This window comes from Balaenoptera physalus, assembly GCF_965194825.1.
Source record: "Balaenoptera physalus genome assembly, contig: HAP1_SCAFFOLD_1218, whole genome shotgun sequence".
In the NCBI taxonomy this organism is placed as follows: domain Eukaryota; kingdom Metazoa; phylum Chordata; class Mammalia; order Artiodactyla; family Balaenopteridae; genus Balaenoptera; species Balaenoptera physalus.
This window is the reverse complement of record NW_028125576.1, coordinates 1-72,089: the sequence shown is the minus strand read 5'-3', so window position 1 is coordinate 72,089 and position 72,089 is coordinate 1. Positions and strand designations below refer to the sequence as shown.

At 37.4% G+C, this 72,089-nt stretch overlaps 1 long non-coding RNA gene across 1 annotated transcript; it reads right to left on the bottom strand.

Annotated features, from left to right (window-relative positions):
* Positions 1–58,620: 58,620 nt before the first annotated feature.
* Positions 58,621–69,928, bottom strand: LOC309653810. Its single transcript, XR_014259529.1, has 3 exons — positions 69,816–69,928; positions 62,356–62,417; positions 58,621–58,688 (listed from the first exon to the last, which is right to left on the bottom strand). It is a non-coding gene; the product is annotated as an uncharacterized lncRNA (long non-coding RNA).
* Between the last annotated feature and the right edge of the window lie 2,161 nt (positions 69,929–72,089).

Here is a 72,089-nt window from a genome sequence, read left to right as displayed (position 1 = left end):
AATTTATACTTCTTGTCGGAGTAAATTTGATTAGAGTGTTTTGATTGTCTGGCTGTACAGAATCTGCTCAATGATTCATACATATGTCTGTTCATCTTCGGATCCTGTTACCATGTATGTGATCACAAAATATATATTTTCAAGGTATTGGTGATTATATAATTCATATAGTTTATCTGTTATATGTTTATATACATTTAACATACATTAGTATATGTATGTTAACCCCATAGTCCTAATTTACCCATCCTCCCACCTTTCATTTTGGCTAACCATTAGTTTCTTTGGTAAGTCTGTGAGTGTGTTTTTCTGTGGAAATATGTTCATTGGTAGCAATCTTAGGATAACATGTATAAATGATATCATAGGATGTTTGTCATACCCTTTTCACTTACTTAACCTTATATGATTATTTCTAGGCTCAACTGTAGTCCTGAAAACGGCATTGTTCATTTTTTTCGCGAGGCTACTATTACATTTGGTACGTATACCACTTCGTCTTTGTCCATTCATCTGTTTATGGACCTATTTTCTGCTTCCATGTCTTGGCTATTTCAATATTGCTGCAGTGCACATTGGCCTGCCTGTGTTTTTCAGATTCTGGTGGTCTTAGGTTATAGGCCCAAAAGGTGCCATGCCGCATCATATGGTAGCTCAATTTTTACCTTTTCAAGCATCTCCATTCAGTTTGCATTAGTGTTGTTACCACGTTACATCCCAGCAGCAGCTTGAAGGTACACAGTTCTCTAAAACCCCTTCAGCATTTATCGTTTGTAGACTTTTTGCTGATGGTTATGACTGGTGTGAGCTGAAACCTTTTTGAATTTGAATTTGCATGTGGCTAATAATTCCTTATACTGAGCTTTAGGCATGTCCTTTTTTTGTTTTCCTTTTTTTTAAAGAGTGAGTACAACTTCCCTCCTCTTATTGACTTCTTGAAAAATTTCTCATGTGTTGAATTTTCTTGCCTATTCCCTACCCCAGGGCATTTCTTGAGGGCCTGTGTCATTTACAGCCCTGCAGTCCTTGTGACTATGTAGGCAACCATTGGCACTGGGTTTAAAGCTGCTGCTGTGGGAAACAGCCACATGGCGGCAGCATTATTACGTCCTCAACTCTTGTTAATGGGGCAAAAGACTCTTCCTGGAGGTAGTATTCCAAGGTTGGAAATTAGAGTGGAATGTGCTGGGACAAGCCCCCAGAAGTTTATCTCTCCTTACTTATGTTTGTTTTTTAAATTTAATTTCTATTTCTTATCGGAGTAAATCTGATTAGAGTGTTTTGATTTTCTGGCTGTACAGAATCTGCTCATTGATTCATATTTATGTTTCTTCATCTTCGGATCCTGTTACCATGTATGTGATTACAGAATATATATTGTAAAGGTATTCGTGATTATATAATTCATATACTTTATATGTTATATGTTTATATACATTTAACATACATTAGTATATGTATGTTAACCCCATAGTCCTAATTTACCCATCCTCCCACCTTTCATTTTGGCTAACCATTAGTTTATTTGATAAGTCTGTGAGTGTCTTTTTCTGTGGAAATATGTTCATTGGTAGCAATCTTAGGATAACATGTATAAATGATATCATAGGCTGTTTGTCATACCCTTTTCACTTACTTAACCTTATATGATTATTTCAAGGCTCAGCTGTAGTCCAGAAAACGGCATTGTTCATTTTTTTCCCGAGCTTACTATTCCATTCTGTCCATATACCACTTCTTCTTTTTCCATTCATATGTTTATGGACCTTTTTTTTTGCTTTCATGTCTTGGCTATTTCAATATTACTGCAGTGCACATTTGCCTGCCTCTGTCTTTCCGATCCTGGTGGTCTTCGTTTATAGGCTCAAAGGTGCCCTGCCGCATCATATGGTAGCTCAATTTTTACCTTGTAAAGCAGCTCCATTCAGTTCTTGTTAGTGCTTTTACCACTTTACATCCCACCAGCAACTAGTAGGTATGAGTTGTCTAAAACCCATTCAGCATTTATAGTTTGTAGACTTTTTGCTAATGGCCATTTGACTGGTGTGAGCTGAAACCTTTTTGGAGGTTGGAAACGCATGTGGCTAATAATTCCTTATACTGAGCTTTAACCATATCCTTTTTCTTCGTTTCCTTTTTTTGTTAAAGAGTAGGTACAACTTCCCTCCTCTCTTGACTTCTTGAAAAATTTCTCATGTGTTGAATTTTCCTGCCTATTCCCCACCCCAGGGCATTTTTTGAGGGCAGGTGTCATTTAGAGCCCTGCATTCCTTGGGACTATTAAGCAACCATTAGCAGTGGGTTTAAAGCTGCTCTTGTGCGAAACAGCCACAAGGCGGCAGCATTATTACGTTCTCAACTCTTGTTACTTGGGCAAAAGAGTCTTCCTGGAGGTAGGGTTCCGAGGTTGTAAATTAGAGTGGAATGTGCAGGGACAAGCCCCCAGAAGTTTATGTCTCCTTACTTATGTTTGTTTTTTAAATTTAGTTTCTATTTCTTATCGGAGTAAATTTGATTAGAGTGTGTTGATTGTCTGGCTGTACAGAATCTGCTCAATGATTCATACTTATGTCTGTTCACCTTTGGACCCTGTTACCATGTATGTGATTACAGAATGTATATTTTAAAGGTATTGGTGATTATATAATTCATATAATTTATCTGTTATATGTTTATATACATTTAACATACATTAGTATATGTATATTAACCCCATAGTCCTAATTTAACCATCCTCCCACCTTTTCTTTTGGCTAACCATTAGTTTACTTGATAAGTCTGTGAGTGTCTTTTTCTGTGGAAATATGTTCTTTGGTAGCAATCTTTGGATAACATGTATAAATGATATCATAGGATATTTGTCATACCCTTTTGACTTACTTAACCTTATATGATTATTTGTAGGCTCAACTGTAGTCGTGAAAACGGCATTGTTCCTTTTTTTCCCGAGGCTACTATTCCATTTGGTACGTATACCACTTCATCTTTGTCCATTCATTTGTTTATGGACCTTTTTTTTGCTTCCATGTCTTGGCTATTTCAATATTGTTGCAGTGCATATTTGCCTGCATCTGTCTTTCCGATTTTGGTGGTTTTATATTATAGGCCCAAAAGGTGCCCTGCCGCATCATATGTTAACTCAATTTTTACCTTTTCAAGCAGCTCCATTCAGTTTTCGTTAGTGCTCTTACCACTTTACATCGCACCGGCACCAAGAAGGTACACAGTTCTCTAAAACCCCTTCAGCATTTATAGTTTGTAGACTTTTTGCTGCTGGTCATGACTGGTGTGAGCTGAAACCTTATTGAATTTGAATTTGCATATGGCTAATAATTTCCTTTACTGAGCTTTAGGCATGCCCTTTTTTTCTTTTCCTTTTTTTTTAAAGATTGAGTACAACCTCCCTCCTCTTATTGACTTCTTGAAAAATTTCTCATGTGTTGAATTTTCTTGCCTATTCCCTACCCCAGGGCATTTTTTGAGGGCCTGTGTCATTTACAGCCCTGCAGTCCTTGTGAGTCTATAAGCAACCATTGGCACTGGGTTTAAAGCTGCTGTTGTGGGAAATAGCCACAAGGCAGCAGCATTATTACGTTCTCAACACTTGTTACTAGGGCAGCAGAGTCTTCCTGGAGGTAGTGTTCCGAGGTTGTAAACTAGAGTGGAATGTGCTGGGACAAGCCCCCAGAAGTTTATATCTCCTTACTTATGTTTGTTTTTTAAATTTATTTTCTACTTCTTATCGGAGTAAATTTGATTAGAGTGTTTTGATTGTCTGGCTGTACAGAATCTGCTCAATGATTCATACATATGTCTGTTCATCTTCGGAACCTGTTACCATGTATGTGATTACAGAATGTATATTTTGAAGGGATTGGTGATTATATAATTCATATCATTTATATGTTATATGTTTATGTACATTTAACTTACATTAGTATATTCATGTTAACCCCATAGTCCTAATTTACCCATCCCCCCACCTTTCATTTTGGCTAACCATTAGTTTATTTGATAAGTCTGTGAGTGTCTTTTTCTGTGGAAATATGTTCATTGGTAGCAATCTTAGGATAACATGTATAAATGATATCATAGGACATTTGTCATACCCTTTTGACTTACTTATCGTTATATGATTATTTCTAGGCTCAACTGTAGTCCTGAAAACGGCATTGTTCATTTTTTTCCCGAGGCTACTATTCCATTCTGTCCATATACCACTTCTTCTTTTTCCCGTCATCTGTTTATGGACCTTTTTTTGCTTCCATGTCTTGGCTCTTTCAATATTGCTGCAGTGCACATTTGCCTGCCTCTGTCTTTCCGATTCTGGTGGTCTTAGGTTATAGGCCCAAAAGGTGCCCTGCCGCATCATATGGTAGCTCAATTTTTACCTTTTCAAGCAGCTCCATTCAGTTTGCGTTATTGCTGTTGCCACTTTACATCCCACCAGTAGCCAGAAGGTACACAGTTCTCTAAAACCCCCTCAGCATTTATCGTTTGTAGACTTTTTGCTGATGGTTATGACTGGTGTGAACTGAAACCTTTTTGAATCTGAATTTGCTTGTGGCTTATAATTCCTTATACTGAGCTTTAGGCATGTCCTTTTTTTTCTTTTCCTTTTTTTTTACAGAGTGAGTACAACTTCCCTCCTCTTATTGACTTCTTGAAAAATTTCTCATATGTTGAATTTTCTTGCCTATTGCCTACGCCAGGGCATGTTTTGAGGGCCTGTGTCATTTAGAGCCCTGCAGTCCTTGTGACTATATAAGCAACCATTGGCACTGGGTTTAAAGCTGCTGTTGTGGGAAACAGCCACAAGGCGGCAGCATTATTACGTTCTCAACTCTTGTTACTAGGGCAACTGAGTCTTCCTGGAGGCAGTTTTCCGAGGTTGAAAATTAGAGTGGAATGTGCTGGGACAAGCCCCAGAAGTTTATGTCTCCTTACTTATGTTTGTTTTTTAAACTTAATTTATATTTCTTGTCGGAGTAAATTTGATTAGAGTGTTTTGATTGTCTGGCTGTACAGAATCTGCTCAATGATTCATGCATATGTCTTTTCATCTTCGGATCCTGTTACCATGTATGTGATCACAAAATATATATTTTCAAGGTAATGGTGATTATATAATTCATATAGTTTATCTGTTATATGTTTATATACATTTAACATACATTAGTATATGTATGTTAACCCCATAGTCCTAATTTACCCATCCTCCCACCTTTCATTTTGGCTAACCATTAGTTTCTTTGGTAAGTCTGTGAGTGTGTTTTTCTGTGGAAATATGTTCATTGGTAGCAATCTTAGGATAACATGTATAAATGATATCATAGGATGTTTGTCATACCCTTTTCACTTACTTAACCTTATATGATTATTTCTAGGCTCAACTGTAGTCCTGAAAACGGCATTGTTCATTTTTTTCGCGAGGCTACTATTACATTTGGTACGTATACCACTTCGTCTTTGTCCATTCATCTGTTTATGGACCTATTTTCTGCTTCCATGTCTTGGCTATTTCAATATTGCTGCAGTGCACATTTGCCAGCCTGTGTTTTTCAGATTCTGGTGGTCTTAGGTTATAGGCCCAAAAGGTGCCATGCCGCATCATATGGTAGCTCAATTTTTACCTTTTCAAGCATCTCCATTCAGTTTGCATTAGTGTTGTTACCACGTTACATCCCAGCAGCAGCTTGAAGGTACACAGTTCTCTAAAACCCCTTCAGCATTTATCGTTTGTAGACTTTTTGCTGATGGTTATGACTGGTGTGAGCTGAAACCTTTTTGAATTTGAATTTGCATGTGGCTAATAATTCCTTATACTGAGCTTTAGGCATGTCCTTTTTTCTGTTTTCCTTTTTTTTAAAGAGTGAGTACAACTTCCCTCCTCTTATTGACTTCTTGAAAAATTTCTCATGTGTTGAATTTTCTTGCCTATTCCCTACCCCAGGGCATTTCTTGAGGGCCTGTGTCATATACAGCCCTGCAGTCCTTGTAACTATGTAGGCAACCTTTGGCACTGGGTTTAAAGCTGCTGCTGTGGGAAACAGCCACATGGCGGCAGCATTATTACGTCCTCAACTCTTGTTAATGGGGCAAAAGACTCTTCCTGGAGGTAGTGTTCCAAGGTTGGAAATTAGAGTGGAATGTGCTGGGACAAGCCCCCAAAAGTTTATCTCTCCTTACTTATGTTTGTTTTTTAAATTTAATTTCTATTTCTTATCGGAGTAAATCTGATTAGAGTGTTTTGATTTTCTGGCTGTACAGAATCTGCTCATTGATTCATATTTATGTTTCTTCATCTTCGGATCCTGTTACCATGTATGTGATTACAGAATATATATTTTAAAGGTATTCGTGATTATATAATTCATATACTTTATATGTTATATGTTTATATACATTTAACATACATTAGTATATGTATGTTAACCCCATAGTCCTAATTTACCCATCCTCCCACCTTTCATCTTGGCTAACGATTAGTTTATTTGATAAGTCTGTGAGTGTCTTTTTCTGTGGAAATATGTTCATTGGTAGCAATTTTACGATAACATATATAAATGACATCATAGGATATTTGTCATACCCTTTTCACTTACTTAACGTTATATGATTATTTCTAGGCTCAACTGTAGTCCTGAAAACGGCATTGTTCATTTTTTTCACGAGCCTACTATTCCATTCTGTCCATATACCACTTCGTCTTTGTCCATACATCTGTTTATGGACCTTTTTTTTTCCTTCCATGTCTTGGCTATTTCAATGTTGCTGCAGTGCACATTTGCCTGCCTCTGTCTTTCCGATTCTGGTGGTCTTAGGTTATAGGCCCAAAAGGTGCCCTGCCGCATCATATGGTAGCTCAATTTTTACCTTTTCAAGCAGCTCCATTCAGTTTGCGTTAGTGCTGTTGCCACTTTACATCCCACCAGCAGCCAGAAGGTACACAATTCTCTAAAACCCCCTCAGCATTTATCGTTTGTAGACTTTTTGCTGATGGTTATGACTGGTGTGAACTGAAACCTTTTTGAATTTGAATTTGCTTGTGTCTTATAATTCCTTATACTGAGCTTTAGGCATGTCCTTTTTTTTTTTTCCTTTTTTTTAAAGAGTGAGTACAACTTCCCTCCTCTTATTGACTTCTTGAAAAATTTCTCATATGTTGAATTTTCTTGCCTATTGCCTACGCCAGGGCATGTTTTGAGGGCCTGTGTCATTTAGAGCCCTGCAGTCCTTGTGACTATATAAGCAACCATTGGCACTGGGTTTAAAGCTGCTGTTGTGGGAAACAGCCACAAGGCGGCAGCATTATTACGTTCTCAACTCTTGTTACTAGGGCAACTGAGTCTACCTTGAGGCAGTTTTCCAAGGTTGTAAATTAGAGTAGAATGTGCTGGGACAAGCCCCAGAAGTTTATGTCTCCTTACTTATGTTTGTTTTTTAAACTTAATTTATATTTCTTGTCGGAGTAAATTTGATTAGAGTGTTTTGATTGTCTGGCTGTACAGAATCTGCTCAATGATTCATACATACGTCTGTTCATCTTCGGATACTGTTACCATGTATGTGATCACAAAATGTATATTTTGAAGGTATTGGTGATGATATAATTCATGTAATTTATATGTTATATGTTTATATACATTTAACATACATTAGTATATGTATGTTAACCCCATAGTCCTAATTTACCCATCCTCCCACCTTTCATTTTGGCTAACCATTAGTTTATTTGATAAGTCTGTGAGTGTCTTTTTCTGTGGAAATATGTTCATTGGTAGCAATCTTAGGATAACATGTATAAATGATATCATAGGCTGTTTGTCATACCCTTTTCACTTACTTAACCTTATATGATTATTTCAAGGCTCAGCTGTAGTCCAGAAAACGGCATTGTTCATTTTTTTCCCGAGCTTACTATTCCATTCTGTCCATATACCACTTCTTCTTTTTCCATTCATATGTTTATGGACCTTTTTTTTTGCTTTCATGTCTTGGCTATTTCAATATTACTGCAGTGCACATTTGCCTGCCTCTGTCTTTCCGATCCTGGTGGTCTTCGTTTATAGGCTCAAAGGTGCCCTGCCACATCATATGGTAGCTCAATTTTTACCTTGTAAAGCAGCTCCATTCAGTTCTTGTTAGTGCTTTTACCACTTTACATCCCACCAGCAGCTAGTAGGTATGAGTTGTCTAAAACCCATTCAGCATTTATAGTTTGTAGACTTTTTGCTAATGGCCATTTGACTGGTGTGAGCTGAAACCTTTTTGGAGGTTGGAAACGCATGTGGCTAATAATTCCTTATACTGAGCTTTAACCATATCCTTTTTCTTCGTTTCCTTTTTTTGTTAAAGAGTAGGTACAACTTCCCTCCTCTCTTGACTTCTTGAAAAATTTCTCATGTGTTGAATTTTCCTGCCTATTCCCTACCCCAGGGCATTTTTTGAGGGCAGGTGTCATTTAGAGCCCTGCATTCCTTGGGACTATTAAGCAACCATTAGCAGTGGGTTTAAAGCTGCTCTTGTGCGAAACAGCCACAAGGCGGCAGCATTATTACGTTTTCTACTCTTGTTACTTGGGCAAAAGAGTCTTCCTGGAGGTAGGGTTCCGAGGTTGTAAATTAGAGTGGAATGTGCAGGGACAAGCCCCCAGAAGTTTATGTCTCCTTACTTATGTTTGTTTTTTAAATTTAGTTTCTATTTCTTATCGGAGTAAATTTGATTAGAGTGTGTTGATTGTCTGGCTGTACAGAATCTGCTCAATGATTCATACTTATGTCTGTTCACCTTTGGACCCTGTTACCATGTATGTGATTACAGAATGTATATTTTAAAGGTATTGGTGATTATATAATTCATATAATTTATCTGTTATATGTTTATATACATTTAACATACATTAGTATATGTATATTAACCCCATAGTCCTAATTTACCCATCCTCCCACCTTTCCTTTTGGCTAACCATTAGTTTACTTGATAAGTCTGTGAGTGTCTTTTTCTGTGGAAATATGTTCATTGGTAGCAATCTTAGGATAACATGTATAAATGATATCATAGGATATTTGTCATACCCTTTTGACTTACTTAACCTTATATGATTATTTGTAGGCTCAACTGTAGTCGTGAAAACGGCATTGTTCCTTTTTTTCCCGAGGCTACTATTCCATTTGGTACGTATACCACTTCATCTTTGTCCATTCATTTGTTTATGGACCTTTTTTTTGCTTCCATGTCTTGGCTATTTCAATATTGTTGCAGTGCATATTTGCCTGCATCTGTCTTTCCGATTTTGGTGGTTTTATATTATAGGCCCAAAAGGTGCCCTGCCGCATCATATGTTAACTCAATTTTTACCTTTTCAAGCAGCTCCATTCAGTTTTCATTAGTGCTCTTACCACTTTACATCCCACCGGCACCAAGAAGGTACACAGTTCTCTAAAACCCCTTCAGCATTTATAGTTTGTAGACTTTTTGCTGCTGGTCATGACTGGTGTGAGCTGAAACCTTATTGAATTTGAATTTGCATATGGCTAATAATTTCCTTTACTGAGCTTTAGGCATGCTCTTTTTTTCTTTTCCTTTTTTTTTAAAGAGTGAGTACAACCTCCCTCCTCTTATTGTCTTCTTGAAAAATTTCTCATGTGTTGAATTTTCTTGCCTATTCCCTACCCCAGGGCATTTTTTGAGGGCCTGTGTCATTTACAGCCCTGCAGTCCTTGTGAGTCTATAAGCAACCATTGGCACTGGGTTTAAAGCTGCTGTTGTGGGAAATAGCCACAAGGCAGCAGCATTATTACGTTCTCAACACTTGTTACTAGGGCAGCAGAGTCTTCCTGGAGGTAGTGTTCCGAGGTTGTAAACTAGAGTGGAATGTGCTGGGACAAGCCCCCAGAAGTTTATATCTCCTTACTTATGTTTGTTTTTTAAATTTATTTTCTACTTCTTATCGGAGTAAATTTGATTAGAGTGTTTTGATTGTCTGGCTGTACAGAATATGCTCAATGATTCATACATATGTCTGTTCATCTTCGTATCCTGTTACCATGTATGTGATTACAGAATGTATATTTTGAAGGGATTAGTGATTATATAATTCATATCATTTATATGATATATGTTTATGTACATTTAACTTACATTAGTATATTTATGTTAACCCCATAGTTCTAATTTACCCATCCCCCCACCCTTCATTTTGGCTAACCATTAGTTTATTTGATAAGTCTGTGAGTGTCTTTTTCTGTGGAAATATGTTCATTGGTAGCAATCTTAGGATAACATGTATAAATGATATCATAGGACATTTGTCATACCCTTTTGACTTACTTATCGTTATATGATTAGTTCTAGGCTCAACTGTAGTCCTGAAAACGGTATTGTTCATTTTTTTCCCGAGGCTACTATTCCATTCTGTCCATATACCACTTCTTCTTTTTCCCGTCATCTGTTTATGGACCTTTTTTTTGCTTCCATGTCTTGGCTCTTTCAATATTGCTGCAGTGCACATTTGCCTGCCTCTGTCTTTCCTATTCTGGTGGTCTTAGGTTATAGGCCCAAAAGGTGCCCTGCCGCATCATATGGTAGCTCAATTTTTACCTTTTCAAGCAGCTCCATTCAGTTTGCGTTAGTGCTGTTGCCACTTTACATCCCACCAGCAGCCAGAAGGTACACAATTCTCTAAAACCCCCTCAGCATTTATCGTTTGTAGACTTTTTGCTGATGGTTATGACTGGTGTGAACTGAAACCTTTTTGAATTTGAATTTGCTTGTGGCTTATAATTCCTTATACTGAGCTTTAGGCATGTCCTTTTTTTTCTTTTCCTTTTTTTTAAAGAGTGAGTACAACTTCCCTCCTCTTATTGACTTCTTGAAAAATTTCTCATATGTTGAATTTTCTTGCCTATTGCCTACGCCAGGGCATGTTTTGAGGGCCTGTGTCATTTAGAGCCCTGCAGTCCTTGTGACTATATAAGCAACCATTGGCACTGGGTTTAAAGCTGCTGTTGTGGGAAACAGCCACAAGGCGGCAGCATTATTACGTTCTCAACTCTTGTTACTAGGGCAACTGAGTCTTCCTTGAGGCAGTTTTCCAAGGTTGTAAATTAGAGTAGAATGTGCTGGGACAAGCCCCAGAAGTTTATGTCTCCTTACTTATGTTTGTTTTTTAAACTTAATTTATATTTCTTGTCGGAGTAAATTTCATTAGAGTGTTTTGATTGTCTGGCTGTACAGAATCTGCTCAATGATTCATACATACGTCTGTTCATCTTCGGATACTGTTACCATGTATGTGATCACAAAATGTATATTTTGAAGGTATTGGTGATGATATAATTCATGTAATTTATATGTTATATGTTTATATACATTTAACATACATTAGTATATGTATGTTAACCCCATAGTCCTAATTTACCCATCCTCCCACCTTTCATTTTGGCTAACCATTAGTTTATTTGATAAGTCTGTGAGTGTCTTTTTCTTTGGAAATATGTTCATTGGTAGCAATCTTAGGATAACATGTATAAATGATATCATAGGCTGTTTGTCATACCCTTTTCACTTACTTAACCTTATATGATTATTTCAAGGCTCAACTGTAGTCCAGAAAACGGCATTGTTCATTTTTTTCCCGAGCTTACTATTCCATTCTGTCCATATACCACTTCTTCTTTTTCCATTCATATGTTTATGGACCTTTTTTTTTGCTTTCATGTCTTGGCTATTTCAATATTACTGCAGTGCACATTTGCCTGCCTCTGTCTTTCCGATCCTGGTGGTCTTCGTTTATAGGCTCAAAGGTGCCCTGCCGCATCATATGGTAGCTCAATTTTTACCTTGTAAAGCAGCTCCATTCAGTTCTTGTTAGTGCTTTTACCACTTTACATCCCACCAGCAGCTAGTAGGTATGAGTTGTCTAAAACCCATTCAGCATTTATAGTTTGTAGACTTTTTGCTAATGGCCATTTGACTGGTGTGAGCTGAAACCTTTTTGGAGGTTGGAAACGCATGTGGCTAATAATTCCTTATACTGAGCTTTAACCATATCCTTTTTCTTCGTTTCCTTTTTTTGTTAAAGAGTAGGTACAACTTCCCTCCTCTCTTGACTTCTTGAAAAATTTCTCATGTGTTGAATTTTCCTGCCTATTCCCTACCCCAGGGCATTTTTTGAGGGCAGGTGTCATTTAGAGCCCTGCATTCCTTGGGACTATTAAGCAACCATTAGCAGTGGGTTTAAAGCTGCTCTTGTGCGAAACAGCCACAAGGCGGCAGCATTATTACGTTCTCTACTCTTGTTACTTGGGCAAAAGAGTCTTCCTGGAGGTAGGGTTCCGAGGTTGTAAATTAGAGTGGAATGTGCAGGGACAAGCCCCCAGAAGTTTATGTCTCCTTACTTATGTTTGTTTTTTAAATTTAGTTTCTATTTCTTATCGGAGTAAATTTGATTAGAGTGTGTTGATTGTCTGGCTGTACAGAATCTGCTCAATGATTCATACTTATGTCTGTTCACCTTTGGACCCTGTTACCATGTATGTGATTACAGAATGTATATTTTAAAGGTATTGGTGATTATATAATTCATATAATTTATCTGTTATATGTTTATATACATTTAACATACATTAGTATATGTATATTAACCCCATAGTCCTAATTTACCCATCCTCCCACCTTTCCTTTTGGCTAACCATTAGTTTACTTGATAAGTCTGTGAGTGTCTTTTTCTGTGGAAATATGTTCATTGGTAGCAATCTTAGGATAACATGTATAAATGATATCATAGGATATTTGTCATACCCTTTTGACTTACTTAACCTTATATGATTATTTGTAGGCTCAACTGTAGTCGTGAAAACGGCATTGTTCCTTTTTTTCCCGAGGCTACTATTCCATTTGGTACGTATACCACTTCATCTTTGTCCATTCATTTGTTTATGGACCTTTTTTTTGCTTCCATGTCTTGGCTATTTCAATATTGTTGCAGTGCATATTTGCCTGCATCTGTCTTTCCGATTTTGGTGGTTTTATATTATAGGCCCAAAAGGTGCCCTGCCGCATCATATGTTAACTCAATTTTTACCTTTTCAAGCAGCTCCATTCAGTTTTCATTAGTGCTCTTACCACTTTACATCCCACCGGCACCAAGAAGGTACACAGTTCTCTAAAACCCCTTCAGCATTTATAGTTTGTAGACTTTTTGCTGCTGGTCATGACTGGTGTGAGCTGAAACCTTATTGAATTTGAATTTGCATATGGCTAATAATTTCCTTTACTGAGCTTTAGGCATGCTCTTTTTTTCTTTTCCTTTTTTTTTAAAGAGTGAGTACAACCTCCCTCCTCTTATTGTCTTCTTGAAAAATTTCTCATGTGTTGAATTTTCTTGCCTATTCCCTACCCCAGGGCATTTTTTGAGGGCCTGTGTCATTTACAGCCCTGCAGTCCTTGTGAGTCTATAAGCAACCATTGGCACTGGGTTTAAAGCTGCTGTTGTGGGAAATAGCCACAAGGCAGCAGCATTATTACGTTCTCAACACTTGTTACTAGGGCAGCAGAGTCTTCCTGGAGGTAGTGTTCCGAGGTTGTAAACTAGAGTGGAATGTGCTGGGACAAGCCCCCAGAAGTTTATATCTCCTTACTTATGTTTGTTTTTTAAATTTATTTTCTACTTCTTATCGGAGTAAATTTGATTAGAGTGTTTTGATTGTCTGGCTGTACAGAATCTGCTCAATGATTCATACATATGTCTGTTCATCTTCGGAACCTGTTACCATGTATGTGATTACAGAATGTATATTTTGAAGGGATTAGTGATTATATAATTCATATCATTTATATGTTATATGTTTATGTACATTTAACTTACATTAGTATATTTATGTTAACCCCATAGTTCTAATTTACCCATCCCCCCACCCTTCATTTTGGCTAACCATTAGTTTATTTGATAAGTCTGTGAGTGTCTTTTTCTGTGGAAATATGTTCATTGGTAGCAATCTTAGGATAACATGTATAAATGATATCATAGGACATTTGTCATACCCTTTTGACTTACTTATCGTTATATGATTAGTTCTAGGCTCAACTGTAGTCCTGAAAACGGTATTGTTCATTTTTTTCCCGAGGCTACTATTCCATTCTGTCCATATACCACTTCTTCTTTTTCCCGTCATCTGTTTATGGACCTTTTTTTTGCTTCCATGTCTTGGCTCTTTCAATATTGCTGCAGTGCACATTTGCCTGCCTCTGTCTTTCCTATTCTGGTGGTCTTAGGTTATAGGCCCAAAAGGTGCCCTGCCGCATCATATGGTAGCTCAATTTTTACCTTTTCAAGCAGCTCCATTCAGTTTGCGTTAGTGCTGTTGCCACTTTACATCCCACCAGCAGCCAGAAGGTACACAATTCTCTAAAACCCCCTCAGCATTTATCGTTTGTAGACTTTTTGCTGATGGTTATGACTGGTGTGAACTGAAACCTTTTTGAATTTGAATTTGCTTGTGGCTTATAATTCCTTATACTGAGCTTTAGGCATGTCCTTTTTTTTCTTTTCCTTTTTTTTAAAGAGTGAGTACAACTTCCCTCCTCTTATTGACTTCTTGAAAAATTTCTCATATGTTGAATTTTCTTGCCTATTGCCTACGCCAGGGCATGTTTTGAGGGCCTGTGTCATTTAGAGCCCTGCAGTCCTTGTGACTATATAAGCAACCATTGGCACTGGGTTTAAAGCTGCTGTTGTGGGAAACAGCCACAAGGCGGCAGCATTATTACGTTCTCAACTCTTGTTACTAGGGCAACTGAGTCTTCCTTGAGGCAGTTTTCCAAGGTTGTAAATTAGAGTAGAATGTGCTGGGACAAGCCCCAGAAGTTTATGTCTCCTTACTTATGTTTGTTTTTTAAACTTAATTTATATTTCTTGCCGGAGTAAATTTCATTAGAGTGTTTTGATTGTCTGGCTGTACAGAATCTGCTCAATGATTCATACATACGTCTGTTCATCTTCGGATACTGTTACCATGTATGTGATCACAAAATGTATATTTTGAAGGTATTGGTGATGATATAATTCATGTAATTTATATGTTATATGTTTATATACATTTAACATACATTAGTATATGTATGTTAACCCCATAGTCCTAATTTACCCATCCTCCCACCTTTCATTTTGGCTAACCATTAGTTTATTTGATAAGTCTGTGAGTGTCTTTTTCTGTGGAAATATGTTCATTGGTAGCAATCTTAGGATAACATGTATAAATGATATCATAGGCTGTTTGTCATACCCTTTTCACTTACTTAACCTTATATGATTATTTCAAGGCTCAACTGTAGTCCAGAAAACGGCATTGTTCATTTTTTTCCCGAGCTTACTATTCCATTCTGTCCATATACCACTTCTTCTTTTTCCATTCATATGTTTATGGACCTTTTTTTTTGCTTTCATGTCTTGGCTATTTCAATATTACTGTAGTGCACATTTGCCTGCCTCTGTCTTTCCGATCCTGGTGGTCTTCGTTTATAGGCTCAAAGGTGCCCTGCCGCATCATATGGTAGCTCAGTTTTTACCTTGTAAAGCAGCTCCATTCAGTTCTTGTTAGTGCTTTTACCACTTTACATCCCACCAGCAGCTAGTAGGTATGAGTTGTCTAAAACCCATTCAGCATTTATAGTTTGTAGACTTTTTGCTAATGGCCATTTGACTGGTGTGAGCTGAAACCTTTTTGGAGGTTGGAAACGCATGTGGCTAATAATTCCTTATACTGAGCTTTAACCATATCCTTTTTCTTCGTTTCCTTTTTCTGTTAAAGAGTAGGTACAACTTCCCTCCTCTCTTGACTTCTTGAAAAATTTCTCATGTGTTGAATTTTCCTGCCTATTCCCTACCCCAGGGCATTTTTTGAGGGCAGGTGTCATTTAGAGCCCTGCATTCCTTGGGACTATTAAGCAACCTTTAGCAGTGGGTTTAAAGCTGCTCTTGTGCGAAACAGCCACAAGGCGGCAGCATTATTACGTTCTCTACTCTTGTTACTTGGGCAAAAGAGTCTTCCTGGAGGTAGGGTTCCGAGGTTGTAAATTAGAGTGGAATGTGCAGGGACAAGCCCCCAGAAGTTTATGTCTCCTTACTTATGTTTGTTTTTTAAATTTAGTTTCTATTTCTTATCGGAGTAAATTTGATTAGAGTGTGTTGATTGTCTGGCTGTACAGAATCTGCTCAATGATTCATACTTATGTCTGTTCACCTTTGGACCCTGTTACCATGTATGTGATTACAGAATGTATATTTTAAAGGTATTGGTGATTATATAATTCATATAATTTATCTGTTATATGTTTATATACATTTAACATACATTAGTATATGTATATTAACCCCATAGTCCTAATTTACCCATCCTCCCACCTTTCCTTTTGGCTAACCATTAGTTTACTTGATAAGTCTGTGAGTGTCTTTTTCTGTGGAAATATGTTCTTTGGTAGCAATCTTAGGATAACATGTATAAATGATATCATAGGCTGTTTGTCATACCCTTTTCACTTACTTAACCTTATATGATTATTTCAAGGCTCCACTGTAGTCCAGAAAACGGCATTGTTCATTTTTTTCCCGAGCTTACTATTCCATTCTGTCCATATACCACTTCTTCTTTTTCCATTCATATGTTTATGGACCTTTTTTTTTGCTTTCATGTCTTGGCTATTTCAATATTACTGCAGTGCACATTTGCCTGCCTCTGTCTTTCCGATCCTGGTGGTCTTCGTTTATAGGCTCAAAAGTGCCCTGCCGCATCATATGGTAGCTCAATTTTTACCTTGTAAAGCAGCTCCATTCAGTTCTTGTTAGTGCTTTTACCACTTTACATCCCACCAGCAGCTAGTAGGTATGAGTTGTCTAAAACCCATTCAGCATTTATAGTTTGTAGACTTTTTGCTAATGGCCATTTGACTGGTGTGAGCTGAAACCTTTTTGGAGGTTGGAAACGCATGTGGCTAATAATTCCTTATACTGAGCTTTAACCATATCCTTTTTCTTCGTTTCCTTTTTTTGTTAAAGAGTAGGTACAACTTCCCTCCTCTCTTGACTTCTTGAAAAATTTCTCATGTGTTGAATTTTCCTGCCTATTCCCTACCCCAGGGCATTTTTTGAGGGCAGGTGTCATTTAGAGCCCTGCATTCCTTGGGACTATTAAGCAACCTTTAGCAGTGGGTTTAAAGCTGCTCTTGTGCGAAACAGCCACAAGGCGGCAGCATTATTACGTTCTCTACTCTTGTTACTTGGGCAAAAGAGTCTTCCTGGAGGTAGGGTTCCGAGGTTGTAAATTAGAGTGGAATGTGCAGGGACAAGCCCCCAGAAGTTTATGTCTCCTTACTTATGTTTGTTTTTTAAATTTAGTTTCTATTTCTTATCGGAGTAAATTTGATTAGAGTGTGTTGATTGTCTGGCTGTACAGAATCTGCTCAATGATTCATACTTATGTCTGTTCACCTTTGGACCCTGTTACCATGTATGTGATTACAGAATGTATATTTTAAAGGTATTGGTGATTATATAATTCATATAATTTATCTGTTATATGTTTATATACATTTAACATACATTAGTATATGTATATTAACCCCATAGTCCTAATTTACCCATCCTCCCACCTTTCCTTTTGGCTAACCATTAGTTTACTTGATAAGTCTGTGAGTGTCTTTTTCTGTGGAAATATGTTCTTTGGTAGCAATCTTAGGATAACATGTATAAATGATATCATAGGATATTTGTCATACCCTTTTGACTTACTTAACCTTATATGATTATTTGTAGGCTCAACTGTAGTCGTGAAAACGGCATTGTTCCTTTTTTTCCCGAGGCTACTATTCCATTTGGTACGTATACCACTTCATCTTTGTCCATTCATTTGTTTATGGACCTTTTTTTTGCTTCCATGTCTTGGCTATTTCAATATTGTTGCAGTGCATATTTGCCTGCATCTGTCTTTCCGATTTTGGTGGTTTTATATTATAGGCCCAAAAGGTGCCCTGCCGCATCATATGTTAACTCAATTTTTACCTTTTCAAGCAGCTCCATTCAGTTTTCATTAGTGCTCTTACCACTTTACATCCCATCGGCACCAAGAAGGTACACAGTTCTCTAAAACCCCTTCAGCATTTATAGTTTGTAGACTTTTTGCTGCTGGTCATGACTGGTGTGAGCTGAAACCTTATTGAATTTGAATTTGCATATGGCTAATAATTTCCTTTACTGAGCTTTAGGCATGCCCTTTTTTTCTTTTCCTTTTTTTTTAAAGAGTGAATACAACCTCCCTCCTCTTATTGACTTCTTGAAAAATTTCTCATGTGTTGAATTTTCTTGCCTATTCCCTACCCCAGTTCATTTTTTGAGGGCCTGTGTCATTTACAGCCCTGCAGTCCTTGTGAGTCTATAAGCAACCATTGGCACTGGGTTTAAAGCTGCTGTTGTGGGAAATAGCCACAAGGCAGCAGCATTATTACGTTCTCAACACTTGTTACTAGGGCAGCAGAGTCTTCCTGGAGGTAGTGTTCCGAGGTTGTAAACTAGAGTGGAATGTGCTGGGACAAGCCCCCAGAAGTTTATATCTCCTTACTTATGTTTGTTTTTTAAATTTATTTTCTACTTCTTATCGGAGTAAATTTGATTAGAGTGTTTTGATTGTCTGGCTGTACAGAATCTGCTCAATGATTCATACATATGTCTGTTCATCTTCGGAACCTGTTACCATGTATGTGATTACAGAATGTATATTTTGAAGGGATTGGTGATTATATAATTCATATCATTTATATGTTATATGTTTATGTACATTTAACTTACATTAGTATATTCATGTTAACCCCATAGTCCTAATTTACCCATCCCCCCACCTTTCATTTTGGCTAACCATTAGTTTATTTGATAAGTCTGTGAGTGTCTTTTTCTGTGGAAATATGTTCATTGGTAGCAATCTTAGGATAACATGTATAAATGATATCATAGGACATTTGTCATACCCTTTTGACTTACTTATCGTTATATGATTATTTCTAGGCTCAACTGTAGTCCTGAAAACGGCATTGTTCATCTTTTTCCCGAGGCTACTATTCCATTCTGTCCATATACCACTTCTTCTTTTTCCCGTCATTTGTTTATGGACCTTTTTTTGCTTCCATGTCTTGGCTCTTTCAATATTGCTGCAGTGCACATTTGCCTGCCTCTGTCTTTCCGATTCTGGTGGTCTTAGGTTATAGGCCCAAAAGGTGCCCTGCCGCATCATATGGTAGCTCAATTTTTACCTTTTCAAGCACAGCTCCATTCAGTTTGCGTTAGTGCTGTTGCCACTTTACATCCCACCAGCAGCCAGAAGGTACACAGTTCTGTAAAACCCCCTCAGCATTTATCGTTTGTAGACTTTTTGCTGATGGTTATGACTGGTGTGAACTGAAACCTTTTTGAATTTGAATTTGCTTGTGGCTTATAATTCCTTATACTGAGCTTTAGGCATGTCCTTTTTTTTCTTTTCCTTTTTTTTTAAAGAGTGAGTACAACTTCCCTCCTCTTATTGACTTCTTGAAAAATTTCTCATATGTTGAATTTTCTTGCCTATTGCCTACGCCAGGGCATGTTTTGAGGGCCTGTGTCATTTAGAGCCCTGCAGTCCTTGTGACTATATAAGCAACCATTGGCACTGGGTTTAAAGCTGCTGTTGTGGGAAACAGCCACAAGGCGGCAGCATTATTACGTTCTCAACTCTTGTTACTAGGGCAACTGAGTCTTCCTGGAGGCAGTTTTCCAAGGTTGTAAATTAGAGTGGAATGTGCTGGGACAAGCCCCAGAAGTTTATGTCTCCTTACTTATGTTTGTTTTTTAAACTTAATTTATACTTCTTGTCGGAGTAAATTTGATTAGAGTGTTTTGATTGTCTGGCTGTACAGAATCTGCTCAATGATTCATACATATGTCTGTTCATCTTCGGATCCTGTTACCATGTATGTGATCACAAAATATATATTTTCAAGGTATTGGTGATTATATAATTCATATAGTTTATCTGTTATATGTTTATATACATTTAACATACATTAGTATATGTATGTTAACCCCATAGTCCTAATTTACCCATCCTCCCACCTTTCATTTTGGCTAACCATTAGTTTCTTTGGTAAGTCTGTGAGTGTGTTTTTCTGTGGAAATATGTTCATTGGTAGCAATCTTAGGATAACATGTATAAATGATATCATAGGATGTTTGTCATACCCTTTTCACTTACTTAACCTTATATGATTATTTCTAGGCTCAACTGTAGTCCTGAAAACGGCATTGTTCATTTTTTTCGCGAGGCTACTATTACATTTGGTACGTATACCACTTCGTCTTTGTCCATTCATCTGTTTATGGACCTATTTTCTGCTTCCATGTCTTGGCTATTTCAATATTGCTGCAGTGCACATTTGCCTGCCTGTGTTTTTCAGATTCTGGTGGTCTTAGGTTATAGGCCCAAAAGGTGCCATGCCGCATCATATGGTAGCTCAATTTTTACCTTTTCAAGCATCTCCATTCAGTTTGCATTAGTGTTGTTACCACGTTACATCCCAGCAGCAGCTTGAAGGTACACAGTTCTCTAAAACCCCTTCAGCATTTATCGTTTGTAGACTTTTTGCTGATGGTTATGACTGGTGTGAGCTGAAACCTTTTTGAATTTGAATTTGCATGTGGCTAATAATTCCTTATACTGAGCTTTAGGCATGTCCTTTTTTTTGTTTTCCTTTTTTTTAAAGAGTGAGTACAACTTCCCTCCTCTTATTGACTTCTTGAAAAATTTCTCATGTGTTGAATTTTCTTGCCTATTCCCTACCCCAGGGCATTTCTTGAGGGCCTGTGTCATTTACAGCCCTGCAGTCCTTGTGACTATGTAAGCAACCATTGGCACTGGGTTTAAAGCTGCTGCTGTGGGAAACAGCCACATGGCGGCAGCATTATTACGTCCTCAACTCTTGTTAATGGGGCAAAAGACTCTTCCTGGAGGTAGTGTTCCAAGGTTGGAAATTAGAGTGGAATGTGCTGGGACAAGCCCCCAGAAGTTTATGTCTCCTTACTTATGTTTGTTTTTTAAATTTAATTTCTATTTCTTATCGGAGTAAATCTGATTAGAGTGTTTTGATTTTCTGGCTGTACAGAATCTGCTCATTGATTCATATTTATGTTTCTTCATCTTCGGATCCTGTTACCATGTATGTGATTACAGAATATATATTTTAAAGGTATTCGTGATTATATAATTCATATACTTTATATGTTATACGTTTATATACATTTAACATACATTAGTATATGTATGTTAACCCCATAGTCCTAATTTACCCATCCTCCCACCTTTCATTTTGGCTAACCATTAGTTTATTTGATAAGTCTGTGAGTGTCTTTTTCTGTGGAAATATGTTCATTGGTAGCAATCTTAGGATAACATGTATAAATGATATCATAGGCTGTTTGTCATACCCTTTTCACTTACTTAACCTTATATGATTATTTCAAGGCTCAACTGTAGTCCAGAAAACGGCATTGTTCATTTTTTTCCCGAGCTTACTATTCCATTCTGTCTATATACCACTTCTTCTTTTTCCATTCATATGTTTATGGACCTTTTTTTTTGCTTTCATGTCTTGGCTATTTCAATATTACTGCAGTGCACATTTGCCTGCCTCTGTCTTTCCGATCCTGGTGGTCTTCGTTTATAGGCTCAAAGGTGCCCTGCCGCATCATATGGTAGCTCAATTTTTACCTTGTAAAGCAGCTCCATTCAGTTCTTGTTAGTGCTTTTACCACTTTACATCCCACCAGCAGCTAGTAGGTATGAGTTGTCTAAACCCCATTCAGCATTTATAGTTTGTAGACTTTTTGCTAATGGCCATTTGACTGGTGTGAGCTGAAACCTTTTTGGAGGTTGGAAACGCATGTGGCTAATAATTCCTTATACTGAGCTTTAACCATATCCTTTTTCTTCGTTTCCTTTTTTTGTTAAAGAGTAGGTACAACTTCCCTCCTCTCTTGACTTCTTGAAAAATTTCTCATGTGTTGAATTTTCCTGCCTATTCCCTACCCCAGGGCATTTTTTGAGGGCAGGTGTCATTTAGAGCCCTGCATTCCTTGGGACTATTAAGCAACCATTAGCAGTGGGTTTAAAGCTGCTCTTGTGCGAAACAGCCACAAGGCGGCAGCATTATTACGTTCTCAACTCTTGTTACTTGGGCAAAAGAGTCTTCCTGGAGGTAGGGTTCCGAGGTTGTAAATTAGAGTGGAATGTGCAGGGACAAGCCCCCAGAAGTTTATGTCTCCTTACTTATGTTTGTTTTTTAAATTTAGTTTCTATTTCTTATCGGAGTAAATTTGATTAGAGTGTGTTGATTGTCTGGCTGTACAGAATCTGCTCAATGATTCATACTTATGTCTGTTCACCTTTGGACCCTGTTACCATGTATGTGATTACAGAATGTATATTTTAAAGGTATTGGTGATTATATAATTCATATAATTTATCTGTTATATGTTTATATACATTTAACATACATTAGTATATGTATATTAACCCCATAGTCCTAATTTACCCATCCTCCCACCTTTCCTTTTGGCTAACCATTAGTTTACTTGATAAGTCTGTGAGTGTCTTTTTCTGTGGAAATATGTTCTTTGGTAGCAATCTTAGGATAACATGTATAAATGATATCATAGGATATTTGTCATACCCTTTTGACTTACTTAACCTTATATGATTATTTGTAGGCTCAACTGTAGTCGTGAAAACGGCATTGTTCCTTTTTTTCCCGAGGCTACTATTCCATTTGGTACGTATACCACTTCATCTTTGTCCATTCATTTGTTTATGGACCTTTTTTTTGCTTCCATGTCTTGGCTATTTCAATATTGTTGCAGTGCATATTTGCCTGCATCTGTCTTTCCGATTTTGGTGGTTTTATATTATAGGCCCAAAAGGTGCCCTGCCGCATCATATGTTAACTCAATTTTTACCTTTTCAAGCAGCTCCATTCAGTTTTCGTTAGTGCTCTTACCACTTTATATCCCACCGGCACCAAGAAGGTACACAGTTCTCTAAAACCCCTTCAGCATTTATAGTTTGTAGACTTTTTGCTGCTGGTCATGACTGGTGTGAGCTGAAACCTTATTGAATTTGAATTTGCATATGGCTAATAATTTCCTTTACTGAGCTTTAGGCATGCTCTTTTTTTCTTTTCCTTTTTTTTTACAGAGTGAGTACAACCTCCCTCCTCTTATTGTCTTCTTGAAAAATTTCTCATGTGTTGAATTTTCTTGCCTATTCCCTACCCCAGGGCATTTTTTGAGGGCCTGTGTCATTTACAGCCCTGCAGTCCTTGTGAGTCTATAAGCAACCATTGGCACTGGGTTTAAAGTTGCTGTTGTGGGAAATAGCCACAAGGCAGCAGCATTATTACGTTCTCAACACTTGTTACTAGGGCAGCAGAGTCTTCCTGGAGGTAGTGTTCCGAGGTTGTAAACTAGAGTGGAATGTGCTGGGACAAGCCCCCAGAAGTTTATATCTCCTTACTTATGTTTGTTTTTTAAATTTATTTTCTACTTCTTATCGGAGTAAATTTGATTAGAGTGTTTTGATTGTCTGGCTGTACAGAATCTGCTCAATGATTCATACATATGTCTGTTCATCTTCGGATCCTGTTACCATGTATGTGATTACAGAATGTATATTTTGAAGGGATTAGTGATTATATAATTCATATCATTTATATGTTATATGTTTATGTACATTTAACTTACATTAGTATATTTATGTTAACCCCATAGTTCTAATTTACCCATCCCCCCACCCTTCATTTTGGCTAACCATTAGTTTATTTGATAAGTCTGTGAGTGTCTTTTTCTGTGGAAATATGTTCATTGGTAGCAATCTTAGGATAACATGTATAAATGATATCATAGGACATTTGTCATACCCTTTTGACTTACTTATCGTTATATGATTAGTTCTAGGCTCAACTGTAGTCCTGAAAACGGTATTGTTCATTTTTTTCCCGAGGCTACTATTCCATTCTGTCCATATACCACTTCTTCTTTTTCCCGTCATCTGTTTATGGACGTTTTTTTTGCTTCCATGTCTTGGCTCTTTCAATATTGCTGCAGTGCACATTTGCCTGCCTCTGTCTTTCCTATTCTGGTGGTCTTAGGTTATAGGCCCAAAAGGTGCCCTGCCGCATCATATGGTAGCTCAATTTTTACCTTTTCAAGCAGCTCCATTCAGTTTGCGTTAGTGCTGTTGCCACTTTACATCCCACCAGCAGCCAGAAGGTACACAATTCTCTAAAACCCCCTCAGCATTTATCGTTTGTAGACTTTTTGCTGATGGTTATGACTGGTGTGAACTGAAACCTTTTTGAATTTGAATTTGCTTGTGGCTTATAATTCCTTATACTGAGCTTTAGGCATGTCCTTTTTTTTCTTTTCCTTTTTTTTAAAGAGTGAGTACAACTTCCCTCCTCTTATTGACTTCTTGAAAAATTTCTCATATGTTGAATTTTCTTGCCTATTGCCTACGCCAGGGCATGTTTTGAGGGCCTGTGTCATTTAGAGCCCTGCAGTCCTTGTGACTATATAAGCAACCATTGGCACTGGGTTTAAAGCTGCTGTTGTGGGAAACAGCCACAAGGCGGCAGCATTATTACGTTCTCAACTCTTGTTACTAGGGCAACTGAGTCTTCCTGGAGGCAGTTTTCCAAGGTTGTAAATTAGAGTGGAATGTGCTGGGACAAGCCCCAGAAGTTTATGTCTCCTTACTTATGTTTGTTTTTTAAACTTAATTTATACTTCTTGTCGGAGTAAATTTGATTAGAGTGTTTTGATTGTCTGGCTGTACAGAATCTGCTCAATGATTCATACATATGTCTGTTCATCTTCGGATCCTGTTACCATGTATGTGATCACAAAATATATATTTTCAAGGTATTGGTGATTATATAATTCATATAGTTTATCTGTTATATGTTTATATACATTTAACATACATTAGTATATGTATGTTAACCCCATAGTCCTAATTTACCCATCCTCCCACCTTTCATTTTGGCTAACCATTAGTTTATTTGATAAGTCTGTGAGTGTCTTTTTCTGTGGAAATATGTTCATTGGTAGCAATCTTAGGATAACATGTATAAATGATATCATAGGCTGTTTGTCATACCCTTTTCACTTACTTAACCTTATATGATTATTTCAAGGCTCAACTGTAGTCCAGAAAACGGCATTGTTCATTTTTTTCCCGAGCTTACTATTCCATTCTGTCCATATACCACTTCTTCTTTTTCCATTCATATGTTTATGGACCTTTTTTTTTGCTTTCATGTCTTGGCTATTTCAATATTACTGCAGTGCACATTTGCCTGCCTCTGTCTTTCCGATCCTGGTGGTCTTCGTTTATAGGCTCAAAGGTGCCCTGCCGCATCATATGGTAGCTCAATTTTTACCTTGTAAAGCAGCTCCATTCAGTTCTTGTTAGTGCTTTTACCACTTTACATCCCACCAGCAGCTAGTAGGTATGAGTTGTCTAAAACCCATTCAGCATTTATAGTTTGTAGACTTTTTGCTAATGGCCATTTGACTGGTGTGAGCTGAAACCTTTTTGGAGGTTGGAAACACATGTGGCTAATAATTCCTTATACTGAGCTTTAACCATATCCTTTTTCTTCGTTTCCTTTTTTTGTTAAAGAGTAGGTACAACTTCCCTCCTCTCTTGACTTCTTGAAAAATTTCTCATGTGTTGAATTTTCCTGCCTATTCCCTACCCCAGGGCATTTTTTGAGGGCAGGTGTCATTTAGAGCCCTGCATTCCTTGGGACTATTAAGCAACCATTAGCAGTGGGTTTAAAGCTGCTCTTGTGCGAAACAGCCACAAGGCGGCAGCATTATTACGTTCTCAACTCTTGTTACTTGGGCAAAAGAGTCTTCCTGGAGGTAGGGTTCCGAGGTTGTAAATTAGAGTGGAATGTGCAGGGACAAGCCCCCAGAAGTTTATGTCTCCTTACTTATGTTTGTTTTTTAAATTTAGTTTCTATTTCTTATCGGAGTAAATTTGATTAGAGTGTGTTGATTGTCTGGCTGTACAGAATCTGCTCAATGATTCATACTTATGTCTGTTCACCTTTGGACCCTGTTACCATGTATGTGATTACAGAATGTATATTTTAAAGGTATTGGTGATTATATAATTCATATAATTTATCTGTTATATGTTTATATACATTTAACATACATTAGTATATGTATATTAACCCCATAGTCCTAATTTACCCATCCTCCCACCTTTCCTTTTGGCTAACCATTAGTTTACTTGATAAGTCTGTGAGTGTCTTTTTCTGTGGAAATATGTTCTTTGGTAGCAATCTTAGGATAACATGTATAAATGATATCATAGGATATTTGTCATACCCTTTTGACTTACTTAACCTTATATGATTATTTGTAGGCTCAACTGTAGTCGTGAAAACGGCATTGTTCCTTTTTTTCCCGAGGCTACTATTCCATTTGGTACGTATACCACTTCATCTTTGTCCATTCATTTGTTTATGGACCTTTTTTTTGCTTCCATGTCTTGGCTATTTCAATATTGTTGCAGTGCATATTTGCCTGCATCTGTCTTTCCGATTTTGGTGGTTTTATATTATAGGCCCAAAAGGTGCCCTGCCGCATCATATGTTAACTCAATTTTTACCTTTTCAAGCAGCTCCATTCAGTTTTCGTTAGTGCTCTTACCACTTTATATCCCACCGGCACCAAGAAGGTACACAGTTCTCTAAAACCCCTTCAGCATTTATAGTTTGTACACTTTTTGCTGCTGGTCATGACTGGTGTGAGCTGAAACCTTATTGAATTTGAATTTGCATATGGCTAATAATTTCCTTTACTGAGCTTTAGGCATGCTCTTTTTTTCTTTTCCTTTTTTTTTACAGAGTGAGTACAACCTCCCTCCTCTTATTGTCTTCTTGAAAAATTTCTCATGTGTTGAATTTTCTTGCCTATTCCCTACCCCAGGGCATTTTTTGAGGGCCTGTGTCATTTACAGCCCTGCAGTCCTTGTGAGTCTATAAGCAACCATTGGCACTGGGTTTAAAGTTGCTGTTGTGGGAAATAGCCACAAGGCAGCAGCATTATTACGTTCTCAACACTTGTTACTAGGGCAGCAGAGTCTTCCTGGAGGTAGTGTTCCGAGGTTGTAAACTAGAGTGGAATGTGCTGGGACAAGCCCCCAGAAGTTTATATCTCCTTACTTATGTTTGTTTTTTAAATTTATTTTCTACTTCTTATCGGAGTAAATTTGATTAGAGTGTTTTGATTGTCTGGCTGTACAGAATCTGCTCAATGATTCATACATATGTCTGTTCATCTTCGGATCCTGTTACCATGTATGTGATTACAGAATGTATATTTTGAAGGGATTAGTGATTATATAATTCATATCATTTATATGTTATATGTTTATGTACATTTAACTTACATTAGTATATTTATGTTAACCCCATAGTTCTAATTTACCCATCCCCCCACCCTTCATTTTGGCTAACCATTAGTTTATTTGATAAGTCTGTGAGTGTCTTTTTCTGTGGAAATATGTTCATTGGTAGCAATCTTAGGATAACATGTATAAATGATATCATAGGACATTTGTCATACCCTTTTGACTTACTTATCGTTATATGATTAGTTCTAGGCTCAACTGTAGTCCTGAAAACGGTATTGTTCATTTTTTTCCCGAGGCTACTATTCCATTCTGTCCATATACCACTTCTTCTTTTTCCCGTCATCTGTTTATGGACGTTTTTTTTGCTTCCATGTCTTGGCTCTTTCAATATTGCTGCAGTGCACATTTGCCTGCCTCTGTCTTTCCTATTCTGGTGGTCTTAGGTTATAGGCCCAAAAGGTGCCCTGCCGCATCATATGGTAGCTCAATTTTTACCTTTTCAAGCAGCTCCATTCAGTTTGCGTTAGTGCTGTTGCCACTTTACATCCCACCAGCAGCCAGAAGGTACACAATTCTCTAAAACCCCCTCAGCATTTATCGTTTGTAGACTTTTTGCTGATGGTTATGACTGGTGTGAACTGAAACCTTTTTGAATTTGAATTTGCTTGTGGCTTATAATTCCTTATACTGAGCTTTAGGCATGTCCTTTTTTTTCTTTTCCTTTTTTTTTAAAGAGTGAGTACAACTTCCCTCCTCTTATTGACTTCTTGAAAAATTTCTCATATGTTGAATTTTCTTGCCTATTGCCTACGCCAGGGCATGTTTTGAGGGCCTGTGTCATTTAGAGCCCTGCAGTCCTTGTGACTATATAAGCAACCATTGGCACTGGGTTTAAAGCTGCTGTTGTGGGAAACAGCCACAAGGCGGCAGCATTATTACGTTCTCAACTCTTGTTACTAGGGCAACTGAGTCTTCCTTGAGGCAGTTTTCCAAGGTTGTAAATTAGAGTAGAATGTGCTGGGACAAGCCCCAGAAGTTTATGTCTCCTTACTTATGTTTGTTTTTTAAACTTAATTTATATTTCTTGTCGGAGTAAATTTCATTAGAGTTTTTTGATTGTCTGGCTGTACAGAATCTGCTCAATGATTCATACATACGTCTGTTCATCTTCGGATCCTGTTACCATGTATGTGATCACAAAATGTATATTTTGAAGGTATTGGTGATGATATAATTCATGTAATTTATATGTTATATGTTTATATACATTTAACATACATTAGTATATGTATGTTAACCCCATAGTCCTAATTTACCCATCCTCCCACCTTTCATTTTGGCTAACCATTAGTTTATTTGATAAGTCTGTGAGTGTCTTTTTCTGTGGAAATATGTTCATTGGTAGCAATCTTAGGATAACATGTATAAATGATATCATAGGCTGTTTGTCATACCCTTTTCACTTACTTAACCTTATATGATTATTTCAAGGCTCAACTGTAGTCCAGAAAACGGCATTGTTCATTTTTTTCCCGAGCTTACTATTCCATTCTGTCCATATACCACTTCTTCTTTTTCCATTCATATGTTTATGGACCTTTTTTTTTGCTTTCATGTCTTGGCTATTTCAATATTACTGCAGTGCACATTTGCCTGCCTCTGTCTTTCCGATCCTGGTGGTCTTCGTTTATAGGCTCAAAGGTGCCCTGCCGCATCATATGGTAGCTCAATTTTTACCTTGTAAAGCAGCTCCATTCAGTTCTTGTTAGTGCTTTTACCACTTTACATCCCACCAGCAGCTAGTAGGTATGAGTTGTCTAAAACCCATTCAGCATTTATAGTTTGTAGACTTTTTGCTAATGGCCATTTGACTGGTGTGAGCTGAAACCTTTTTGGAGGTTGGAAACGCATGTGGCTAATAATTCCTTATACTGAGCTTTAACCATATCCTTTTTCTTCGTTTCCTTTTTTTGTTAAAGAGTAGGTACAACTTCCCTCCTCTCTTGACTTCTTGAAAAATTTCTCATGTGTTGAATTTTCCTGCCTATTCCCTACCCCAGGGCATTTTTTGAGGGCAGGTGTCATTTAGAGCCCTGCATTCCTTGGGACTATTAAGCAACCATTAGCAGTGGGTTTAAAGCTGCTCTTGTGCGAAACAGCCACAAGGCGGCAGCATTATTACGTTCTCTACTCTTGTTACTTGGGCAAAAGAGTCTTCCTGGAGGTAGGGTTCCGAGGTTGTAAATTAGAGTGGAATGTGCAGGGACAAGCCCCCAGCAGTTTATGTCTCCTTACTTATGTTTGTTTTTTAAATTTAGTTTCTATTTCTTATCGGAGTAAATTTGATTAGAGTGTGTTGATTGTCTGGCTGTACAGAATCTGCTCAATGATTCATACTTATGTCTGTTCACCTTTGGACCCTGTTACCATGTATGTGATTACAGAATGTATATTTTAAAGGTATTGGTGATTATATAATTCATATAATTTATCTGTTATATGTTTATATACATTTAACATACATTAGTATATGTATATTAACCCCATAGTCCTAATTTACCCATCCTCCCACCTTTCCTTTTGGCTAACCATTAGTTTACTTGATAAGTCTGTGAGTGTCTTTTTCTGTGGAAATATGTTCTTTGGTAGCAATCTTAGGATAACATGTATAAATGATATCATAGGATATTTGTCATACCCTTTTGACTTACTTAACCTTATATGATTATTTGTAGGCTCAACTGTAGTCGTGAAAACGGCATTGTTCCTTTTTTTCCCGAGGCTACTATTCCATTTGGTACGTATACCACTTCATCTTTGTCCATTCATTTGTTTATGGACCTTTTTTTTGCTTCCATGTCTTGGCTATTTCAATATTGTTGCAGTGCATATTTGCCTGCATCTGTCTTTCCGATTTTGGTGGTTTTATATTATAGGCCCAAAAGGTGCCCTGCCGCATCATTTGGTAGCTCAATTTTTACCTTTTCAAGCAGCTCGATTCAGTTTGCGTTAGTGCTGTTTCCACTTTACATCCCACCAGCAGCTAGAAGGTACACAGATCTCTAAAACCCCTTCAGCATTTATAGTTTGTAGACATTTTGCTGCTGGTCATGACTGGTGTGAGCTGAAACCTTATTGAATTTGAATTTGCATATGGCTAATAATTTCCTTTACTGACCTTTAGGCATGTCGTTTTTTTTTTTTCCTTTTTTTTTTAAAGAGTGAGTACAACTTCCCTCCTCTTATTGACTTCTTGGAAATTTCTCATGTGTTGAATGTTCTTGCCAATTCCCTACCCCAGGGCATTTTTTGAGGGCTTGTGTCATTTACAGCCCTGCAGTCCTTGTGACTATATAAGCAATCATTGGCACTGGGTTTAAAGTGCTGTTGTGGGAAGCAGCCACAAGGCGGCAGCATTATTGCGTTCTCAAGTCTTGTTACTAGGAGAACAGAGTCTTCCTGGAGGTAGTGTTCTGAGCTTGTAAATTAGAGTGCAATATGCTGGGACAAGCCCCCAGAAGTTTATGTCTCCTAACTTATGTTTTTTTTTTTAAATTTAATTTCTATTTCTTATCGGAGTAAATTTGATTAGAGTGTTTTGATTGTCTGGCTGTACAGAATCTGCTCAATGATTCATACATATGTCTGTTCATCTTCGGATCCTGTTACCATGTATGTGATCACAGAATATATATTTTGAAGGTATTGGTGATTATATAATTCATATCGTTTATATGTTATATGTTTATATACATTTAACTTACATTAGTATATGTATGTTAACCCCATAGTCCTAACTTACCCATCCCCCCACCTTTCATTTTGGCTAACCATTAGTTTATTTGATAAGTCTGTGAGTGTCTTTTTCTGTGGAAATATGTTCATTGGTAGCAATCTTAAGAAAACTTGTATAAATGATATCATAGGATATTTGTCATACCCTTTTGACTTACTTAACCTTATATGATTATTTCTAGTCTCAACTCTAGTCCTGAAAACGGCATTGTTCATTTTTTTCCCGAGGCTACTCTTCCATTCTGTCCATATACCACTTCTTCTTTGTCCATTCACCTGTTTATGGACCTTTTTTTTCCTTCCATGTCTTTGCTATTTCAGTATTGTTGCAGTGCACATTTGCCTGCCTCTGTCTTTCCGATTCTGGTGGTCTTAGGTTATAGGCCCAAAAGGTGCCCTGCCGCATCATATGGTAGCTCAATTTTTACGTTTTCAAGCAGCTCGATTCAGTTTGCATTAGTGCTGTTACGACTTTATATCCCACCAGCAGCTAGAAGGTACACACTTCTCTAAAACCCCTTCAGCATTTATAGTTTGTAGACTTTTTGCTGATGGTCATGACTGGTGTGAGCTGAAACCTTTTTGGAGGTTGGATACGCATGTGGCTAATAATTCCTTATGCTGAGCTTTAGGCATGTCCTATTTTTTCTCTTCCTTTTTTTTAAAAAGAGTGAGTACAACTTCCCTCCTCTTATTGATTTCTTGAAAAGTTTCTTATGTGTTGAATTTTCTTGCCTATTCCCTACCCCAGGGCATTTTTTGAGTGCCTGTGTCATTTACAACCGTGCAGTCCTTGTGACTATATAAGCAACCATTGGCACTGGGTTTAAAGGTGCTGTTTTTGGAGACAGCCACAAGGCGGCAGCATTATTACGTTCTCAAGTCTTGTTACTAGGACAACAGAGTCTTCCTGGAGGTAGTGTTCGGAGCTTTTAAATTAGAGTGCAATGTGCTGGGACAAGCCCCCAGAAGTTTATGTCTCCTTACTTATGTTTGTTTTTTAAATTTAATTTGTATTTCTTATCGGAGTAAATTTGATTAGAGTGTTTTGATTGTCTGGCTGTACAGAATCTGTTCAATGATTCATACATATGTCTGTTCATCTTCGGATTCTGTTACCATGTATGTGATTACAGAATGTATATTTTGAAGGTATTGGTGATTATATAATTCATATCATTTATATGTTATATGTTTATATACATTTAACTTATATTAGTATATGTATGTTAACCCCATAGTCCTAATTTACCCATCCCCCCACCTTTCATTTTGGCTAACCATTAGTTTATTTGATAAGTCTTTGAGTGTCTTTTTCTGTGGAAATATGTTCATTGGTAGCAATCTTAGGATAACATGTATAAATTATATCATAGGATATTTGTCATACCCTTTTGACTTATTTAACCTTATATGATTATTTCTAGGCTCAACTCTAGTCCTGAAAACGGCATTGTTCATTTTTTTCCAGAGGCTACAATTCCATTTGGTACGTATACCATTTCGTGTTTGTCCATTCATCTGTTTATGGACCTTTTTTTTGCTTCCATGTCTTGGCTATTTCAATATTGTTGCAGTGCACATTTGCCTGCCTCTGTCTTTCCGAATCCGGTGGTCTTAGGTTATAGGCCCAAAAGGTGCCCTGCCGCATCATATGGTAGCTCAATGTTTACCTTTTCAAGCAGCTCGATTCAGTTTGCGTTACTGCTGTTACCACTTTACATCCAAACAGCAGCTAGAAGGTACACAGTTCTCTAAAACCCCTTCAGCATTTATAGTTTGTAGACTTTTTGCTGATGGTCATGACTGGTGTGAGCTGAAACCTTTTTGGAGGTTGGATACGCATGTGGCTAATAATTCCTTATGCTGAGCTTTAGGAATGTCCTTTTTTTCTTTTCCTTTTTTTTTAAAGAGTGAGTACAACTTCCGTACTCTTATTGACTTCTTGAAAATTTCTCATGTGTTGAATTTTCTTGCCAATTCCCTACCCCAGGGCATTTTTTGAGGACCTGTGTCTTTTACAGCCCTGCAGTCCTTAAGACTATATAAGCAACCATTGGCACTGGGTTTAAAGCTACTGTTGTGGGAAGCAGCCACAAGGCGGCAGCATTATTACGTTCTCAAGTCTTGTTACTAGGACAACACAGTCTTCCTGGAGGTAGTGTTCCGAGCTTGTAAATTAGAGTGCAATGTGCTGGGACAGGCCCCCAAAAGTTTATGTCTCCTAACTTATGTTTGTTTTTTAAATTTAATTTCTATTTCTTATCGGAGTAAATTTGATTAGAGTGTTTTGATTGTCTGGCTGTACAGAATCTGCTCAATGATTCATACATATGTCTGTTCATCTTCGGATCCTGTTACCATGTATGTGATTACAGAATGTATATTTTGAAGGTATTGGTGAATATATAATTCATATCATTTATATGTTATATGTTTATATACATTTAACATACATTAGTATATGTATGTTAACCCCATAGTCCTAATTTACCCATCCTCCCACCTTTCATTTTGGCTAACCATTAGTTTATATGATAAGTCTGTGAGTGTCTTTTTCTGTGGAAATATGTTCATTGGTAGCAATCTTAGGATAACATGTATAAATGATGTCATAGGATATTTGTCATACCCTTTTGACTTACTTAACCTTATATGATTATTTCTAGGCTCAACTCTAGTCCTGAAAACAGCATTGTTCATTTTTTTCCAGAGGCTACTATTCCATTTGGTACGTATACCATTTCGTCTTTGTCCATTCATCTGTTTATGGACCTTTTTTTGCTTCCATGTCTTGGCTATTTCAGTATTGTTGCAGTGCACATTTGCCTGCCTCTGTCTTTCCGATTCTGGTGGTCTTAGGTTATAGGCCCAAAAGGTGCCCTGCCGCATCGTATGGTAACTCAATTTTTACCTTTTCAAGCAGCTCCATTCAGTTTGCATTAGTGGTATTACTTCTTTACATCCCACCAGCAGCTAGAAGGTACACATTCCTCTAAAACCCCTTCAGCATTTATAGTTTGTAGACTTTTTGATGATGGTCATGACTGGTGTTACCTGAAACCTTTTTGAATTTAAATTTGCATGTGGCTAATAATTCCTTATACTGAGCTTTAGGCATGTCATTTTTTTCTTTTCCTTTTGTTTTAAAGAGTGAGTACAACTTCCCTCCTCTTATTGACTTCTTGAAAAGTTTCTCATGTGTTGAATTTTTTTGCCTATTCCCTACCCCAGGGCATTTTTTGAAGGCAGGTGTCATTTAGAGCCCTTCAGTCCTTGTGACTATTAAGCAACCTTTGGCACTGGGTTTAAAGCTGCTGTTGTGGGAAACAGCCACAAGGCGGCAGCATTATTACGTTCTCAACTCTTGTTACTAGGGCAACAGAGTCTTCCTGGAGGTAGTTTTCCAAGGTTGTAAATTAGAGTGGAATGTGCTGGGACAAGCCCCCAGAAGTTTATGTCTCCTAACTTATGTTTGCTTTTTAAATTTAATTTCTATTTCTTATCGGAGTAAATTTGATTAGAGTGTTTTGATTGGCTGTACAGAATCTGCTCAATGATTCATACATATATCTGTTCATCTTCGGAACCTGTTATCATGTATGTGATTACAGAATGTATATTTTAAAGGTTTGGTGATTATATAATTTATATAGTTCAAATGTTATATGTTTATATACATTTAACATACATTAGTATATGTATGTTAACCTCATAGTCCTAATTTACCCATCCTCCCACCTTTCATTTTGGCTAACCATTAGTTTATTTGATAAGTCTGTGAGTGTCTTTTTTTGTGGAAATATGTTCATTGGTAGCAATCTTAGGATAACATGTATAAATGATATCATAGGATGTTTGTCATACCCTTTTGACTAACTTACCCTTATATGATTATTTCTAGGCTCAACTGTAGTCCTGAAAACGGCATTGTTCATTTTTTTCCCGAGGCTACTATTCCATTTGGTACGTATACCACTTCGTCTTTGTCCATTCATTTGTTTATGGACCTTTTTTTGCTTCTATGTCTTGGCTATTTCAATATTGTTGCAGTGCATATTTGCCTGCATCTGTCTTTCCGATTTTGGTGGTCTTATATTATAGGCCCAAAAGGTGCCCTGCCGCATCATACGGTAACTCAATTTTTACCTTTTCAAGTAGCTGCATTCAATTTTCGTTAGTGCTCTTACCAGTTTACATCCCACCGGAACCTAGAAGGTACACAGTTCTCTAAAACCCGTTCAGCATTTATAGTTTGTAGATTTTTTGCTGATGGTCATGACTGGTGTAAGCTGAAACCTTATTGAATTTGAATTTGCATGTGCCTAATAATTTCCTTTACTGAGCTTTAGGCATGCCCTTTTTTTTCTTTTCCTTTCTTTTTTAGAGAGTGAGTACAACCTCCCTCCTCTTAGTGACTTCTTGAAAAATTTCTCACGTGTTGAATTTTCTTGCCTATTCCCTACCCCAAGGCATTTTTTGAGGGCCTGTATCATTTACAGCCCTGCAGTCCTTGTGACAATATAAGCAACCATTGGCACTGGGTTTAAAGCTGCTGTTGTGGGAAATAGCCACATGGCAGCAGCATTATTAGGTTCTCAACTCTTGTTAATAGGGCAGCAGAGTCTTCCTGGAGGTAGTGTTCCGAGGTTGTAAATTAGAGTGGAATGTGCTGGGACAAGCCCCCAGAAGTTTATGTCTCCTTACTTATGTTTGTTTTTTAAATTTAACTTCTACTTTTTATCGGAGTAAATTTGATTAGAGTGTTTTGATTGTCTGGCTGTACAGAATCTGCTCAATGATTCATACATATGTCTGTTCATCTTCGAACCTGTTAGCATGTATGTGATTACAGAATGTATATTTTAAAGGTATTGGTGATTATATAATTTATATATTTCATATGTTATATGTTTATATACATTTAACACACATTAGTATAGGTATTTTAACCCCATTGTCCTAATTTACCCATCCTCCCACCTTTCATTTTGGCTAGCCATTAGTTTATTTGATAAGTCTGTGAGTGTCTCTTTCTGTGGAAATATGTTCATTGGTAGCAATCTTAGGATAACATGTATAAATGATGTCATAGGATATTTGTCATACCCTTTTGACTTACTTAACCTTATATGATTATTTCTAGGCTCAACTGTAGTCCTGAAAACGGCATTGTTCATTTTTTTCCCGAGGCTACTATTCCATTTGGTACGTATCCCACTTCGTCTTTGTCCATTCATCTGTTTATGGACCTTTTTTTTTGCTTCCATGTCTTTGCTATTTCAGTATTGTTGCAGTGCACATTTGCCTGCCTCTGTCTTTTCGATTCTGGTGGTCTTAGGTTATAGGCCCAAAAGGTGCCCTGCCGCATCATATGGTAGCTCAATTTTTACGTTTTCAAGCAGCTCGATTCAGTTTGCATTAGTGCTGTTACGACTTTATATCCCAGCAGCAGCTAGAAGGTACACACTTCTCTAAAACCCCTTCAGCATTTATAGTTTGTAGACTTTTTGCTGATGGTCATGACTGGTGTGAGCTGAAACCTTTTTGGAGGTTGGATACGCATGTGGCTAATAATTCCTTATGCTGAGCTTTAGGCATGTCCTATTTTTTCTTTTCCTTTTTTTTAAAATGAGTGAGTACAACTTCCCTCCTCTTATTGATTTCTTGAAAAGTTTCTCATGTGTTGAATTTTCTTGCCTATTCCCTACCCCAGGGCATTTTTTGAGTGCCTGTGTCATTTACAACCGTGCAGTCCTTGTGACTATATAAGCAACCATTGGCACTGGGTTTAAAGGTGCTGTTTTTGGAGACAGCCACAAGGCGGCAGCATTATTACGTTCTCAAGTCTTGTTACTAGGACAACAGAGTCTTCCTGGAGGTAGTGTTCCGAGCTTTTAAATTAGAGTGCAATGTGCTGGGGCAAGCCTCCAGAAGTTTATGTCTCCTTACTTATGTTTGTTTTTTAAATTTAATTTGTATTTTTTATCGGAGTAAATTTGATTAGAGTGTTTTGATTGTCTGGCTGTACAAAATCTGTTCAATGATTCATACATATATCTGTTCATCTTCGGAACCTGTTAGCATGTATGTGATTACAGAATGTATATTTTAAAGGTATTGGTGATTATATAATTTATATATTTCATATGTTATATGTTTATATACATTTAACATACATTAGTATATGTATTTTAACCCCATTGTCCTAATTTACCCATCCTCCCACCTTTCATTTTGGCTAGCAATTAGTTTATTTGATAAGTCTGTGAGTGTCTTTTTCTGTGGAAATATGTTCATTGTTAGCAATCTTAGGATAACATGTATAAATGATGTCATAGGATATTTGTCATACCCTTTTGACTTACTTAACCTTATACGATTATTTCTAGGCTCAACTGTAGTCCTGAAAACGGCATTGTTCATTTTTTTCCCGAGGCTACTATTCCATTTGGTACGTATCCCACTTCGTCTTTGTCCATTCATCTGTTTATGGACCTTTTTTTTTGCTTCCATGTCTTGGCTATTTCAGTATTGTTGCAGTGCACATTTGCCTGCCTCTGTCTTTCCGATTCCGGTGGTCTTAGGTTATAGGCCCAAAATGTGCCCTGCCGCATCATATGGTAGCTCAATGTTTACCTTTTCAAGCAGCTCGATTCAGTTTGCGTTACTGCTGTTACCACTTTACATCCCACCAGCAGCTAGAAGGTACACAGTTCTCTAAAACCCCTTCAGCATTTATAGTTTGTAGACTTTTTGCTGATGGTCATGACTGGTGTGAGCTGAAACCTTTTTGGAGGTTGGATACGCATGTGGCTAATAATTCCTTATGCTGAGCTTTAGGCATGTCCTTTTTTTCTTTTCCTTTTTTTTTAAAGAGTGACTACAACTTCCCTCCTCTTATTGACTTCTTGAAAATTTCTCATGTGTTGAATTTTCTTGCCAATTCCATACCCCAGGGCATTTTTTGAGGGCCTGTGTCTTTTACAGCCCTGCAGTCCTTGTGACTATATAAGCAACCATTGGCACTGGGTTTAAAGCTACTGTTGTGGGAAGCAGCCACAAGGCGGCAGCATTATTACGTTCTCAAGTCTTGTTACTAGGACAACACAGTCTTCCTGGAGGTAGTGTTCCGAGCTTGTAAATTAGAGTGCAATGTGCTGGGACAAGCCCCCAGAAGTTTATGTCTCCTAACTTATGTTTGTTTTTTAAATTTAATTTCTATTTCTTATCGGAGTAAATTTGATTAGAGTGTTGTGGTTTTCTGGCTGTACAGAATCTGCTCAATGATTCATACATATGTCTGTTCATCTTCGAACCTGTTAGCATGTATGTGATTACAGAATGTATATTTTGAAGGCATTGGTGAATATATAATTCATATCATTTATATGTTATATGTTTATATACATTTAACTTACATTAGTATATGTATGTTAACCCCATAGTCCTAATTTACCCATCCCCCCACCTTTCATTTTGGCTAACCATTAGTTTATTTGATAAGTCTGTGAGTGTCTTTTTCTGTGGAAATATGTTCATTGGTAGCAATCTTAGGATAACATGTATAAATGATATCATAGGATATTTGTCATACCCTTTTGACTTACTTAACCTTATATGATTATTTCTAGGCTCAACTCTAGTCCTGAAAACGGCATTGTTCATTTTTTTCCAGAGGCTACTATTCCATTTGGTACGTATACCATTTCGTCTTTGTCCATTCATCTGTTTATGGACCTTTTTTTTGCTTCCATGTCTTGGCTATTTCAATATTGTTGCAGTGCACATTTGCCTGCCTCTGTCTTTCCGAATCCGGTGGTCTTAGGTTTTAGGCCCAAAAGGTGCCCTGCCGCATCATATGGTAGCTCAATGTTTACCTTTTCAAGCAGCTCGATTCAGTTTGCGTTACTGCTGTTACCACTTTACATCCCACCAGCAGCTAGAAGGTACACAGTTCTCTAAAACCCCTTCAGCATTTATAGTTTGTAGACTTTTTGCTGATGGTCATGACTGGTGTGAGCTGAAACCTTTTTGGAGGTTGGATACGCATGTGGCTAATAATTCCTTATGCTGAGCTTTAGGCATGTCCTTTTTTTCTTTTCCTTTTTTTTTAAAGAGTGACTACAACTTCCCTCCTCTTATTGCCTTCTTGAAAATTTCTCATGTGTTGAATTTTCTTGCCAATTCCATACCCCAGGGCATTTTTTGAGGGCCTGTGTCTTTTACAGCCCTGCAGTCCTTGTGACTATATAAGCAACCATTGGCACTGGGTTTAAAGCTACTGTTGTGGGAAGCAGCCACAAGGCGGCAGCATTATTACGTTCTCAAGTCTTGTTACTAGGACAACACAGTCTTCCTGGAGGTAGTGTTCCGAGCTTGTAAATTAGAGTGCAATGTGCTGGGACAAGCCCCCAGAAGTTTATGTCTCCTAACTTATGTTTGTTTTTTAAATTTAATTTCTATTTCTTATCGGAGTAAATTTGATTAGAGTGTTGTGGTTTTCTGGCTGTACAGAATCTGCTCAATGATTCATACATATGTCTGTTCATCTTCGAACCTGTTAGCATGTATGTGATTACAGAATGTATATTTTAAAGGTATTGGTGATTATATAATTTATATATTTCATATGTTATATGTTTATATACATTTAACATACATTAGTATATGTATTTTAACCCCATTGTCCTAATTTACCCATCCTCCCACCTTTCATTTTGGCTAGCCATTAGTTTATTTGATAAGTCTGTGAGTGTCTTTTTCTGTGGAAATATGTTCATTGGTAGCAATCTTAGGATAACATGTATAAATGATGTCATAGGATATTTGTCATACCCTTTTGACTTACTTAACCTTATATGATTATTTCTAGGCTCAACTGTAGTCCTGAAAACGGCATTGTTCATTTTTTTCCCGAGGCTACTATTCCATTTGGTACGTATCCCACTTCGTCTTTGTCCATTCATCTGTTTATGGACCTTTTTTTTTGCTTCCATGTCTTGGCTATTTCAGTATTGTTGCAGTGCACATTTGCCTGCCTCTGTCTTTCCGATTCCGGTGGTCTTAGGTTATAGGCCCAAAAGGTGCCCTGCCGCATCATATGGTAGCTCAATTTTTACGTTTTCAAGCAGCTCGATTCAGTTTGCATTAGTGCTGTTACGACTTTATATCCCACCAGCAGCTAGAAGGTACACAGTTCTTTAAAACCCCTTCAGCATTTATAGTTTGTAGACTTTTTGCTGATGGTCATGACTGGTGTGAGCTGAAACCTTTTTGGAGGTTGGATACGCATGTGGCTAATAATTCCTTATGCTGAGCTTTAGGCATGTCCTATTTTTTCTTTTCCTTTTTTTTAAAATGAGTGAGTACAACTTCCCTCCTCTTATTGATTTCTTGAAAAGTTTCTTATGTGTTGAATTTTCTTGCCTATTCCCTACCCCAGGGCATTTTTTGAGTGCCTGTGTCATTTACAACCGTGCAGTCCTTGTGACTATATAAGCAACCATTGGCACTGGGTTTAAAGGTGCTGTTTTTGGAGACAGCCACAAGGCGGCAGCATTATTACGTTCTCAAGTCTTGTTACTAGGACAACAGAGTCTTCCTGGAGGTAGTGTTCCGAGCTTTTAAATTAGAGTGCAATGTGCTGGGACAAGCCCCCAGAAGTTTATGTCTCCTTACTTATGTTTGTTTTTTAAATTTAATTTCTATTTTTTATCGGAGTAAATTTGATTAGAGTGTTTTGATTGTCTGGCTGTACAAAATCTCTTCAATGATTCATAGATATATCTGTTCATCTTCGGAACCTGTTAGCATGTATGTGATCACAGAATATATATTTTGAAGGTATTGGTGATTATATAATTCATATCGTTTATATGTTATATGTTTATATACATTTAACTTACATTAGTATATGTATGTTAACCCCATAGTCCTAACTTACCCATCCCCCCACCTTTCATTTTGGCTAACCATTAGTTTATTTGATAAGTCTGTGAGTGTCTTTTTCTGTGGAAATATGTTCATTGGTAGCAATCTTAAGAAAACTTGTATAAATGATATCATAGGATATTTGTCATACCCTTTTGACTTACTTAACCTTATATGATTTTTTCTAGGCTCAACTGTAGTCCTGAAAACAGCATTGTTCATTTTTCTCCCGAGGCTACTATTCCATTCTGTCCGTATACCACTTCTTCTTTGTCCATTCATCTGTTTATGGACCTTTTTTTTTGCTTCCATGTCTTGGCTATTTCAATATACAATACCTTCAAAGTATATATTCTGTGATCACATACATGGTAACAGGATCCGAAGATGAACAGACATATGTATGAATCATTGAGCAGATTCTGTACAGCCAGACAATCAAAACACTCTAATCAAATTTACTCCGATAAGAAATAGAAATTAAATTTAAAAAACAAACATAAGTAAGGAGACATAAACTTATGGGGGCTTGTCCCAGGACATTCCTCTCTAATTTACAACCTGGGAACACTACCTCTAGGAAGACTCTGTTGCCCTAATAACAAGAGTTGAGAATGTAATAATGCTGCCGTCTTGTGGCTCTTTCCCACAACAGCAGCTTTAAACCCAGTGCCAATGGTTGGTTATATAGTCACAAGGACTGCAGGGCTGTAAATGACACAGGCCCACAAAACATGCCCTGGGGTAGGGAATAGGCAAGAAAATTCAACACATGAGAAATTTTTCAAGAAGTCAATAAGAGGAGGGAAGTTGTACTCACTCTTTAAAAAAAAGGAAAACAAAAAAAAGGACATGCCTAAAGCTCAGTATAAGGAATTATTAGCCACATACATATTCAAATTCAAAAAGGTTTAAGCTCACAAGAGTCATGACCATCAGCAAAAAGTCTACAAACTATAAATGCTGAAGGGGTTTTAGAGAACTGTGTACCTTCTAGTTGCTGGTGGGATGTAAAGTGGCAACAGCACTAACGCAAACTGAATGGAGCTGCTTGAAAAGGTAAAAATTGAGCTACCATATGATGCGGCAGGGCACCTTTTGGGCCTATAACCTAAGACCACCAGAATCGGAAAGACAGAGGCAGGCAAATGTGCACTGCAGCAACATTGAAATAGCCAAGACATGGAAGGAAAAAAAAAGGTCCATAAACAGATGTATGGACAAAGACGAAGTGGTATATGGACAGAATGGAATAGTAGGCTCGTGAAAAAAATGAACAATGCCGTTTTCAGGACTACAGTTGAGCCTAGAAATAATCATATAACGTTAAGTAAGTGAAAAGGGTATGACAAATATCCTATGATGTCATTTATATATGTTATCGTAAAATTGCTACCAATGAACATATTTCCACAGAAAAAGACACTCACAGACTCATCAAATAAACTAATGGTTAGCCAAAATGAAAGGTGGGAGGATGGGTAAATTAGGACTATGGGGTTAACATACATATACTAATGTATGTTAAATGTATATAAACATATAACATATAAAGTATATGAATTATATAATCACGAATACCTTTAAAATATATATTCTGTAATCACATACATGGTAACAGGATCCGAAGATGAAGAAACATAAATATGAATCAATGAGCAGATTCTGTACAGCCAGAAAATCAAAACACTCTAATCAGATTTACTCCGATAAGAAATAGAAATTAAATTTAAAAAACAAACATAAGTAAGGAGAGATAAACTTCTGGGGGCTTGTCCCAGCACATTCCACTCTAATTTCCAACCTTGGAACACTACTTCCAGGAAGAGTCTTTTGCCCCATTAACAAGAGTTGAGGACGTAATAATGCTGCCGCCATGTGGCTGTTTCCCACAGCAGCAGCTTTAAACCCAGTGCCAATGGTTGCCTACATAGTCACAAGGACTGCAGGGCTGTAAATGACACAGGCCCTCAAGAAATGCCCTGGGGTAGGGAATAGGCAAGAAAATTCAACACATGAGAAATTTTTCAAGAAGTCAATAAGAGGAGGGAAGTTGTACTCAGTCTTTAAAAAAAAGGAAAACAAAAAAAGGACATGCCTAAAGCTCAGTATAAGGAATTATTAGCCACATGCAAATTCAAATTCAAAAAGGTTTCAGCTCACACCAGTCATAACCATCAGCAAAAAGTCTACAAACGATAAATGCTGAAGGCGTTTTAGAGAACTGTGTACCTTCAAGCTGCTGCTGGGATGTAACGTGGTAACAACACTAATGCAAACTGAATGGAGATGCTTGAAAAGGTAAAAATTGAGCTACCATATGATGCGGCATGGCACCTTTTGGGCCTATAACCTAAGACCACCAGAATCTGAAAAACACAGGCAGGCCAATGTGCACTGCAGCAATATTGAAATAGCCAAGACATGGAAGCAGAAAATAGGTCCATAAACAGATGAATGGACAAAGACGAAGTGGTATACGTACCAAATGTAATAGTAGCCTCGCGAAAAAAATGAACAATGCCGTTTTCAGGACTACAGTTGAGCCTAGAAATAATCATATAAGGTTAAGTAAGTGAAAAGGGTATGACAAACATCGTATGATATCATTTATACATGTTATCCTAAGATTGCTACCAATGAACATATTTCCACAGAAAAACACACTCACAGACTTACCAAAGAAACTAATGGTTAGCCAAAATGAAAGGTGGGAGGATGGGTAAATTAGGACTATGGGGTTAACATACATATACTAATGTATGTTAAATGTATATAAACATATAACAGATAAACTATATGAATTATATAATCACCAATACCTTGAAAATATATATTTTGTGATCACATACATGGTAACAGGATCTGAAGATGAACAGACATATGTATGAATCATTGAGCAGATTCTGTACAGCCAGACAATCAAAACACTCTAATCAAATTTACTCCGACAAGAAGTATAAATTAAGTTTAAAAAACAAACATAAGTAAGGAGACATAAACTTCTGGGGCTTGTCCCAGCACATTCCACTCTAATTTACAACCTTGGAAAACTGCCTCCAGGAAGACTCAGTTGCCCTAGTAACAAGAGTTGAGAACGTAATAATGCTGCCGCCTTGTGGCTGTTTCCCACAACAGCAGCTTTAAACCCAGTGCCAATGGTTGCTTATATAGTCACAAGGACTGCAGGGCTCTAAATGACACAGGCCCTCAAAACATGCCCTGGCGTAGGCAATAGGCAAGAAAATTCAACATATGAGAAATTTTTCAAGAAGTCAATAAGAGGAGGGAAGTTGTACTCACTCTTTAAAAAAAAAGGAAAAGAAAAAAAAGGACATGCCTAAAGCTCAGTATAAGGAATTATAAGCCACAAGCAAATTCAAATTCAAAAAGGTTTCAGTTCACACCAGTCATAACCATCAGCAAAAAGTCTACAAACGATAAATGCTGAGGGGGTTTTAGAGAACTGTGTACCTTCTGGCTGCTGGTGGGATGTAAAGTGGCAAGAGCACTAACGCAAACTGAATGGAGCTGTGCTTGAAAAGGTAAAAATTGAGCTACCATATGATGCGGCAGGGCACCTTTTGGGCCTATAACCTAAGACCACCAGAATCGGAAAGACAGAGGCAGGCAAATGTGCACTGCAGCAATATTGAAAGAGCCAAGACATGGAAGCAAAAAAAGGTCCATAAACAGATGACGGGAAAAAGAAGAAGTGGTATATGGACAGAATGGAATAGTAGCCTCGGGAAAAAAATGAACAATGCCGTTTTCAGGACTACAGTTGAGCCTAGAAATAATCATATAACGATAAGTAAGTCAAAAGGGTATGACAAATGTCCTATGATATCATTTATACATGTTATCCTAAGATTGCTACCAATGAACATATTTCCACAGAAAAAGACACTCACAGACTTATCAAATAAACTAATGGTTAGCCAAAATGAAAGGTGGGGGGATGGGTAAATTAGGACTATGGGGTTAACATGAATATACTAATGTAAGTTAAATGTACATAAACATATAACATATAAATGATATGAATTATATAATCACCAATCCCTTCAAAATATACATTCTGTAATCACATACATGGTAACAGGATCCGAAGATGAACAGACATATGTATGAATCATTGAGCAGATTCTGTACAGCCAGACAATCAAAACACTCTAATCAAATTTACTCCAACAAGAAATATAAATTAAGTTTAAAAAACAAACATAAGTAAGGAGAGATAAACTTCTGGGGGCTTGTCCCAGCACATTCCACTCTAATTTCCAACCTTGGAACACTACCTCCAGGAAGAGTCTTTTGCCCCATTAACAAGAGTTGAGGACGTAATAATGCTGCCGCCATGTGGCTGTTTCCCACAGCAGCAGTTTTAAACCCAGTGCCAATGGTTGCTTACATAGTCACAAGGACTGCAGGGCTGTAAATGACACAGGCCCTCAAGAAATGCCCTGGGGTAGGGAATAGGCAAGAAAATTCAACACATGAGAAATTTTTCAAGAAGTCAATAAGAGGAGGGAAGTTGTACTCACTCTTTAAAAAAAAGGAAAACAAAAAAAGGACATGCCTAAAGCTCAGTATAAGGAATTATTAGCCACATGCAAATTCAAATTCAAAAAGGTTTCAGCTCACACCAGTCATAACCATCAGCAAAAAGTCTACAAACGATAAATGCTGAAGGGGTTTTAGAGAACTGTGTACCTTCAAGCTGCTGCTGGGATGTAACGTGGTAACAACACTAATGCAAACTGAATGGAGATGCTTGAAAAGGTAAAAATTGAGCTACCATATGATGCGGCAGGGCACCTTTTGGGCCTATAACCTAAGACCACCAGAATCTGAAAATCACAGGCAGGCAAATGTGCACTGCAGCAATATTGAAATAGCCAAGACATGGAAGCAAAAAAAAGGTCCATAAACAGATGACGGGAAAAAGAAGAAGTGGTATATGGACAGAATGGAATAGTAGCCTCGGGAAAAAAATGAACAATACCATTTACAGGACTACAGTTGAGCCTAGAACTAATCATATAATGATAAATAAGTCAAAAGGGTATGACAAATGTCCTATGATATCATTTATACATGTTATCCTAAGATTGCTACCAATGAACATATTTCCACAGAAAAAGACACTCACAGACTTATCAAATAAACTAATGGTTAGCCAAAATGAAGGGTGGGGGGATGGGTAAATTAGAACTATGGGGTTAACATAAATATACTAATGTAAGTTAAATGTACATAAACATATAACATATAAATGATATGAATTATATAATCACCAATCCCTTCAAAATATACATTCTGTAATCACATACATGGTAACAGGATCCGAAGATGAACAGACATATGTATGAATCATTGAGCAGATTCTGTACAGCCAGACAATCAAAACACTCTAATCAAATTTACTCCGATAAGAAGTAGAAAATAAATTTAAAAAACAAACATATGTAAGGAGATATAAACTTCTGGGGGCTTGTCCCAGCACATTCCACTCTAGTTTACAACCTCGGAACACTACCTCCAGGAAGACTCTGCTGCCCTAGTAACAAGTGTTGAGAACGTAATAATGCTGCTGCCTTGTTGCTATTTCCCACAACAGCAGCTTTAAACCCAGTGCCAATGGTTGCTTATAGACTCACAAGGACTGCAGGGCTGTAAATGACACAGGCCCTCAAAAAATGCCCTGGGGTAGGGAATAGGCAAGAAAATTCAACACATGAGAAATTTTTCAAGAAGTCAATAAGAGGAGGGAGGTTGTACTGACTCTTTAAAAAAAAAGGAAAAGAAAAAAAAGAGCATGCCTAAAGGTCAGTAAAGGAAATTATTAGCCATATGCAAATTCAAATTCAATAAGGTTTCAGCTCACACCAGTCATGACCAGCAGCAAAAAGTCTACAAACTATAAATGCTGAAGGGGTTTTAGAGAACTGTGTACCTTCTTGGTGCCGGTGGGATGTAAAGTGGTAAGAGCACTAACGAAAACTGAATGGAGCTGCTTGAAAAGGTAAAAATTGAGTTAACATATGATGCGGCAGGGCACCTTTTGGGCCTATAATATAAAACCACCAAAATCGGAAAGACAGATGCAGGCAAATATGCACTGCAACAATATTGAAATAGCCAAGACATGGAAGCAAAAAAAAGGTCCATAAACAAATGAATGGACAAAGATGAAGTGGTATACGTACCAAATGGAATAGTAGCCTCGGGAAAAAAAGGAACAATGCCGTTTTCACGACTACAGTTGAGCCTACAAATAATCATATAAGGTTAAGTAAGTCAAAAGGGTATGACAAATATCCTATGATATCATTTATACATGTTATCCTAAGATTGCTACCAAAGAACATATTTCCACAGAAAAAGACACTCACAGACTTATCAAGTAAACTAATGGTTAGCCAAAAGGAAAGGTGGGAGGATGGGTAAATTAGGACTATGGGGTTAATATACATATACTAATGTATGTTAAATGTATATAAACATATAACAGATAAATTATATGAATTATATAATCACCAATACCTTTAAAATATACATTCTGTAATCACATACATGGTAACAGGGTCCAAAGGTGAACAGACATAAGTATGAATCATTGAGCAGATTCTGTACAGCCAGACAATCAACACACTCTAATCAAATTTACTCCGATAAGAAATAGAAACTAAATTTAAAAAACAAACATAAGTAAGGAGACATAAACTGCTGGGGGCTTGTCCCTGCACATTCCACTCTAATTTACAACCTCGGAACCCTACCTCCAGGAAGACTCTTTTGCCCAAGTAACAAGAGTAGAGAACGTAATAATGCTGCCGCCTTGTGGCTGTTTCGCACAAGAGCAGCTTTAAACCCACTGCTAATGGTTGCTTAATAGTCCCAAGGAATGCAGGGCTCTAAATGACACCTGCCCTCAAAAAATGCCCTGGGGTAGGGAATAGGCAGGAAAATTCAACACATGAGAAATTTTTCAAGAAGTCAAGAGAGGAGGGAAGTTGTACCTACTCTTTAACAAAAAAAGGAAACGAAGAAAAAGGATATGGTTAAAGCTCAGTATAAGGAATTATTAGCCACATGCGTTTCCAACCTCCAAAAAGGTTTCAGCTCACACCAGTCAAATGGCCATTAGCAAAAAGTCTACAAACTATAAATGCTGAATGGGTTTTAGACAACTCATACCTACTAGCTGCTGGTGGGATGTAAAGTGGTAAAAGCACTAACAAGAACTGAATGGAGCTGCTTTACAAGGTAAAAATTGAGCTACCATATGATGCGGCAGGGCACCTTTGAGCCTATAAACGAAGACCACCAGGATCGGAAAGACAGAGGCAGGCAAATGTGCACTGCAGTAATATTGAAATAGCCAAGACATGAAAGCAAAAAAAAAGGTCCATAAACATATGAATGGAAAAAGAAGAAGTGGTATATGGACAGAATGGAATAGTAAGCTCGGGAAAAAAATGAACAATGCCGTTTTCTGGACTACAGTTGAGCCTTGAAATAATCATATAAGGTTAAGTAAGTGAAAAGGGTATGACAAACAGCCTATGATATCATTTATACATGTTATCCTAAGATTGCTACCAATGAACATATTTCCACAGAAAAAGACACTCACAGACTTATCAAATAAACTAATGGTTAGCCAAAATGAAAGGTGGGAGGATGGGTAAATTAGGACTATGGGGTTAACATACATATACTAATGTATGTTAAATGTATATAAACATATAACATATAAATTACATGAATTATATCATCACCAATACCTTCAAAATATACATTTTGTGATCACATACATGGTAACAGGATCCGAAGATGAACAGACGTATGTATGAATCATTGAGCAGATTCTGTACAGCCAGACAATCAAAAAACTCTAATGAAATTTACTCCGACAAGAAATATAAATTAAGTTTAAAAAACAAACATAAGTAAGGAGACATAAACTTCTGGGGCTTGTCCCAGCACATTCTACTCTAATTTACAACCTTGGAAAACTGCCTCAAGGAAGACTCAGTTGCCCTAGTAACAAGAGTTGAGAACGTAATAATGCTGCCGCCTTGTGGCTGTTTCCCACAACAGCAGCTTTAAACCCAGTGCCAATGGTTGCTTATATAGTCACAAGGACTGCAGGGCTCTAAATGACACAGGCCCTCAAAACATGCCCTGGCGTAGGCAATAGGCAAGAAAATTCAACATATGAGAAATTTTTCAAGAAGTCAATAAGAGGAGGGAAGTTGTACTCACTCTTTAAAAAAAAAGGAAAAGAAAAAAAAGGACATGCCTAAAGCTCAGTATAAGGAATTATAAGCCACAAGCAAATTCAAATTCAAAAAGGTTTCAGTTCACACCAGTCATAACCATCAGCAAAAAGTCTACAAACGATAAATGCTGAGGGGGTTTTAGAGAATTGTGTACCTTCTGGCTGCTGGTGGGATGTAAAGTGGCAACAGCACTAACGCAAACTGAATGGAGCTGCTTGAAAAGGTAAAAATTGAGCTACCATATGATGCGGCAGGGCACCTTTTGGGCCTATAACCTAAGACCACCAGAATAGGAAAGACAGAGGCAGGCAAATGTGCACTGCAGCAATATTGAAAGAGCCAAGACATGGAAGCAAAAAAAACGTCCATAAACAGATGACGGGAAAAAGAAGAAGTGGTATATGGACAGAATGGAATAGTAGCCTCGGGAAAAAAATGAACAATACCGTTTTCAGGACTACAGTTGAGCCTAGAACTAATCATATAACGATAAGTAAGTCAAAAGGGTATGACAAATGTCCTATGATATCATTTATACATGTTATCCTAAGATTGCTACCAATGAACATATTTCCACAGAAAAAGACACTCACAGACTTATCAAATAAACTAATGGTTAGCCAAAATGAAGGGTGGGGGGATGGGTAAATTAGAACTATGGGGTTAACATAAATATACTAATGTAAGTTAAATGTACATAAACATATAACATATAAATGATATGAATTATATAATCACTAATCCCTTCAAAATATACATTCTGTAATCACATACATGGTAACAGGATCCGAAGATGAACAGACATATGTATGAATCATTGAGCAGATTCTGTACAGCCAGACAATCAAAACACTCTAATCAAATTTACTCCGATAAGAAGTAGAAAATAAATTTAAAAAACAAACATAAGTAAGGAGATATAAACTTCTGGGGGCTTGTCCCAGCACATTCCACTCTAGTTTACAACCTCGGAACACTACCTCCAGGAAGACTCTGCTGCCCTAGTAACAAGTGTTGAGAACGTAATAATGCTGCTGCCTTGTGGCTATTTCCCACAACAGCAACTTTAAACCCAGTGCCAATGGTTGCTTATAGACTCACAAGGACTGCAGGGCTGTAAATGACACAGGCCCTCAAAAAATGCCCTGGGGTAGGGAATAGGCAAGAAAATTCAACACATGAGAAATTTTTCAAGAAGACAATAAGAGGAGGGAGGTTGTACTCACTCTGTAAAAAAAAAGGAAAAGAAAAAAAGAGCATGCCTAAAGCTCAGTAAAGGAAATTATTAGCCATATGCAAATTCAAATTCAATAAGGTTTCAGCTCACACCAGTCATGACCAGCAGCAAAAAGTCTACAAACTATAAATGCTGAAGGGGTTTTAGAGAACTGTGTACCTTCTTGGTGCCGGTGGGATATAAAGTGGTAAGAGCACTAACGAAAACTGAATGGAGCTGCTTGAAAAGGTAAAAATTGAGTTAACATATGATGCGGCAGGGCACCTTTTGGGCCTATAATATAAAACCACCAAAATCGGAAAGACAGATGCAGGCAAATATGCACTGCAACAATATTGAAATAGCCAAGACATGGAAGCAAAAAAAAGGTCCATAAACAAATGAATGGACAAAGATGAAGTGGTATACGTACCAAATGGAATAGTAGCCTCGGGAAAAAAAGGAACAATGCCGTTTTCACGACTACAGTTGAGCCTACAAATAATCATATAAGGTTAAGTAAGTCAAAAGGGTATGACAAATATCCTATGATATCATTTATACATGTTATCCTAAGATTGCTACCAAAGAACATATTTCCACAGAAAAAGACACTCACAGACTTATCAAGTAAACTAATGGTTAGCCAAAAGGAAAGGTGGGAGGATGGGTAAATTAGGACTATGGGGTTAATATACATATACTAATGTATGTTAAATGTATATAAACATATAACAGATAAATTATATGAATTATATAATCACCAATACCTTTAAAATATACATTCTGTAATCACATACATGGTAACAGGGTCCAAAGGTGAACAGACATAAGTATGAATCATTGAGCAGATTCTGTACAGCCAGACAATCAACACACTCTAATCAAATTTACTCCGATAAGAAATAGAAACTAAATTTAAAAAACAAACATAAGTAAGGAGACATAAACTTCTGGGGGCTTGTCCCTGCACATTCCACTCTAATTTACAACCTCGGAACCCTACCTCCAGGAAGACTCTTTTGCCCAAGTAACAAGAGTTGAGAACGAAATAATGCTGCCTCCTTGTGGCTGTTTCGCACAAGAGCAGCTTTAAACCCACTGCTAATGGTTGCTTAATAGTCCCAAGGAATGCAGGGCTCTAAATGACACCTGCCCTCAAAAAATGCCCTGGGGTAGGGAATAGGCAGGAAAATTCAACACATGAGAAATTTTTCAAGAAGTCAAGAGAGGAGGGAAGTTGTACCTACTCTTTAACAAAAAAAGGAAACGAAGAAAAAGGATATGGTTAAAGCTCAGTATAAGGAATTATTAGCCACATGTGTTTCCAACCTCCAAAAAGGTTTCAGCTCACACCAGTCAAATGGCCATTAGCAAAAAGTCTACAAACTATAAATGCTGAATGGGTTTTAGACAACTCATACCTACTAGCTGCTGGTGGGATGTAAAGTGGTAAAAGCACTAACAAGAACTGAATGGAGCTGCTTTACAAGGTAAAAATTGAGCTACCATATGATGCGGCAGGGCACCTTTGAGCCTATAAACGAAGACCACCAGGATCGGAAAGACAGAGGCAGGCAAATGTGCACTGCAGTAATATTGAAATAGCCAAGACATGAAAGCAAAAAAAAAGGTCCATAAACATATGAATGGAAAAAGAAGAAGTGGTATATGGACAGAATGGAATAGTAAGCTCGGGAAAAAAATGAACAATGCCGTTTTCTGGACTACAGTTGAGCCTTGAAATAATCATATAAGGTTAAGTAAGTGAAAAGGGTATGACAAACAGCCTATGATATCATTTATACATGTTATCCTAAGATTGCTACCAATGAACATATTTCCACAGAAAAAGACACTCACAGACTTATCAAATAAACTAATGGTTAGCCAAAATGAAAGGTGGGAGGATGGGTAAATTAGGACTATGGGGTTAACATACATATACTAATGTATGTTAAATGTATATAAACATATAACAGATAAACTATATGAATTATATAATCACCAATACCTTGAAAATATATATTTTGTGATCACATACATGGTAACAGGATCCGAAGATGAACAGACATATGTATGAATCATTGAGCAGATTCTGTACAGCCAGACAATCAAAACACTCTATTCAAATTTACTCCGACAAGAAGTATAAATTAAGTTTAAAAAACAAACATAAGTAAGGAGACATAAACTTCTGGGGCTTGTCCCAGCACATTCCACTCTAATTTACAACCTTGGAAAACTGCCTCCAGGAAGACTCAGTTGCCCTAGTAACAAGAGTTGAGAACGTAATAATGCTGCCGCCTTGTGGCTGTTTCCCACAACAGCAGCTTTAAACCCAGTGCCAATGGTTGCTTATATAGTCACAAGGACTGCAGGGCTCTAAATGACACAGGCCCTCAAAACATGCCCTGGCGTAGGCAATAGGCAAGAAAATTCAACATATGAGAAATTTTTCAAGAAGTCAATAAGAGGAGGGAAGTTGTACTCACTCTTTAAAAAAAAGGAAAAGAAAAAAAAGGACATGCCTAAAGCTCAGTATAAGGAATTATAAGCCACAAGCAAATTCAAATTCAAAAAGGTTTCAGTTCACACCAGTCATAACCATCAGCAAAAAGTCTACAAACGATAAATGCTGAGGGGGTTTTAGAGAATTGTGTACCTTCTGGCTGCTGGTGGGATGTAAAGTGGCAACAGCACTAACGCAAACTGAATGGAGCTGCTTGAAAAGGTAAAAATTGAGCTACCATATGATGCGGCAGGGCACCTTTTGGGCCTATAACCTAAGACCACCAGAATAGGAAAGACAGAGGCAGGCAAATGTGCACTGCAGCAATATTGAAAGAGCCAAGACATGGAAGCAAAAAAAACGTCCATAAACAGATGACGGGAAAAAGAAGAAGTGGTATATGGACAGAATGGAATAGTAGCCTCGGGAAAAAAATGAACAATACCGTTTTCAGGACTACAGTTGAGCCTAGAACTAATCATATAACGATAAGTAAGTCAAAAGGGTATGACAAATGTCCTATGATATCATTTATACATGTTATCCTAAGATTGCTACCAATGAACATATTTCCACAGAAAAAGACACTCACAGACTTATCAAATAAACTAATGGTTAGCCAAAATGAAGGGTGGGGGGATGGGTAAATTAGAACTATGGGGTTAACATAAATATACTAATGTAAGTTAAATGTACATAAACATATAACATATAAATGATATGAATTATATAATCACTAATCCCTTCAAAATATACATTCTGTAATCACATACATGGTAACAGGATCCGAAGATGAACAGACATATGTATGAATCATTGAGCAGATTCTGTACAGCCAGACAATCAAAACACTCTAATCAAATTTACTCCGATAAGAAGTAGAAAATAAATTTAAAAAACAAACATAAGTAAGGAGATATAAACTTCTGGGGGCTTGTCCCAGCACATTCCACTCTAGTTTACAACCTCGGAACACTACCTCCAGGAAGACTCTGCTGCCCTAGTAACAAGTGTTGAGAACGTAATAATGCTGCTGCCTTGTGGCTATTTCCCACAACAGCAGCTTTAAACCCAGTGCCAATGGTTGCTTATAGACTCACAAGGACTGCAGGGCTGTAAATGACACAGGCCCTCAAAAAATGCCCTGGGGTAGGGAATAGGCAAGAAAATTCAACACATGAGAAATTTTTCAAGAAGTCAATAAGAGGAGGGAGGTTGTACTCACTCTGTAAAAAAAAAGGAAAAGAAAAAAAGAGCATGCCTAAAGCTCAGTAAAGGAAATTATTAGCCATATGCAAATTCAAATTCAATAAGGTTTCAGCTCACACCAGTCATGACCAGCAGCAAAAAGTCTACAAACTATAAATGCTGAAGGGGTTTTAGAGAACTGTGTACCTTCTTGGTGCCGGTGGGATGTAAAGTGGTAAGAGCACTAACGAAAACTGAATGGAGCTGCTTGAAAAGGTAAAAATTGAGTTAACATATGATGCGGCAGGGCACCTTTTGGGCCTATAATATAAAACCACCAAAATCGGAAAGACAGATGCAGGCAAATATGCACTGCAACAATATTGAAATAGCCAAGACATGGAAGCAAAAAAAAGGTCCATAAACAAATGAATGGACAAAGATGAAGTGGTATACGTACCAAATGGAATAGTAGCCTCGGGAAAAAAAGGAAAAATGCCGTTTTCACGACTACAGTTGAGCCTACAAATAATCATATAAGGTTAAGTAAGTCAAAAGGGTATGACAAATATCCTATAATATCATTTATACATGTTATCCTAAGATTGCTACCAAAGAACATATTTCCACAGAAAAAGACACTCACAGACTTATCAAGTAAACTAATGGTTAGCCAAAAGGAAAGGTGGGAGGATGGGTAAATTAGGACTATGGGGTTAATATACATATACTAATGTATGTTAAATGTATATAAACATATAACAGATAAATTATATGAATTATATAATCACCAATACCTTTAAAATATACATTCTGTAATCACATACATGGTAACAGGGTCCAAAGGTGAACAGACATAAGTATGAATCATTGAGCAGATTCTGTACAGCCAGACAATCAACACACTCTAATCAAATTTACTCCGATAAGAAATAGAAACTAAATTTAAAAAACAAACATAAGTAAGGAGACATAAACTGCTGGGGGCTTGTCCCTGCACATTCCACTCTAATTTACAACCTCGGAACCCTACCTCCAGGAAGACTCTTTTGCCCAAGTAACAAGAGTAGAGAACGTAATAATGCTGCCGCCTTGTGGCTGTTTCGCACAAGAGCAGCTTTAAACCCACTGCTAATGGTTGCTTAATAGTCCCAAGGAATGCAGGGCTCTAAATGACACCTGCCCTCAAAAAATGCCCTGGGGTAGGGAATAGGCAGGAAAATTCAACACATGAGAAATTTTTCAAGAAGTCAAGAGAGGAGGGAAGTTGTACCTACTCTTTAACAAAAAAAGGAAACGAAGAAAAAGGATATGGTTAAAGCTCAGTATAAGGAATTATTAGCCACATGTGTTTCCAACCTCCAAAAAGGTTTCAGCTCACACCAGTCAAATGGCCATTAGCAAAAAGTCTACAAACTATAAATGCTGAATGGGTTTTAGACAACTCATACCTACTAGCTGCTGGTGGGATGTAAAGTGGTAAAAGCACTAACAAGAACTGAATGGAGCTGCTTTACAAGGTAAAAATTGAGCTACCATATGATGCGGCAGGGCACCTTTGAGCCTATAAACGAAGACCACCAGGATCGGAAAGACAGAGGCAGGCAAATGTGCACTGCAGTAATATTGAAATAGCCAAGACATGAAAGCAAAAAAAAAGGTCCATAAACATATGAATGGAAAAAGAAGAAGTGGTATATGGACAGAATGGAATAGTAAGCTCGGGAAAAAAATGAACAATGCCGTTTTCTGGACTACAGTTGAGCCTTGAAATAATCATATAAGGTTAAGTAAGTGAAAAGGGTATGACAAACAGCCTATGATATCATTTATACATGTTATCCTAAGATTGCTACCAATGAACATATTTCCACAGAAAAAGACACTCACAGACTTATCAAATAAACTAATGGTTAGCCAAAATGAAAGGTGGGAGGATGGGTAAATTAGGACTATGGGGTTAACATACATATACTAATGTATGTTAAATGTATATAAACATATAACATATAAATTACATGAATTATATCATCACCAATACCTTCAAAATATACATTTTGTGATCACATACATGGTAACAGGATCCGAAGATGAACAGACGTATGTATGAATCATTGAGCAGATTCTGTACAGCCAGACAATCAAAAAACTCTAATGAAATTTACTCCGACAAGAAATATAAATTAAGTTTAAAAAACAAACATAAGTAAGGAGACATAAACTTCTGGGGCTTGTCCCAGCACATTCTACTCTAATTTACAACCTTGGAAAACTGCCTCAAGGAAGACTCAGTTGCCCTAGTAACAAGAGTTGAGAACGTAATAATGCTGCCGCCTTGTGGCTGTTTCCCACAACAGCAGCTTTAAACCCAGTGCCAATGGTTGCTTATATAGTCACAAGGACTGCAGGGCTCTAAATGACACAGGCCCTCAAAACATGCCCTGGCGTAGGCAATAGGCAAGAAAATTCAACATATGAGAAATTTTTCAAGAAGTCAATAAGAGGAGGGAAGTTGTACTCACTCTTTAAAAAAAAAGGAAAAGAAAAAAAAGGACATGCCTAAAGCTCAGTATAAGGAATTATAAGCCACAAGCAAATTCAAATTCAAAAAGGTTTCAGTTCACACCAGTCATAACCATCAGCAAAAAGTCTACAAACGATAAATGCTGAGGGGGTTTTAGAGAATTGTGTACCTTCTGGCTGCTGGTGGGATGTAAAGTGGCAACAGCACTAACGCAAACTGAATGGAGCTGCTTGAAAAGGTAAAAATTGAGCTACCATATGATGCGGCAGGGCACCTTTTGGGCCTATAACCTAAGACCACCAGAATAGGAAAGACAGAGGCAGGCAAATGTGCACTGCAGCAATATTGAAAGAGCCAAGACATGGAAGCAAAAAAAACGTCCATAAACAGATGACGGGAAAAAGAAGAAGTGGTATATGGACAGAATGGAATAGTAGCCTCGGGAAAAAAATGAACAATACCGTTTTCAGGACTACAGTTGAGCCTAGAACTAATCATATAACGATAAGTAAGTCAAAAGGGTATGACAAATGTCCTATGATATCATTTATACATGTTATCCTAAGATTGCTACCAATGAACATATTTCCACAGAAAAAGACACTCACAGACTTATCAAATAAACTAATGGTTAGCCAAAATGAAGGGTGGGGGGATGGGTAAATTAGAACTATGGGGTTAACATAAATATACTAATGTAAGTTAAATGTACATAAACATATAACATATAAATGATATGAATTATATAATCACTAATCCCTTCAAAATATACATTCTGTAATCACATACATGGTAACAGGATCCGAAGATGAACAGACATATGTATGAATCATTGAGCAGATTCTGTACAGCCAGACAATCAAAACACTCTAATCAAATTTACTCCGATAAGAAGTAGAAAATAAATTTAAAAAACAAACATAAGTAAGGAGATATAAACTTCTGGGGGCTTGTCCCAGCACATTCCACTCTAGTTTACAACCTCGGAACACTACCTCCAGGAAGACTCTGCTGCCCTAGTAACAAGTGTTGAGAACGTAATAATGCTGCTGCCTTGTGGCTATTTCCCACAACAGCAACTTTAAACCCAGTGCCAATGGTTGCTTATAGACTCACAAGGACTGCAGGGCTGTAAATGACACAGGCCCTCAAAAAATGCCCTGGGGTAGGGAATAGGCAAGAAAATTCAACACATGAGAAATTTTTCAAGAAGACAATAAGAGGAGGGAGGTTGTACTCACTCTGTAAAAAAAAAGGAAAAGAAAAAAAGAGCATGCCTAAAGCTCAGTAAAGGAAATTATTAGCCATATGCAAATTCAAATTCAATAAGGTTTCAGCTCACACCAGTCATGACCAGCAGCAAAAAGTCTACAAACTATAAATGCTGAAGGGGTTTTAGAGAACTGTGTACCTTCTTGGTGCCGGTGGGATATAAAGTGGTAAGAGCACTAACGAAAACTGAATGGAGCTGCTTGAAAAGGTAAAAATTGAGTTAACATATGATGCGGCAGGGCACCTTTTGGGCCTATAATATAAAACCACCAAAATCGGAAAGACAGATGCAGGCAAATATGCACTGCAACAATATTGAAATAGCCAAGACATGGAAGCAAAAAAAAGGTCCATAAACAAATGACTGGACAAAGATGAAGTGGTATACGTACCAAATGGAATAGTAGCCTCGGGAAAAAAAGGAACAATGCCGTTTTCACGACTACAGTTGAGCCTACAAATAATCATATAAGGTTAAGTAAGTCAAAAGGGTATGACAAATATCCTATGATATCATTTATACATGTTATCCTAAGATTGCTACCAAAGAACATATTTCCACAGAAAAAGACACTCACAGACTTATCAAGTAAACTAATGGTTAGCCAAAAGGAAAGGTGGGAGGATGGGTAAATTAGGACTATGGGGTTAATATACATATACTAATGTATGTTAAATGTATATAAACATATAACAGATAAATTATATGAATTATATAATCACCAATACCTTTAAAATATACATTCTGTAATCACATACATGGTAACAGGGTCCAAAGGTGAACAGACATAAGTATGAATCATTGAGCAGATTCTGTACAGCCAGACAATCAACACACTCTAATCAAATTTACTCCGATAAGAAATAGAAACTAAATTTAAAAAACAAACATAAGTAAGGAGACATAAACTTCTGGGGGCTTGTCCCTGCACATTCCACTCTAATTTACAACCTCGGAACCCTACCTCCAGGAAGACTCTTTTGCCCAAGTAACAAGAGTTGAGAACGTAATAATGCTGCCGCCTTGTGGCTGTTTCGCACAAGAGCAGCTTTAAACCCACTGCTAATGGTTGCTTAATAGTCCCAAGGAATGCAGGGATCTAAATGACACCTGCCCTCAAAAAATGCCCTGGGGTAGGGAATAGGCAGGAAAATTCAACACATGAGAAATTTTTCAAGAAGTCAAGAGAGGAGGGAAGTTGTACCTACTCTTTAACAAAAAAAGGAAACGAAGAAAAAGGATATGGTTAAAGCTCAGTATAAGGAATTATTAGCCACATGTGTTTCCAACCTCCAAAAAGGTTTCAGCTCACACCAGTCAAATGGCCATTAGCAAAAAGTCTACAAACTATAAATGCTGAATGGGTTTTAGACAACTCATACCTACTAGCTGCTGGTGGGATGTAAAGTGGTAAAAGCACTAACAAGAACTGAATGGAGCTGCTTTACAAGGTAAAAATTGAGCTACCATATGATGCGGCAGGGCACCTTTGAGCCTATAAACGAAGACCACCAGGATCGGAAAGACAGAGGCAGGCAAATGTGCACTGCAGTAATATTGAAATAGCCAACACATGAAAGCAAAAAAAAAGGTCCATAAACATATGAATGGAAAAAGAAGAAGTGGTATATGGACAGAATGGAATAGTAAGCTCGGGAAAAAAATGAACAATGCCGTTTTCTGGACTACAGTTGAGCCTTGAAATAATCATATAAGGTTAAGTAAGTGAAAAGGGTATGACAAACAGCCTATGATATCATTTATACATGTTATCCTAAGATTGCTACCAATGAACATATTTCCACAGAAAAAGACACTCACAGACTTATCAAATAAACTAATGGTTAGCCAAAATGAAAGGTGGGAGGATGGGTAAATTAGGACTATGGGGTTAACATACATATACTAATGTATGTTAAATGTATATAAACGTATAACATATAAAGTATATGAATTATATAATCACGAATACCTTTAAAATATATATTCTGTAATCACATACATGGTAACAGGATCCGAAGATGAAGAAACATAAATATGAATCAATGAGCAGATTCTGTACAGCCAGAAAATCAAAACACTCTAATCAGATTTACTCCGATAAGAAATAGAAATTAAATTTAAAAAACAAACATAAGTAAGGAGACATAAACTTCTGGGGGCTTGTCCCAGCACATTCCACTCTAATTTCCAACCTTGGAACACTACCTCCAGGAAGAGTCTTTTGCCCCATTAACAAGAGTTGAGGACGTAATAATGCTGCCGCCATGTGGCTGTTTCCCACAGCAGCAGCTTTAAACCCAGTGCCAATGGTTGCTTACATAGTCACAAGGACTGCAGGGCTGTAAATGACACAGGCCCTCAAGAAATGCCCTGGGGTAGGGAATAGGCAAGAAAATTCAACACATGAGAAATTTTTCAAGAAGTCAATAAGAGGAGGGAAGTTGTACTCACTCTTTAAAAAAAAGGAAAACAAAAAAAAGGACATGCCTAAAGCTCAGTATAAGGAATTATTAGCCACATGCAAATTCAAATTCAAAAAGGTTTCAGCTCACACCAGTCATAACCATCAGCAAAAAGTCTACAAACGATAAATGCTGAAGGGGTTTTAGAGAACTGTGTACCTTCAAGCTGCTGCTGGGATGTAACGTGGTAACAACACTAATGCAAACTGAATGGAGATGCTTGAAAAGGTAAAAATTGAGCTACCATATGATGCGGCATGGCACCTTTTGGGCCTATAACCTAAGACCACCAGAATCTGAAAAACACAGGCAGGCAAATGTGCACTGCAGCAATATTGAAATAGCCAAGACATGGAAGCAGAAAATAGGTCCATAAACAGATGAATGGACAAAGACGAAGTGGTATACGTACCAAATGTAATAGTAGCCTCGCGAAAAAAATGAACAATGCCGTTTTCAGGACTACAGTTGAGCCTAGAAATAATCATATAAGGTTAAGTAAGTGAAAAGGGTATGACAAACATCCTATGATATCATTTATACATGTTATCCTAAGATTGCTACCAATGAACATATTTCCACAGAAAAACACACTCACAGACTTACCAAAGAAACTAATGGTTAGCCAAAATGAAAGGTGGGAGGATGGGTAAATTAGGACTATGGGGTTAACATACATATACTAATGTATGTTAAATGTATATAAACATATAACAGATAAACTATATGAATTATATAATCACCAATACCTTGAAAATATATATTTTGTGATCACATACATGGTAACAGGATCCGAAGATGAACAGACATATGTATGAATCATTGAGCAGATTCTGTACAGCCAGACAATCAAAACACTCTAATCAAATTTACTCCGACAAGAAGTATAAATTAAGTTTAAAAAACAAACATAAGTAAGGAGACATAAACTTCTGGGGCTTGTCCCAGCACATTCCACTCTAATTTACAACCTTGGAAAACTGCCTCCAGGAAGACTCAGTTGCCCTAGTAACAAGAGTTGAGAACGTAATAATGCTGCCGCCTTGTGGCTGTTTCCCACAACAGCAGCTTTAAACCCAGTGCCAATGGTTGCTTATATAGTCACAAGGACTGCAGGGCTCTAAATGACACAGGCCCTCAAAACATGCCCTGGCGTAGGCAATAGGCAAGAAAATTCAACATATGAGAAATTTTTCAAGAAGTCAATAAGAGGAGGGAAGTTGTACTCACTCTTTAAAAAAAAAGGAAAAGAAAAAAAAGGACATGCCTAAAGCTCAGTATAAGGAATTATAAGCCACAAGCAAATTCAAATTCAAAAAGGTTTCAGTTCACACCAGTCATAACCATCAGCAAAAAGTCTACAAACGATAAATGCTGAGGGGGTTTTAGAGAACTGTGTACCTTCTGGCTGCTGGTGGGATGTAAAGTGGCAAGAGCACTAACGCAAACTGAATGGAGCTGTGCTTGAAAAGGTAAAAATTGAGCTACCATATGATGCGGCAGGGCACCTTTTGGGCCTATAACCTAAGACCACCAGAATCGGAAAGACAGAGGCAGGCAAATGTGCACTGCAGCAATATTGAAAGAGCCAAGACATGGAAGCAAAAAAAGGTCCATAAACAAATGACGGGAAAAAGAAGAAGTGGTATATGGACAGAATGGAATAGTAGCCTCGGGAAAAAGATGAACAATGCCGTTTTCAGGACTACAGTTGAGCCTAGAAATAATCATATAACGATAAGTAAGTCAAAAGGGTATGACAAATGTCCTATGATATCATTTATACATGTTATCCTAAGATTGCTACCAATGAACATATTTCCACAGAAAAAGACACTCACAGACTTATCAAATAAACTAATGGTTAGCCAAAATGAAAGGTGGGGGGATGGGTAAATTAGGACTATGGGGTTAACATGAATATACTAATGTAAGTTAAATGTACATAAACATATAACATATAAATGATATGAATTATATAATCACCAATCCCTTCAAAATATACATTCTGTAATCACATACATGGTAACAGGTTCCGAAGATGAACAGACATATGTATGAATCATTGAGCAGATTCTGTACAGCCAGACAATCAAAACACTCTAATCAAATTTACTCCGATAAGAAGTAGAAAATAAATTTAAAAAACAAACATAAGTAAGGAGATATAAACTTCTGGGGGCTTGTCCCAGCACATTCCACTCTAGTTTACAACCTCGGAACACTACCTCCAGGAAGACTCTGCTGCCCTAGTAACAAGTGTTGAGAACGTAATAATGCTGCTGCCTTGTGGCTATTTCCCACAACAGCAGCTTTAAACCCAGTGCCAATGGTTGCTTATAGACTCACAAGGACTGCAGGGCTGTAAATGACACAGGCCCTCAAAAAATGAACTGGGGTAGGGAATAGGCAAGAAAATTCAACACATGAGAAATTTTTCAAGAAGTCAATAAGAGGAGGGAGGTTGTATTCACTCTTTAAAAAAAAAGGAAAAGAAAAAAAGGGCATGCCTAAAGCTCAGTAAAGGAAATTATTAGCCATATGCAAATTCAAATTCAATAAGGTTTCAGCTCACACCAGTCATGACCAGCAGCAAAAAGTCTACAAACTATAAATGCTGAAGGGGTTTTAGAGAACTGTGTACCTTCTTGGTGCCGATGGGATGTAAAGTGGTAAGAGCACTAATGAAAACTGAATGGAGCTGCTTGAAAAGGTAAAAATTGAGTTAACATATGATGCGGCAGGGCACCTTTTGGGCCTATAATATAAAACCACCAAAATCGGAAAGACAGATGCAGGCAAATATGCACTGCAACAATATTGAAATAGCCAAGACATGGAAGCAAAAAAAAGGTCCATAAACAAATGAATGGACAAAGATGAAGTGGTATACGTACCAAATGGAATAGTAGCCTCGGGAAAAAAAGGAACAATGCCGTTTTCACGACTACAGTTGAGCCTACAAATAATCATATAAGGTTAAGTAAGTCAAAAGGGTATGACAAATATCCTATGATATCATTTATACATGTTATCCTAAGATTGCTACCAAAGAACATATTTCCACAGAAAAAGACACTCACAGACTTATCAAGTAAACTAATGGTTAGCCAAAAGGAAAGGTGGGAGGATGGGTAAATTAGGACTATGGGGTTAATATACATATACTAATGTATGTTAAATGTATATAAACATATAACAGATAAATTATATGAATTATATAATCACCAATACCTTTAAAATATACATTCTGTAATCACATACATGGTAACAGGGTCCAAAGGTGAACAGACATAAGTATGAATCATTGAGCAGATTCTGTACAGCCAGACAATCAACACACTCTAATCAAATTTACTCCGATAAGAAATAGAAACTAAATTTAAAAAACAAACATAAGTAAGGAGACATAAACTTCTGGGGGCTTGTCCCTGCACATTCCACTCTAATTTACAACCTCGGAACCCTACCTCCAGGAAGACTCTTTTGCCCAAGTAACAAGAGTAGAGAACGTAATAATGCTGCCGCCTTGTGGCTGTTTCGCACAAGAGCAGCTTTAAACCCACTGCTAAAGGTTGCTTAATAGTCCCAAGGAATGCAGGGCTCTAAATGACACCTGCCCTCAAAAAATGCCCTGGGGTAGGGAATAGGCAGGAAAATTCAACACATGAGAAATTTTTCAAGAAGTCAAGAGAGGAGGGAAGTTGTACCTACTCTTTAACAAAAAAAGGAAACGAAGAAAAAGGATATGGTTAAAGCTCAGTATAAGGAATTATTAGCCACATGCGTTTCCAACCTCCAAAAAGGTTTCAGCTCACACCAGTCAAATGGCCATTAGCAAAAAGTCTACAAACTATAAATGCTGAATGGGTTTTAGACAACTCATACCTACTAGCTGCTGGTGGGATGTAAAGTGGTAAAAGCACTAACAAGAACTGAATGGAGCTGCTTTACAAGGTAAAAATTGAGCTACCATATGATGCGGCAGGGCACTTTTGAGCCTATAAACGAAGACCACCAGGATCGGAAAGACAGAGGCAGGCAAATGTGCACTGCAGTAATATTGAAATAGCCAAGACATGAAAGCAAAAAAAAAGGTCCATAAACATATGAATGGAAAAAGAAGAAGTGGTATATGGACAGAATGGAATAGTAAGCTCGGGAAAAAAATGAACAATGCCGTTTTCTGGACTACAGTTGAGCCTTGAAATAATCATATAAGGTTAAGTAAGTGAAAAGGGTATGACAAACAGCCTATGATATCATTTATACATGTTATCCTAAGATTGCTACCAAAGAACATATTTCCACAGAAAAAGACACTCACAGACTTATCAAGTAAACTAATGGTTAGCCAAAAGGAAAGGTGGGAGGATGGGTAAATTAGGACTATGGGGTTAATATACATATACTAATGTATGTTAAATGTATATAAACATATAACAGATAAATTATATGAATTATATAATCACCAATACCTTTAAAATATACATTCTGTAATCACATACATGGTAACAGGGTCCAAAGGTGAACAGACATAAGTATGAATCATTGAGCAGATTCTGTACAGCCAGACAATCAACACACTCTAATCAAATTTACTCCGATAAGAAATAGAAACTAAATTTAAAAAACAAACATAAGTAAGGAGACATAAACTTCTGGGGGCTTGTCCCTGCACATTCCACTCTAATTTACAACCTCGGAACCCTACCTCCAGGAAGACTCTTTTGCCCAAGTAACAAGAGTAGAGAACGTAATAATGCTGCCGCCTTGTGGCTGTTTCGCACAAGAGCAGCTTTAAACCCACTGCTAATGGTTGCTTAATAGTCCCAAGGAATGCAGGGCTCTAAATGACACCTGCCCTCAAAAAATGCCCTGGGGTAGGGTATAGGCAGGAAAATTCAACACATGAGAAATTTTTCAAGAAGTCAAGAGAGGAGGGAAGTTGTACCTACTCTTTAACAAAAAAAGGAAACGAAGAAAAAGGATATGGTTAAAGCTCAGTATAAGGAATTATTAGCCACATGCGTTTCCAACCTCCAAAAAGGTTTCAGCTCACACCAGTCAAATGGCCATTAGCAAAAAGTCTACAAACTATAAATGCTGAATGGGGTTTAGACAACTCATACCTACTAGCTGCTGGTGGGATGTAAAGTGGTAAAAGCACTAACAAGAACTGAATGGAGCTGCTTTACAAGGTAAAAATTGAGCTACCATATGATGCGGCAGGGCACCTTTGAGCCTATAAACGAAGACCACCAGGATCGGAAAGACAGAGGCAGGCAAATGTGCACTGCAGTAATATTGAAATAGCCAAGACATGAAAGCAAAAAAAAAGGTCCATAAACATATGAATGGAAAAAGAAGAAGTGGTATATGGACAGAATGGAATAGTAAGCTCGGGAAAAAAATGAACAATGCCGTTTTCTGGACTACAGTTGAGCCTTGAAATAATCATATAAGGTTAAGTAAGTGAAAAGGGTATGACAAACAGCCTATGATATCATTTATACATGTTATCCTAAGATTGCTACCAATGAACATATTTCCACAGAAAAACACACTCACAGACTTACCAAAGAAACTAATGGTTAGCCAAAATGAAAGGTGGGAGGATGGGTAAATTAGGACTATGGGGTTAACATACATATACTAATGTATGTTAAATGTATATAAACATATAACAGATAAACTATATTAATTATATAATCACCAATACCTTGAAAATATATATTTTGTGATCACATACATGGTAACAGGATCCGAAGATGAACAGACATATGTATGAATCATTGAGCAGATTCTGTACAGCCAGACAATCAAAACACTCTAATCAAATTTACTCCGATAAGAAAGACAAATTAAATTTAAAAAACAAACATAAGTAAGGAGACATAAACTTCTGGGGGCTTGTCCCAGCACATTGCACTCTAATTTACAAGCTCGGAACACTACCTCCAGGAAGACTCTGTTGTCCTAGTAACAAGACTTGAGAACGTAATAATGCTGCCGCCTTGTGGCTGTCTCCCAAAACAGTAGCTTTAAACCCAGTGACAATGGTTGCTTATATAGTCACAAGGACTGCAGGGCTGTAAATGACACAGGCCCTCAAAAATTGCCCTGGAGTAGGGAATAGGCAAGAAAATCCAACACATGAGAAATTTTTCAAGAAGTCAATAAGAGGAGGGGAGTTGTACTCACTCTTTAAAAAAAAAAAAGGAAAAGAAAAAAAAGGACATACCTAAAGCTTAGTATAAGGAATTATTAGCCACATACAAATTCAAATTCAAAAAGGTTTCAGCTCACACCAGTCATTACCATCAGCAAAATGTCTACAAACTATAAATGCTGAAGGGGGTTTAGAGATCTGTGTACCTTCTAGCTGCTGGTGGGATGTAAAGTGGCAACAGCACTAACGCAAACTGAATGGAGCTGCTTGAAAAGGTAAAAATTGAGCTACCATATGATGCGGCAGGGCACCTTTTGGGCCTATTACCTAAGACCACCAGATTCGGAAAGAGAGAGGCAGGCAAATGTGCATTGCAACAATATTGAAATAGCCAAGACATGGAAGCAAAAAAAAGGTCCATAAACAGATGAATGGACAAAGACGAAGTGGGATACGTACCAAATGGAATAGTAGCCTCGGAAAAAAAATGAACAATGCCGTTTTCAGGACTACAGTTGAGCCTAGAAATAATCATATAAGGTTAAGTAAGTCAAAAGGGTATGACAAATATCCTAGGACATCATTTATACATGTTATCCTAAGATTGCTACCAATAAACATATTTCCACACAAAAAGACACTCACAGACTTATCAAATAAACTAATGGCTACCAAAATGAAAGGTGGGAGGATGGGTAAATTAGGACTATGGGGTTAAAATACATATACTAATGTATGTTAAATGTATATAAACATATAACATATGAAATATATAAATTATATAATCACCAATACCTTTAAAATATACATTCTGTAATCACATACATGCTAACAGGTTCGAAGATGAACAGACATATGTGTGAATCATTGAGCAGATTCTGTACAGCCAGAAAACCACAACACTCTAATCAAATTTACTCCGATAAGAAATAGAAATTAAATTTTAAAAAAAAACATAAGTTAGGAGACATAAACTTCTGGAGGCTTGTCCCAGCATATTGCACTCTAATTTACAAGCTCAGAACACTACCTCCAGGAAGACTCTGTTCTCCTAGTAACAAGACTTGAGAACGCAATAATGCTGCCGCCTTGTGGCTGTTTCCCACAACAGCAGCTTTAAACCCAGTGCCAAAGGTTGCTTAATAGTCACAAGGACTGCAGGGCTCTAAATGACACCTGCCTTCAAAAAATGCCCTGGGGTAGGGAAGTGGCAAGAACATTCAACACATGAGAAACTTTTCAAGAAGTCAATAAGAGGAGGGAAGTTGTACTCACTCTTTAAAACAAAAGGAAAAGAAAAAAATGACATGCCTAAAGCTCAGTATAAGGAATTATTAGCCACATGCAAATTCAAATTCAAAAAGGTTTCAGGTAACACCACTCATGACCATCATCAAAAAGTCTACAAACTATAAATGCTGAAGGGGTTTTAGAGGAATGTGTACCTTCTAGCTGCTGGTGGGATGTAAAGAAGTAATACCACTAATGCAAACTGAATGGAGCTGCTTGAAAAGGTAAAAATTGAGTTACCATACGATGCGGCAGGGCACCTTTTGGGCCTATTACCTAAGACCACCAGAATCGGAAAGACAGAGGCAGGCAAATGTGCACTGCAACAATACTGAAATAGCCAAGACATGGAAGCAAAAAAAGGTCCATAAACAGATGAATGGACAAAGACGAAATGGTATACGTACCAAATGGAATAGTAGCCTCTGGAAAAAAATGAACAATGTTGTTTTCAGGACTAGAGTTGAGCCTAGAAATAATCATATAAGGTTAAGTAAGTCAAAAGGGTATGACAAATATCCTATGATATCATTTATACATGTTATCCTAAGATTGCTACCAATGAACATATTTCCACAGAAAAAGACACTCACAGACTTATCATATAAACTAATGGTTAGCCAAAATGAAAGGTGGGAGGATGGGTAAATTAGGACTATGGGGTTAACATACATATACTAATGTATGTTAAATGTATATAAACATATAACATATAAATGATATGAATTATATATTCACCAATACCTTCAAAATATACATTCTGTAATCACATACATGGTAACAGGATCCGAAGATGAACAGACATATGTATGAATCATTGAGCAGATTCTGTACAGCCAGAAAACCACAACACTCTAATCAAATTTACTCCGATAAGAAATAGAAATTAAATTTAAAAAACAAACATAAGTTAGGAGACATAAACTTTTGGGGGCTTGTCCCAGCACATTGCACTCTAATTTACAAGCTCGGAACACTACCTCCAGGAAGACTGTGTTGTCCTAGTAACAAGACTTGAGAACGTAATAATGCTGCCGCCTTGTGGCTGCTTCCCACAACAGTAGCTTTAAACCCAGTGCCAATGGTTGCTTATATAGTCACAAGGACTGCAGGGCTGTAAAAGACACAGGCCCTCAAAAAATGCCCTAGGGTAGGGAATAGGCAAGAAAATTCAACACATAAGAAACTTTTCAAGAAATCAATAAGAGGAGGGAAGTTGTACTCACTCATTTTAAAAAAAAGGAAAAGAAAAAATAGGACATGCCTAAAGCTCAGCATAAGGAATTATTAGCCACATGCGTATCCAACCTCCAAAAAGGTTTCAGCTCACACCAGTCATGACCATCAGCAAAAAGTCTACAAACTATAAATGCTGAAGGGGTTTTAGAGAAGTGTGTACCTTCTAGCTGCTGGTGGGATATAAAGTCGTAACAGCACTAACGCAAACTGAATCGAGCTGCTTGAAAACGTAAAAATTGAGCTACCATATGATGCGGCAGGGCACCTTTTGGGCCTATAAACTAAGACCACCAGAATCGGAAAGACAGAGGCAGGCAAATGTGCACTGCAACAATACTGAAATAGCAAAGACATGGAAGCAAAAAAAAAGGTCCATAAACAGATGAATGGACAAAGACGAAGTGGGATACGTACCAAATGGAATAGTAGCCTCGGGAAAAAAATGAACAATGCCGTTTTCAGGACTACAGTTGAGCCTAGAAATAATCATATAAGGTTAAGTAAGTCAAAAGGGTATGACAAATATCCTATGACATCATTTATACATGTTATCCTAAGATTGCTACCAATGAACATATTTCCACAGAAAGAGACACTCACAGACTTATCAAATAAACTAATGGCTAGCCAAAATGAAAGGTGGGAGGATGGGTAAATTAGGACAATGGGGTTAAAATACATATACTAATGTATGTTAAATGTATATAAACATATAACATATGAAATATATAAATTATATAATCACCAATACCTTTAAAATATACATTCTGTAATCACATACATGCTAACAGGTTCGAAGATGAACAGACATATGTATGAATCATTGAGCAGATTCTGTACAGCCAGAAAACCACAACACTCTAATCAAATTTACTCCGATAAGAAATAGAAATTAAATTTAAAAAACAAACATAAGTTAGGAGACATAAACTTCTGGGGGCTTGTCCCAGCACATTGCACTCTAATTTACAAGCTCGGAACACTACCTCCAGGAAGACTGTGTTGTCCTAGTAACAAGACTTGAGAACGTAATAATGCTGCCGCCTTGTGGCTGCTTCCCACAACAGTAGCTTTAAACCCAGTGCCAATGGTTGCTTATATAGTCACAAGGACTGCAGGGCTGTAAAAGACACAGGCCCTCAAAAAATGCCCTGGGGTATGGAATTGGCAAGAAAATTCAACACATGAGAAATTTTCAAGAAGTCAATAAGAGGAGGGAAGTTGTAGTCACTCTTTAAAAAAAAAGGAAAAGAAAAAAAGGACATGCCTAAAGCTCAGCATAAGGAATTAGTAGCCACATGCGTATCCAACCTCCAAAAAGGTTTCAGCTCACACCAGTCATGACCATCAGCAAAAAGTCTACAAACTATAAATGCTGAAGGGGTTTTAGAGAACTGTGTACCTTCTAGCTGCTGGTGGGATGTAAAGTGGTAACAGCAGTAACGCAAACTGAATCGAGCTGCTTGAAAAGGTAAACATTGAGCTACCATATGATGCGGCAGGGCACATTTTGGGCCTATAACCTAAGACAACTGGATTCGGAAAGACAGAGGCAGGCAAATGTGCACTGCAACAATATTGAAATAGCCAAGACATGGAAGCAAAAAAAAGGTCCATAAACAGATGAATGGACAAAGACGAAATGGTACACGTACCAAATGGAATAGAAGCCTCTGGAAAAAAATGAACAATGCCGTTTTCAGGACTAGAGTTGAGCCTAGAAATAATCATATAAGGTTAAGTAAGTCAAAAGGGTATGACAAATATCCTATGACATCATTTATACATGTTATCCTAAGATTGCTACCAATGAACATATTTCCACAGAAAAAGACACTCACAGACTTATCAAATAAACTAATGGCTAGCCAAAATGAAAGGTGGGAGGATGGGTAAATTAGGACAATGGGGTTAAAATACATATACTAATGTATGTTAAATGTATATAAACATATAACATATGAAATAGATAAATTATATAATCACCAATACCTTTAAAATATACATTCTGTAATCACATACATGCTAACAGGTTCCGAAGATGAACAGATATATGTATGAATCATTGAACAGATTTTGTACAGCCAGACAATCAAAACACTCTAATCAAATTTACTCCGATAAAAAATACAAATTAAATTTAAAAAACAAACATAAGTAAGGAGACATAAACTTCTGGGGGCTTGTCCCAGCACATTGCACTCTAATTTACAAGCTCGGAACACTACCTCCAGGAAGACTCTGTTGTCCTAGTAACAAGACTTGAGAACGTAATAATGCTGCCGCCTTGTGGCTGTCTCCAAAAACAGCACCTTTAAACCCAGGGCCAATGGTTGCTTATATAGTCACAAGGACTGCACGGTTGTAAATGACACAGGCACTCAAAAAATGCCCTGGGGTAGGGAATAGGCAAGAAAATTCAACACATAAGAAACTTTTCAAGAAATCAATAAGAGGAGGGAAGTTGTACTCACTCATTTTAAAAAAAAGGAAAAGAAAAAATAGGACATGCCTAAAGCTCAGCATAAGGAATTATTAGCCACATGCGTATCCAACCTCCAAAAAGGTTTCAGCTCACACCAGTCATGACCATCAGCAAAAAGTCTACAAACTATAAATGCTGAAGGGGTTTTAGAGAAGTGTGTACCTTCTAGCTGCTGGTGGGATATAAAGTCGTAACAGCACTAA